Below are 70,355 nucleotides of genomic sequence, written 5' to 3'. Positions count from 1 at the left end.
AGTATGTACCACTCCCTCAGCCTCTAAGATTTCTCTTCCTTCACAGCCTCTTTTCCACATGAAGCTTTCCTGATCCTACTCGCCTCAACCACCACCACCATGATTAGTGCCCTCTCCCAATTTATCTGTCTTACCAAACTTGCTGGCTGGTGGCAAAATGGTCAAAGCTCTGGGTCTGAACTGAGTTCAAATCTAGCCACAGACACTTACTAGCTGTGTGACCCTAAGCAAATCTTCACATCTATATGCCCCAGTTTCCTCAACTGAAATGGGAATAATAATGGCAACTAACTCACAAGGTTATTGTGAGCATCAAACAAAATAATATCTGTCAAAGTCATGAGCACAGGGCTTGGCACTTCATAAACTATATAAATGCTAAATTCTCTGCCTCCCCTTCCTACCCCAACCTCCACCATCAAAGTAATTCCTTAAGGACCAATACTTTTGTCTTCATATGCCTAGCACCAAAGGGCTACAGTAACGTTTGTGGAATTGAGTTTTACAATTGAGAAACTCACACAGAATCCCATGGCTAAGCACTAGGGCAGACTCAAACTCGGGTCTCAGGAATCCACCACAGTTGTTTCCTACATGGAGGGTTCAGTAAAGGAAGGAAAATTCCCAGGCAAGGCACAGTACTCATCTCAGAAGGTCTTTCTTAACTAGAAGCAAAAGGACCTGTCTGTCACCCAACCACCCCCTGGCACTGAACCTTGAGTCTACTCTGATCCTCATCCTCCCATACCTTGGTCAGAATATCAGTCAATAAAAGTTCATTAATCCCTTCTACATGCTGCAGAAACAAAAAGAGGCAAGATAGTCTGCTCTCAAAAGCTCCCAATCTAATGATAGGAACAACCCCTCCAGCTTCCCTTAAGCTAGTGCCTTCTATGTAGATTATATCCAATCTATTTTGCATGTGGTTGTTTACATATAACATGCAAAAAGCTGAGCTCCTTGAGAGCAGGGATTTATGTCTCTTTGTATGCTCAGCACAAGTCCTGGCATATAATGGGCACCTAAAAATGTTTAATGACTGACAACCAAGACAGAGCTGGGGTGGGTGGCACCTTTATAAGTCCCTCTCATCTAGGTCCAAGTATGTAGAGCAGTTAAGGTGGTAAGAGAATGAAATCTTGATGTTCTCAAGGGAAAAATTAATATAATATGCACTACTGACAAAAGAAAACAAAAAACATTCTTCTTATCTCTCACTCACAATTCTTAACCAAAGAACAATTATCCTCCTTTCTTTAAAAACCATATGAGAGACATCTAGGTGGTTCAGTGGAAAGAGAGCCAGGCCTGGAGTCAGGAAGACCTAGATTCAAATGTGGCCTCAGATACTTTCTAGCAGCATGACCCTGGACAAGTCACTTAGCTCCAATTGCCTAGCCCTTTTTTTTTTCTTTTGTCTTGAAATTGATACTTCTTTCAATTCTAAGACAAATGGTAAGATTATGAAATTAAGGGGCAGCTGGGTAGCTCAGTAGACTGAGAGTCAGGCCTAGAGATGGGAGGTCCTAGGTTTAAATCTGACCTCATACTTCCCAGCTGTGTGACCTTGGGCAAGTCACTTAACCCCCATTGCCTAGCCCTTACCACTCTGATTCCAAGATGGAAGGTAAGGGTTTTATTAAAAAAAAAAAATTATGAAATTAAGTAAAACAAAATCTTTGCTTGTCAGCTAATATAATATAGAACTAGAAAGAAATATATTAGAAATATAATATAGAACTAGAAACACTTTAGGATGAAAAATTTCAGCCTCAAAGAAGGAGGAAAAGGTCAGATAGCAAGTACCAAAGTTTGAACCCAGGTCATCAGATTCCAAGTCGTTTACATATAACAAGTCCAGTTCTCTTTCCACTGTATGTTCCTGAGGCACAAATAAATGGATGAACAATGAATGAAAAAGTATTCACTGTGCCAGGAAGTCAGTAAACCTGCATTTATTAAAAGTATACTATGGCAAAACTAGGTGACTCAGTGGTACTTCCTAGCTGTGTGACCCTGGGCAAGTCACTTAATCCCAATTGCCTAGCTCTTACTACTCTCCTGCCTTGGAACCATATTTGTATCAATTCTAAGACAGAAGGTAAGGGTTTTAAAAAGACATACTAAGTGCCAGGCATAGTATCTGACACTGGAAAAATAAAGGCAAAAACTTTCCCTTCAAGAATCTCACATTGGAATGGGAGAGACAATAGGGAAATAACATAAAGGAGTTTCTAGAGGGAAGGAATTGATGCTGAAGGCCATGAATGACCTCTCATGTTAAGTGGGATTTGAGCTAAGTTAAAGGAATGGTAGGAAAGTAAGAATCAGAGTTGAGAAGGGAGAGAGTTCGAGGCATGACAGATAGCCAGTGAGCACAAAGGAGTATCTTGTGAGAAGAGCAGCACAGTGGCCAGGGTGGCTGGATCACAGAATGCTTGAAGAGAAGTAAAGTATAAGTAGACTGGAAAGATAGCTAGGAAGGGGCTAGCTTTTCTTATTAAGGATTTTAATTAGAGGACTTCATATTGAATCTTGGAGGTGATAGAGAGCCACTGAAGCCCATTGAGGAAGAGTATGATGTTGTCGGGCCTGTACTTTAGAAAGATCTCTTTGGTAGCTAAATAGAGGAACTGAAGTGGGGAAGAGGCTTGAGGTGATAGTTCAGGTAAGAGGTGATGAGGTGTCTATGCTAACCAGAGTGGTGTTCTGTGAATAATGTTGTGAAGATGAAAGAATAAGATCTGATAATTGGTTAGATGAATGGAATCCAAGTTAAAAGGAGAGAATGGCACTTGTGAAGGGGAGATTTAAAGGGGTTATTTATGAAAGATTGGATTGGATTATTCAAGAGTAGGGTTGCCAGGATTTTTACAAAATTCCAAAGAAATTTATTTACAATTTATTTACAAAATATAAAAAGAGTGAAGTACTTTGCTCTGACCCCTGGCTCAACCCAGCAGGGAAGTTTAGTCCTTACCCAGGGAGGTTTTGAGCCGAGGACCTGGGGATTCAGGGAGCCTCTCTCCTGAAGCTAGTCCCTTCAGAAAATCCAGGAAAAGAGTCAGCTCTTTCATCACCATGTGTAAGTCCAAAGCTCGAGATTCAAGAACAGTCTCACCAATTACAGGGTCTCAGGTCCAGTCAGCAGATTCTTCACCAGCCTCCAACTTAAACTCAGAACTCCAAAGAATGAGCGCTGTCTGAAGTCCCAGGCACTAAGAACTCAAGAACTCTCCAAAGATCTCCCCACAGAAGTTGTAACTCCCCTTTAAAGACACTTTCTTTTGCGTTACTTCCTGTGCCTTCCTCCACTTTTACATCTACCAATTATAGTTGAAGCTTTGCTGAGGATTGCCCAAGGGGCAGTCAGTTTGATTCTGACTCATCTCCCACTATGGCACAGGAGGGTCACAAACCTCTACCACTCAAACTTTAAGTGGGATGTTTACACTTTTGGTGATTAAATCTAAAAATGGCCAGGGGAGCTAATTTCATCTTCACACACTGACGTTTGGATGGCTCAAGAAGACAGCGTTACCCTTAACAGTATCAAAAAGAAGAAATGGAAAGATGGAAAATTTTGGGGGGGTAAAAGATGAATTGTTTTGGACACGTTGAGTTTGAATATCTATGAAACATCTAGGTTGAGCTGTTCGAAAAAGCAATTGGTAAAATGGGGCTGGAGTGCAAGAGAGAGACTAGGGCCCAATATATGAATCTGGCAAGCATCTGCTAGAGATAATAATTAAACTCATGGGAGCTAATGAGATCACCAAGCTAGATAATATAGATGTTCTAGGACAGAGCCTTGGGGAATATCTGTAACCAGAAGGTGTGATGTGAAGACCCAATAAAGGACACAAAAAAGGAATAGTCAGGCAAATATGAGGACCAGAGGATAACAATATTATGAAAACCAGAGAGGAGAAAGTATCCAGGAGTTGATGCAGAGAGAGTAGGAGTAGACACGTATATAGGGGAGTGATGGCCAGGGAAGGGTGACTTGATCAGGGAATTTACAGAGACCGTGACATATGTTCTCTCATCCAATTTTCCTACTATTTCCTACACTCCAAAATCTTCAATAGCTCCCCACTGACTTCAAAATAAAACCCAAACTCTAATTTAGTATTCAAGGTCTTTTACCTTTCCAGGTTATTTCCTACTCTCCACAAACTCTGGCCTCCAACCAATTGTTCCACTGGCCATTCTCCAAATATATTTTGTACTTTTCCTGAGTTCTGTTTTAGGTAACAACTCTCCTCTGCCTGAAATACACAACTTCTAGACCCAGCACCAGTATTTCTACCTTTTGACATCCTAGCCATCCTTCAATGCCCAGATTAAATCCCACCTCTTCTGTGAAGTTTTTCTGGTTTCTTCTGATCAAAAGTAATCACTACTAAACCTCTAGTGTTTAATGTCTATATTAGTCATTTAACATGTGGCATATAAAATCACAGGTGAAAGAGATCTTAGATAATACTTAGTAACACTACCATCCGCCTTTCCCATCACCTGTTTCTGGGAAAATCCTCTCCCTAACCACTCCCAACTCCATAAACTAAGTAAGCTTCCTATACTGAATCTCATCTCCACCCTCTGCATCAGTTCTCAAATCTTATCACTCTCCTGCCTCTAGGACAGAAGGGAACACAAGGCCACTCACTCCTGGGGTAGGGGTAATGACTGGAATGAAGTGTTCTAGACTGTAAACAACGGGAAAACATCCAAGAGAAAGCTTTTAAAAAGATTTGCTTTTAACAAGATTAGGACTGAAAATCTTAGCTGGAAAGGGGCTGCCTTCCTTCTGGAAATTAGAGAAAGAAAAATCAAAAAAGGGGAAGATGAGAAGGAAGCATATAGCAACAACAAAATCTGAAATGTTTTTCTAAGAGATTGTGATGGTGCCACTGTTTTCTGCCCTAGTCAGAACACACTTGGAATGTTGTGTTCCATTCTTTCTGGGTCCACAGGGTCCACAGGGCCAGCATGTCTTAAGGAAGGCAGCCAGGATAATAAAAAGTCTCAAAACTGTCAGATGAGATTTAGCCTGAAAAAAAAAATAGATGATAATAAAAAAAATGATAACCCTAACTAGTATTTGTAGGTTACTTTAAGGTTTGCAAAGCACTTTGTAACAATTTTATGTTCTTAACAGTCCTGGGAGGTAGATAACATTATATATTTTACAGAGGAGGAAACTGAGGCAGGGGGAAAGCAACTTGCATAGAGTCAAACAGCTATTAAGTGTCTGAGGCCAAATTTTAATTTAAATCTTCCCGACATCAGGTCCACTGATGTATCTAGTCTTAAGTGGGATATGATCATTTTCATTCCAGTCTTGGTGAAAGTAGCTGGGAAATTAGAGACATCTATCATTGACCTGAAAGCACCCTACAGACAACAGTAAGTTCAATTGTTGGTAAAAAAAAAAAAAAGTCACAAGGAGGGTAGAATTCAGTTTGATATAAGTTCCTAACAGCTGGACCTATCAGAAAATGGACTTAGTCAGTTGGAAGGAGTCTGATCCTTTCATTCATTGTATTTGTACTTAATACAATACTTAATTGTACATTGCACTTAATATTTATTGAGTAAATTTGATTGACTTGGTAACCAACATCTGATAGGATTTCAGGCCAGCAAAGCACTTAATTTCATTTCTCATAACAACCTCATGGAGCAGGTACAACAGGTTATCATGGTCTCCATTTTTCAGATGAGGAGGCTTCGAATAAGACAAGAGAAGTGATTTGACCATGGTCATCCATTTGGGGACTGTCTCTCTTGCTTGGATTCGACTCCAAATCTCTCCAGTCTCTAAGTCAGGTATTTTTGACACCATGCCATCCTCCATCAACAGCCGGGTTCTCAGTACCCCAGAGTGCAGAGAGGACATGGAAGGTTCTTAACCTTGTCTTATCTGACACGTGATAATGGGGTTTTTCCCCTTCTCTCCCATGTACCAGAAGAATTCCCATTGCACTATGGCTGTCAACTTCCTTGTTGCCCCGGTGGGGCAGAAAATGAGTAATTGTGTAAGTGGCCACAAAGACAATGGTAGGATGAGACCATCATAGGAGAGAGACTCACAGGAACTGGAAGAGTACCTAGAGGTCATGTAGACCAGGGGTTTCTAACCTCAAGTCATGGACCCCTTTGGCAATCTGGTGAAGCATATCCTTCTCAGAACAATGTTTTAAATGTATAAAATACACAAGATGATGAAGAAAACTCATTATGTTGAAATTCAGCTAGCAAAAAAAAATTCTTTTTTAAATTCATGGACTCTGGATTAAAAACCCTTGATTTAGACCATCTATTCATTTTACAGCTGAGAAAAGAGTTAAATAAATAAATCTTGCCATCTTGCCTCTACAAAATAATGGATTTTTAAGGTTTGCAAAGTACTCTGCAGGTCCTGTCTTATCTAATTTCATTAAAAACATTATGAGACTGCTATAGGGCCAAGCAAATATGGAACAGGCTGCCTTTGGGAGACTTTGGGCAGTGATTTGATGCCCCTGGCCAGGTGTGCTAAACAAATGAATTCTTGGGCCAGTAGGGGTGAACTTTCTGAAGGCCTTTCCAACAGAGCTATGAAACTGTCTGCCTTAGAGGACAATTAATTTTATCAGTAGAAATGTTCAAACCCTGGAGGCTAGATAATCACAGAATCATCTATCCAGAGCTGGGACCTTCTCAGCAGCTCCCAAAGGTTATCATGTTTCTATGAATGTAGTTTGGAAATGTATTTTATTCGATCCTAAGCCTCCCTCCCAAATTCCAGTTCATCACAAACTGCCAGAACATCACGACAGCATCTCAGATTCAACATCATCTTGCTGTTCATCACACAAGACACTCCATCTCTTGACTCTTCATATTTTATTGGGTACCCCCCTACCTGGAATGCTTTTCCTCTTTGTCCCTATCTTCTGACTTCCTTCAAGTCCAGATTAAACCTCACCTGCAGGAAGCTTTTCCCAACCTCTTAGTTCTAGTGCCCTTCCTTTGATGATTATCTCCACTAATACTGTATATATCTTGTTTGAACATAGTTGTCTGCATGCTGTCACCTTCATTAGAATATGAGAGCCTCAAGACCAAGGATTGTCTATCTTTCTTTGTATCCCCAGAACTTCACAGCACCTAAATGTTTATTGACTAATTTATTATGGAAGTAAAACAGAACTCATTAGGCTGACACTCATTAGATCTCAGAGCTGGGAGGTACCTCAGAAGCCAACTTGTCCAACCCAGATTCAGCAAGGATCCCCTCAACATGTCCTACAAGTGTCATTCAGCACTTTCTTGAAGACCTCCAGTAAAAAGAAATATCTCCCCAAGCAAATGTCTTCCACTTTGGGCTAATTTTTAGGATGTTTTTCTTTAGGAAAATCCTAACCTTGCCTTCCTACATCTTCCATTTACTGCTCCCAGTTTTACATGAAATCAAGCAAAATAAATCTAAATACTCTTACATAAAAATCATGAAACACTACAGGCTAAAAATCTTTACGTCCTTCAACCAGCCCTCAGATATAGCGTAATCACAAACCCCTTTCATGATCCTGACTGCCTTCCTCCAGACACTCTCCAGGCTATCAATGACCTTCCTAAGATGGGGTTCTCAGAAATGAATACAAGTAGTCAGACTAGGACAGAGGATGGTGGGATTGACATTTCCCTGGTAGTGGAATTCTCAATGAAGAAACTGGGAATCAGAAGATCACAATGTTAGTGAATTGGGAGAGGTAAGATCCCTAAGCAAGAGACCTCCTCCTTACTACTCCAGCTAGAAGTCCCCGTCTGGGTTCAAAGGTTCCAGGAAACAAAGATATTTTCCCAAAGCCCCTCTTGTGGGTCACTCACCCCATGGGACTCATTGAATACTCAGGGCTCAGCATGGGCTACAATTCTTGCCCTCCAGTCATCCCTTCCCCAAATTGCTATTTTTGCTGAAGGCACTACTATCCTTCTATTCTAGTCAACCAGGTTTAAACCTTAAATCATCCTTGACTCTTCTCTCTCCTTCATCTGCCATATCCAATCACTTTCCAAATCACATTGATTCACCTTCACACATGACACCTCTCCACTCACACAGCCACTATCCTGTTTTGGACTCTCACAACCCCTCCACATAGACCCATGTTGGCAAAACTTATGGCACAAGTGCTAGAGTGGACTGGAGGGGGCTGCTCCCCTATCCCTCTCCACATGTGCCTGAGGACATTTCTCACATTACCCACCCCTCTGCCCAGCAGCCCAATGGGAGCATTTCCTCCCTCCTTTGTCTGGGATAAGGGGGCAGCTCACATGTAGAGTGAGGGTTGTAATTTGGGCACTTAGTCTCTAAAAGGTTCACTATCACTGACCTAAACTGTTATAGTAACTAGCTTACTGACTGGTCTTACTGCTTCCACTCTCCCCCCTTTCTAATCCATTTCCCATACAGCTGTCAAATTACTATGTCTAAGACACAAATCTAATGATGTCATTCCCCTACTTTAAAAATCTTCAAAGGCTCCCTTATTGCCTCAAGGATGAAATATAAGTCTTGCCTGTGAATTCCTCACTGTGCCTTCCTGCCACCTTTCTAGAATGACTTCATATAACTTCCTTTCACGTCTTGGTCTTCAGCAACTTGGTCTATTGATCTGTCTCTTTCCATATCTCTCTCTCTGTCTCTCTCTCTCCTCTTCCCTGACCCACTCCTGAAATTCTGTATCATCTTCCCCAGGGCAAGGATGTAAATTCCTTGAGGAAAGGAAGTGTTCCAATTTGCTCTTTTTATCCCCAGTGCCTATTACATTACCTTGTACATAGTAGATGCTCAATAAATGTTGAATTGAATGTATTTCAAGACCTCATTTTACAGATAAGAAAACTAAAACTCAAAGAAAGTGACTTCACTGAGGTTAAACAAAATTTAAATGGCAAAGCCAAGCAAGTTTGGCAAGCCCCAAATCCAGACCCTCTGACTTCTATACACTACCTTGCCTCCTCCTCCCCCTAGCAGAGATGCTATCAGAAAGAGATTACCCTCTGGAATGGAGTAAAAAGTTGAACTAGATTTCAAAAGATTCCTTTCAAGAGATTTCACTTCTATGAGAGGAAACAAAGTATATTCATTTGCAATCAAGAGATCCGGGTTCAAATCTAGCTCTGACACTGTGTGACCACCAATAAATCATCTAACTTTTATAGATTTCCATTTTTCCTCCTCTGAAAAATGGAAATAATACTTCTACAACCCACCTGATGGATTATTATATAGAAAATATTTTATCTATCTTACAGTGCTATGGAAATGGGAATGATTCTTATGAACCTAGGTCAGTCTGACTTAAAAGTCTATGCTCCTATTTTCTTTTCTGCTTATATGAAAAGTTACTGTTAGCTTCAAACTGCCTGGCTTGGGTTTGTATTGCATCTATAACTTCTTACAATCTAGTTTAGCTTCCCTTACTTGTGCAAACTCCATTTCCCCAAAAGAGGATGTAAATTCTTCTAGGATAAGAATAAGTCTTTCTCTACTTGCATCCATCCACATCGTCCATGAGCTCTAGGTCAGATTCTTCCTCCGAGGGAAGATCTAGAAAGGACCCCAGGAGACAGAGTGGAGAAAAGGTTGTAAGTTTTGAAAAAGTATTTTAATTACTGAACTGTAGCTCATCCTAGGTATAGAGGCTATTCTCTCCTTCACCTGTAGTGTCTGAATGGAGTTACTCACCCCTGGGCCATCAGCCCCATCCTATGGCTAATACCCACCATTGCTCAGCAAAGAGCACAGCCCATGGAGCCAGCTCCCTCAGAGAGTGAACAGGCCTAGTATCCTGTCCACTGCTGGAGATAAGTTAATTCCCCACCCCCATCCCCATGCAAGTAGGATGCATTCTATTGGAAAGAACCAAGATTCACACCCAGCCAGATATGCAGGGCCTCCCAGGGTAGAAGAAGGCATCAAAGTCAGGACCTATTGGCTGCCTTAAAGAGAGAGGTAGCTTGAGATGGAGGCTTATGAGGAAGAGATTTGTACAACTAACAGTCTCTCTCCCTTTCCTCCTTTGCCTTTCCTCCTCCTAGAAGACTCTTGATTCAGCCCCAGGGAAGCCTGGGCCAATTTCACAAATGCATGAGCAGTCCTGGAGGACCAAAAGGTAGGCAAACTGGCACTCATAGTAAGGGCGATGGTGTCCTCTCAGGTATCAGCAGTGACTCCTTCACAGCTTCCAGCAGATTTGGCTGGGGGAGGAGGCGCCACCGGACTTGGGCCCAGGTCTGGCAACACACAAGGAGACAGGCAGCAGCCAGAACTCCACTCAGAGCAGCTAAAAAGGAAAAAAAGCATAGATGCAGAAAAGGTCATGGGTGAAAAGAACCATAAAGAAAGTCTGGTTCAACCCCCTCATTTTACAGAGAATTAAAATAAGAGTCAGAGAAGGGAGTCACTTGCCCAGTGTCACATGGCAATTTAGTGGGAGAGCCTGGATTTGCATCTGTGTCTTTTTGATTCCAGATTTAGCACTCACCACCACCTCCTATACCATACTATCATCACCTGACTTCTTCATCTATCCCATGAGTCATCTGAAGGACCACCATCAGAGTGGCATAGGGCAAGTATACCTTATACTCAGCCCAGATCCCCCAATCCCCAGGGCATTACTAGCAAAGGTCATTTTAGGTTGCTAACAGACACTGCTCTGAAGGCTGAGAATTCTTAAGACTTCCAGGAATGTGGAAGAAGAAGGGGCTGTTTCTATAGAATAAAGCAGCAAAGAGGGGCTTGGTCCGGGTTTTAAGAAGGTAACAGAAAATAAATACAAATAGGGGCATGAGCCTGCAAGGAAAGTACCCAGTGCACCAATGGATACAAAGAGCAGTGGCTGGTGGGAAAGCCAAAAACATTTCCAAGTGGGGTACTTTCCTGGACTCATCATCTACAGGAACTTCCTTTGTATTCTGCAAGATGACATCAACTTTGAAATTCACATTTCCTTCAGTCCCCTCTACCCTTGAGGCCAGTGGACATCAGGGAGCCTTTCCAGATCTACCACCAAAGAAGGCTTTTTAGCTTCTGTGTTTTGTGATTGTAAATTCCTTGAAGGCAGGGGATGTCTTAAGCCTTTCTTTGTATCCCAGTGTTCAGCTTAAGCTCCGTATCTGACAGAGCAGACATTTCATAGATATTTATTGACTAACTGACAGATACAACCAAAAGAGGCTTTCTGGCTATAGAGGGGAAGGAAGAGTCAAAGAAGGACAAAACTGTTCCTGGGGACTAGGTCACAGTTGAAAATTGAGCAAAAGTTGGGCAGGTCATTCCTTAATTTGCTTCTGTTCTCTCTGTCAAAAAGAATAGTCATCAGGCCAGAAAGGATGGAGCAAATAATGGCCAATAGAAAGCTGAAATCCAAGCTAGGTTACCAAGTAGAAGAAGAAAACCACCTGCCTGATTTTAGGTTACCAGATCCAGAGTAAGTGGGGATTGAGGGGATGAATGGATATAAGGCTGAGCTCCTAGTCGTGATCTCTAAGAGTCTGTAGAGAATAGGGAAGATACTGCAAGTCTGGAGAGAGTGAGATGGAGTCTGACTGTCAAAGAGAGCCAGAGAATGGAATTGGAAAACTATAGGTCAATGAACAGAACTTTGATTCCTGGTAAAATTCTATAGCATGTTATCATAGGGATGCTTTGTGAACATTTGGAAAGGGAAATAAGTAGGGATCACGAAGAAGCAGACTTGTTTTATTGAGAATAGTGGCAGACAAATCTCAGTTGCTTTTTTAACAGCCACTAGACTGGTAGATGACATGGCTTACCCAGATAGTAAAAAAAATTGACAAGACAAAATGTCTTGTACCCTCCTTGTGTACAAACTAGAGAGATATGGGTCAGATGATCACATAAGGTAGACGTGGAACTGGTTGAATGGCTGGCCCAAAAGAGAAGTCATTAATGATCCCATGTAAGCTTTGAGAAAGCTCTACAGGCAAGTACTCTGGGAATCTCTGCTTGGGTCTATTGGATCACTGCTTTGGATAAAAGCAAATATGGTATATTTAGCAAATTTGCAGCTGACAAAGTTGGGAGGGAAAGTTAACACATTAGAAGATAGTTGGGATATAAAAAGCTTTTGACAGTCTGGAATGTTGGGCTGAATCTAATAAGATGAACTTTAAGAGAGATAAATGAAAAGGTTCACACGAGTTCAAAATATTAATTTCCCAAGTATAGAATAGGTAAAGCAGTCTTGAGAACAGTTCATCTAAAAAAGATCTGAGGGGTTTAGTAGCCTGAAAGTATAATGGGTCAGCAAGGTGCTCCAAAAGCCCTGATAGATAATGTGGCCTTAGACTATATTCAGGGGGGTTCAAGGTGGAGGTGGAGGGAGAGCTAGGCCTGGTATCCTCTGCACTGGTCAGACCAGATCTGGAGTACTGAAGGTAGCTCTGGGTACCAATGAGGGAACTAGAAAATGAACTATAGTGTCCAGAGAAGGGAAATCAGGATAGTAAAGGGCCTGGAGATAATAACAATAGCTAGCATTTCTATATCACTGCTTTGAGGTTAGCAAAGCATTCTGCATATTTTGATATTTGATCTTCACAACAACCTTGGAGGGTAGGTGCTATTATTATCCCCAGTTTACAAAAGGGGAAACTGAAGCAGAAAGCTGAGGGTCACAAAGTAATACAAAACTGAGCCAAGATTCAAACTCAAGCTTCCTTATTTGAAGTCCAGTGCTCTATCTTGATTATTGTGACTTGACAACCTCAGAAGGATCAGTTGAGGAAACTAGAAATATTTAGCCTAACAATGAGAAATCCTGGGGAACACCATCATGTGGATAATGTATTAAACTTGTTCATTTCCCCCGGGGGCAGAACAAGAAGCACTTGGCAGAAATTGGAGCAAATCATGCTTAGGCCTAATGTCAAGTAAGAAGTAACTCTATTAAGGAGAACAGGCTGCCCCAGGAAGTATTTGTTGCCTCTCACTTGAGGTCTTCAAGCAAAGACTGTGTGTCTACTTGTTCAAGAGATTACAGCATGGGTTTGAGCAAGATGGCCTAAAAGGTTCCTTACATACAACTCAGCATCTGTGACTGGCATAGTCTACAGTTACAAGGTAGGCACAACTGAGTCTGCCAAAGGAGACTTACCTGCGGCCATGACCAGGCCATATGCACTTCGTCTTTCTGAAGGGGTTAGATTTCCATGACCTGGGGTGAGAGACATAGCTGAGGTGGTGTTCTGGTCTCTAGGAGCTTGTGTCACCCCTGAAATGGAAGTATCCTCAGGTTAGTAGGGTCCAAGAGGAGGACTGTAAGAGGGAAAATTATTAGCCTGGCCATAAATTAATAATTAAATCAAAAGTAGTAGGGGAAAAAAAAAGATGGAAAAATAGGAGAGATAAAGGTAACTTTCTTTATTGCTCCATTTAGCTTGCTATTCTGTGGCCACCATTCGGGCCCCCTAGCCATGCTCACAGGGAAGTCCAGCCAGCAACAAAAATGGAAAAGAAGAGAGTGAAATCTGCTTTTGCCCCAGTTTATCAAACTTTTTCTCTGCCCACTAACTTATACATCATGTCTCAGGAGCCAACTGTGGCTTACTATTTTGCATGGATTGCCTAGGGGGGGCAGTGCAGGGAACATCATCCTGTCCCCTGTCTTGTGATCTCTTAACTCTATTGCTGCCTTTTTCTGGCTGCCATTCTATCCTTGTGACCCAATCCACTCAATGATTTCCTTCACACAATCCTCACCTCCAGGTCAAGTTCAGACTCACACCAGGTATGAAGGTAATCAACATCACCGTCAAGACCCCAGAAAGGGAGAGGGTAAATTTCCTTTGCACAAGATGAGTCTTAAACTTCAAGGTCAGTCACACGTAAAGCTAATGGGATCTAAGACTTCCTGCATTTCTGGGCAAGGTTGCAGAGGATTTCTGAGCTTGAAAATGCTGCCAGAATGGGGCAGCTGGGTAGATCAGTGGATTAAGAGTCAGGCCATGAGATGGGAGGTCCTACACTCAAATCTGGCCTCAGACAGAACAAAAGAATAGAATGGGAAAGACAAGAGATCTCTTCAAAAAATTAGAGATATCAAGGGAATGTTTCATGCAAAAATAAACAGGATAAAAGGCAAAAATGGTAGGTAGAAAAGATTAAGAAGAGGTGACAGAATACACTAAAGAACTACATAAGAAAGATTTTTAACATCATCTCTAACCACGACGATTACTGCGTTAGAGCCAAACATCCTGGAGAATGAAGTCAAATGGGCCTTAAGAAGCCCTGCTAACAATAAGATTAACAATAAGGAGGTGATGGAATTCCAGCTGAGCTACTTAGTAGCCTAAAAGATCACATTGTTAAAGTGTGGTGCTCAAAATGCCAGCAAATTTGGAAAACTCAACAGTAGCTACTGGATTGGAAAAGATCAGTTTATGGGGCAGCTATGTGGCTCAGTGGATAGCCAGATCTAGAAATCAGAGGTCTTGGGTTCAAATATGGCCTTAGACACCTCCTAGCTGTATGACCCAGGACAAGTCATTTAATCCCCATTGCCTAGCTCTTACTGTACTTCTGCCTTGGAACCAATACTTAGTATTGAATCTAATACAGAAGGTAAAGATTTAAAAAAAGATGAGTTTGTGTCTCAATCCTAAAAGAAGGGCGATGCCAAAGAATGTTCAAATTATTGAACTCATTTCATTTGCCAGAAAGGTTATACTTAAGATTCTGCAAGCTAGGCTTCAGTAATATGTGAACCTACAATTACCAGAAGAGTAGATTGGTTTTTCAACAGGTAGAGGAACTAGAAACCAAGCTGCCAATGTTCTCTGGATTTTGGAGAAAGCAAGGCAGTTCCAGAAAAACAACTACTTCAGCTTCACCGACTATACTAAAACCCCTGACTGTATGGATTATAACAAAATGTGGCAGGTCCTCAAAGAGATGAGAGTACCAGATCATTTTATTGTCTCTAGGAATCTGTATGTGGCCCATTAAGCAACAGTTAGAACCAAACCTGGAACAACTGATTCATTTTAAGATTAGATAAAAAATACATCAAAGTTGTATACTGTCACCTTATTTATTTAAATTATATGCAGAGTAAATCATACAAAATGCCAGACTGGATAAATAAAAAGCTAGAATTAATGTTGCTGGGAGAAATATTAATAATCTCAGATATGGGGGGGTAGTTGGGTAGCTCAGTGAATTGAGAGCCAGGCCTAGAGAAGGGAGGTCCTAGGTTCAAATCTGGCCTCAATCATGTCCCAGCTGTGTGGCCCTGGGCAAGTCACTTAACCCCCATTGTCCAGCTCTTACCAATACACAGTACTGATTCCAAGATGGAAGGTAAGGGTTTAAAAATAACAACATCTCAGATATGCAAACAATACTACTCTGACAGTAGAAAGTGAAGAAGAATTATATAGCCTCTTGATGAAAGTAAAAGTAGAGACTGTAAAAACTGTAAAAGCTTTAAGCTTAACATCAAAAAAACTAAGGTCATGACAACTGGTTCCATCACTTCTTGGCAAACAGGGAGAAAGGAAATGAAAGCCGTGTCAGATTCTATATTCTTGGGCTCAAAGATCACTGTAGACAGTGACTTCAGCCATGAAATTAAAAAGATACTTGCTCCTCAGAAGGAAAGCTATGGCAAATTGGTACAGTGTACTAAAGAGCAGAGACATCACCTTGCCAACAAAGGTCCATCAAAGTCAAAATTATGGTTTTTCCAGTAGCAATGTATGCCTGTGAGAGTGAGACTATAAGAAAAGCTGCACTTTTGAACTATGGTGCTGGAGAAGATTTTTGAGAGCCTCTTGAATAACAAGAAGATCAAATCAGTCAATCCTTAAAGGAACTAATTCAGGCTGTTCACTGGAAGGTAAAATACTGAGGCTAAAGCTTAAATAATACATAAATAAATACATAATGAGAAGACAGGACTCACTAGAAAAGACCATGATGTTGGGAAAGATGAAAGCAAAAGGAAAAGGGGAAAAAAAGAGAATGAGACAGTTTCCTGGAAACAATGAACATGTACTTGGACAGACTTCGAGAGAGAGAGAGAAGGGTCTGGCATGGTATGGTCCATGGGGTCTCAAAGAGTCAGACACAAATGAATGACAGAACAACAGAATGAACTTGAGCTAGATAGTCTGCAAGGTCCTTTCCAACCCAGCATCTGACTGGCAGAGTCTACTGAGCAGTCATACTGCTCAAGGGGGCTTACCTGCTGCTGTGACCAGGTCATAGGCACTTTGTCTTTCTGAAGTAGTGAGATTTCCATAAACTGAGGTGAGAGACACAGCTGAGGTGGTGTTCTGGTCTCCAGGAATCTGTGTCACCCCTGAAATGGAAGCATCCTCAGGTCAGCAGTGTCCAAGAGGAAATCTTAAATCCTATGGTCAGCTACATGTAGAGCTAACAGGATCTAAGGCTTCCTGCATTTCTCAGTAAGGTTGTAGAGGATTCCTGAGCCTGAAAATGCTACCAAAGCACACCTACCTGAGCGGTTTAGGCCAGTGATCTTTGAGCCCATGAACTAATCAGATCTAGACATAGTTACACATGCCTCCTCAAACTGGAGCTCCTTGCCAGGTCCTTCCTCATGGTAGGGTCAGAATCAGTGGGAGACAGGAATGTGAGTTAGAAGCCTTTCCCCACTCCCATCATTGCCTCTGCCCTCCATTATTACTCTACTGATACGTATTATCTGACACAGGAAATTTCTGGTTTGGAAAAGACCTTAGAGAAAATATGTTACTTTAAAGAGGACAACATGGAATGCAAGAAAAAGAAAGGAGGTTGCCCAAGTTCAGACTCTTCAAGTCTGGTACATCACAAGATCCTTACCCCCTAAGTCTGACCCCTCTACCTCTCTCTGGGCTGCCTAAGGAAATCCCTAAAGGAAGCCAAGCAGAGGTGCCTTGGGGCATTCTCCACCCCCCAGCAGAGGTGCCAGGACCTCTGCAGAGAAACTGTTCCAAAGGCTAAGAATTTCACGTGCTTCCTAGTAGAAGAGAGATTGCTGGCCCTTGGCCCAGGCAGGAGGAAGGAGTATCCAGCCCAGCAACTGATGGTCTACCTCTCAAAGTGAAGGCTCCCTATAGGATATGCAAGCAGCTATGGCTGCCTAAGCCCTCAACCTCCCCACAGAAGGGAAAATCTGTACCTGCTATTACAGGATAAGGCATCACAGAAAGGACATGGAGGTTCCAGAGTTGATGGAACCAACACTGAAAGCTGACAGAATGGAGATGCTACCCATATTCGAGGACACTTACCAGTGGTCATAATTATTCCTTTGGCACTCTGATTTCCTGAAGAGATAGCACTTCCATTACCAGGGATTTCAGACACAGTTAAGGTGGTAGCCTGATAACCCTAAGCTCCTACTGTCCCTGCAATGAAACTAGTCAGCTTCAGGTCAGCAGCCCCAGGGTGAGAGGGAGCTTCAGTCCCTACAGATATTTCCTCTCTCACACCTTGGGAATTCTCTGACTGATTTCCTCACAATTTCTTAGGAAGCTCATTATTGGGAAAACTTTATCATCCTGCAAGATCCATTCAACTGTGGGACCCCCTCATTACTACCTTCTGTCTCTCTGATTAGCAAGAGAGACTATGAACTACAATTTTGTTGTTTTTGTTCAGTTGTGTCTGACTCTTCATGTCCCCATTTGGGATTTTCATGGCAAAGATATGGGAATGGTGTGTCATTTCCTTCTGCAGTTCATTTTACAGATGAATAAATGAGGCAAATCGGGTTAAGTGATTTGTCCAGGGTTACACAACTAGTATCTAAGGCTGGTTTTGAACTCACATCTTCCTGACTCCAGGCCTGGTGTTCTATACATTGGACCACCTCAATGTCCTATGAAGTCCCTCATTTAAGAGAGGAGCACTCATTTCTCACTTAGCTGAGCAACTTTGGGACTTCATATCAAGTACTCCCCCCACTAGCTTTTCAGTATCCTTTAAGATTCCTCTATTAAATTATAAACTCCTTGAGGGTAGGGACTGTCTTTTTTCACATTGCTTAGCATGGTGCCTGGCATATAGTACATGTTTAATACATGTTTATTGACTATTGACCATGGCTGGCTGCATCTGAGACAAAAGGGCCAGCATTTGAGTGGGGAAAGCTACCCTGGGTAACGTTTCAGAAGAGGTCTCTGACCTTAGAAATGCATCACAGTCTGGCAGCCTGAAGGATCCAGGTCAGCAATGACCACATTAGATTCCCTCCCTAAACTAGAAGACAACTTGCATTTCCTGTCTCCCATCATCACTCCTCTCAACCTTTTCTTATCTACTATCCAGTCTCTGCCTCCATGCTATTCTATCCTGCCATCAAAGCCAAAAGATAAATTCCAAAGAGGCTTCTGAAAGTCTCTCCTTCCTGAGACCCAAGGCACAAGGCTCAGAAGTTTTCCCTCTCCTAGTTCTTTAGCTGATTGAAAGAATACAGTTCAAGCACCAATGCACATGCACACACCCATGAACACTCACCACAATGATGTTCATCGTTGCCACTGGCACAGTCTGAGTGTCCATCACACACCCATGCATGTGGAATGCAAACTCCTGGGGCACACTGGAACCCCTCCTTAGCACAATCTAAGGAGGACGGCTTCAAACGGTGTTTCTTGCAGTCCACAAACTGCTCATCTGTGCCATTGGGACAATCACTGACTCCATCACAAAATCGATGTTTAGCCAGGCAGGGAGGTGGGGGGCAGCGGGCCTGAGTCCACAAGACAGCACATTCAGGACCTTCACATCTAACTGGGAAACATGTTTCAGAGGGACACCGTTCCTCCCCGTGGGCACAAGGCTCTGCCCCTGTTTATAAGTAAGAAAAAAGGTTCACCCTAAGAGGAGTGTCAAGTTATACTGAATTAGGCTACAGGCTAAAGGCTAAAGGAATTATATTGAAAACGAAACTTTTTGCAATACTTGAGTTGTCACTTGTAGTTATAAGAGGGAGGGAAAACTATGGGGTCCAGGGAAAGATGGGATAGCCTTAGTGAATGGAATGAAAGAGAGCTAATACTGGAGACTCTCTTCAGACCACTGTAATCTATAAGGACATAACTGAAGCCCTAACTTGTTCTACCTTAAATAGATTTCACTCCCAGAATCTGTAAGGTAATTAATCCATTTCTTGGATTAGTCTTTACTTCTGTCTCCTTCTCCATAACTCAAACCTAAACCTCTACTAGCCTGAGGGCAAGTCAGCAAACAAGCAACTAGTGTAGATCAGAAAGCTGTGGGACCAGAAGGAGCAAAAGGGCACCTATACAATTTGGATCAATTCTGCTCAGTCCTGCCCCTGGCTGAGTCATCTACTGCCCACCCCATTCCAGGACTGTGAAGTCCACTTACAGCAGGAAGTTTCATCTCTGCCATCTGGACAGTCTCTGTCACCATCACACAGCCACTCAGAGGGGATGCAGATGCCAGCACCACATGAGAACTTAGATGGTGGGCATGGCTGTTCAGTACCTGGGAAACAGGTGAAAAGAAAGAATGAATATAACAAAGCATCACCAGACTAGTCTAAAGCAACACAGCGAGGGTGTCAAGTATGGTGAGGGTGAATGTGAGCCTGACTCGAAATCAAAGGCCCTTGTCCCTCACTCCTTGCTCTACTTGCATTTCCTGTCTACTACATACCAGTTCTAAGTTTTCTTGCCCTCAGATAATAATCTCAAAATGGCAAGATGAGGGAGAGTAAGGGAAGAGAATATACAGAAGGATGGATAGAACAGATGGATGGATTGATAGATAACAAAATAATATCCTGGACTTCGTTATTTTCTCCTGAAAAAAGCTGCACCTTCATTAATTATAAATTAGTTTGTTGCAAATGTAGAAATACTGACAGCAAAGGATTCTTTTTCCCCCCTAGAAACCATGTACTCCCTTCTACCTCAGCTACACCAAAGGTTCTCCACAAAATTACATTGGTTTTCCCCTTTGATATTGAGCCCTCAAGCTGAGTGGCCCAACTATTATAGAGATTTAGAGGGAAAAGGGCTAACTCCCTTGATTTGACAAAGTCTTGATGGGAGTAGGTCCATGGGAATTTCACCAGCTAAGGCCAATTCAACATTACTCCAAATGGAGCAAAAGATCCCTTGGAGCTATATGTCATTTCTCGTGGGGAGAGCTGAGAGATAGGGAAGCATCAGTGCCATGTTTCTGTGCCCAAGCTAAATGAGCTGTGCCAGAACAGAGAGTGCCAGGATGGTACAGTCAGTAGAGTACTAGACTTGAAGTCAATTCAAGTTTGGCTTTGAATCCTCTTAGACACTAACTATATAACCATGGGTGTAAAGTCATTTCTCTGTAGCTCAGTTGCTTCAGGTATAAAAAGAGAATAAAAAATAGCTATAGCTAACACTTATATAGTACTTTGTGTCAACATGGAATCTAGGAACCCCAAATTTGTGGCCTAGTGGAATCTGGTGAACCCCAAGTTTCAGGACTAGCTTATAGGCTGGAGACCCCAAAGTTTGTACTTGTTCCCTTTTCCCATGGGAATCTACCCTGAAAGAAATCTCAGGCTAGCAATTTCAGACTGAGTGGGAGACCCTCAGGGGAATGACAATCCACTTCAGGTGGGAGCTAAGCCCAATCCAGTCAAGTGACTCTTCGTCTTGTGAGATTTAAAACAGTGAAGCCCATAAACTGTAGTGAGTTAAAATGGTGGAAGATATAAATTGTGATAGATATAAGAGAGGGTGAGTAAATTTGACCGCAGAAAATATGTTTCACTACAGTGTCTTGGTTTTTAAATCAAATATAAGGTGGTCACCAGGGAAATATTCCCAATTATTCAAATACCCAAGTCAACTGGGTTTTATAGAGATTTTTAATTAATAATATAATGAGGAATTAGAGAAAGAGTAGGAAAGGAATAATTATGAAGGGCCTCAAGCCAATATGGCCTAGACCTGAGTCTTAAGAGAGAGAATCAGTCAGTCAGTCTTTTAACACTCACCACAAGGTCTGCCTAAACAAGGATTCTAGTGACACCAGGCCAGCTCCATCTCAGCTGACTTCACCAGAGAGAGCTCCAGCGAAACCTCCTTAGAGATTGTCCTCCAAGAGCTTCCCTTCTCCAGAGCCTCTCTCAATAGATTCTTCCCAAGCGATCTTCATCAGAGATCTTCCAAAAGGATTTCTCCAAAAGGATATCCCCTCAAGAGATTCTGCCTTTTCTTATATAGGGGTTTTTCCCCCATGTCACCTCCCCTAAGTCCCTACATCTACCAACCACTGTAGACGCTTTCCAAAGGACTGCCCATCTGAATTACTGCTAAGTCAATAAATCTCCTCAGTAAGTCTGAACCAGTGAAAACACAGCTGAGTCAACTAATCTCATTAAGACAAAACTTGCCCGACCCTTTTAGGTACCTAGCATCTCATTGTATCAATTCTAAAAACAGGCCTGGCTCAAAGAACTCCTTGCCCCACCATAAGCATGGATCCAAGTACTTTCTTTGTTTAGCAAGGAGTTTTCTGCCCTAAAGCAGTCTTAAGTACGGTTGGAGTAGAGGTCCTCCCATTTCTGATCCTGGCGAGTTCTCACATCAAAATGGGGAATGTTTCTCAGTAGGGAATTTGTTCCAATTAAGAATTCCCTGATGGGAAAATTTTTAACATTCACAAGTCTGACAGATTTCAAGATTTACAGTCTCCAGAAGCCTTTCCCAGTATATCACACCCTCTTTCCGAGGATCAAACTCGGAACCTTCAGCTTTCAAGACTGATGCACTGCCTATGGCGCCTTGGAACCAATACTTAGTATCAATTCTAAGATGGAAGATACAAGTTTTTAAAAAATACCTACCTCGTGCAACTGTCACGCATCTAAAACAAAATACTGTACATAAAATGTTCTGCAAACTACACAGGGCTAGCCAAATGTCCATTTTTGTTCTTATTATTAAAGCTGATGCACCCCAAAGTAGAGAAAAATGAAGAGCTTCAAACCAACTCACTTTATTTATTTTTTAAACCCTCACCTTCCATTTTAGGATCACTACTGTGCATTCGTTCTAAGGCAGAATAATGGCAAGGGCTAGGCAATGGGGGTCAAGTGACTTGCCCAGGGTCACACAGCTAGGAAGTGGCTTTGAGGCTAAATTTGAACCCAAGACCTCCCATCTCTGGGCCTGGCTCTCAATCCACTAAGCCACCCAGTGCCCCCCCCCCCCAACTCACTTTATAGAGGACTAAATAAAGTTAAGAGCAGGGTCTGAATTAAAACCTATATTTTCTAACTCCAAGAGCTTCTACAACCACTCTACCCCACTTCCCCAAATACCCTGCTACAAAGTCCAATCTCTCACCTGTCTCTTGAACTGTTTGATGAGCATCCACAAGCGAAGCAGAAAAGGAGTGCTTGTTTACCTTTTTTTTTTTACTCTTATATTCTGTCTGAAGAGTAGTAAGGGCTGGGCAAAAGGGGTTAAATGACTTTTCCAAGATCACATATCTAGGAAGTGTCTGAGGCCACATCTGAACCCATGACCTCTTGGTCTCTAATCCTGGCTCTCAATCCATTGATCCAACTAGCTACCCCTTTACCCTTTATTCTTGATCCTGCTCCCAGTAGGTAATCACTTTATATACTAAAAACTCATAAGCTGAGTTGCCCTCATAGAAGCTCTTCACAGAAACTCTTCCAAATTCTGAGAACCCCCTGTACTTCCTGAAAGTAGAAGGTACTGGCCCCAGGCCACATATCCTCCAAAGGCCCACCTGGGGAACTGGGCAAGGAAATGGGACTCCCTTAAGCCTCTCTCCTTCTGATAATAGGCCCCTGAATACATCCTACAGCCACTTGCATGAAGGGAAGAATAAATCAATAAAAGTTCAGACTTAGTAGAGCTAACAGAGTACAGGCAGAGATAAACGAAGCCAAACTACCAGTTGCAATGACTAGTCCATTTGTTTTCAGAATGGGCATGCCTCTTATTACCTGTTTGGGGAACACAGTTAATGTGGTGCTATGGTCTCCAAAAGATTCCATGACCACTGAAATGGAGCCAGCCCCAACTCAGTAATCTCAGGGAAAACAGGAACCTCAGCCCCTATACCCAACTGCAACTGAGCTCACATCCTGAGGCTTAAGACTACCAGGATTGAGTTTGGGAAGGGTCACCACAGGAGGTTCCCAGAGCCTCAAGATGACACAGAACCTATCCAACTTGAGGGACTCATGCCAGTCTTAGTCAAGGCCTCCTTTTAAGGAGGAATCAGGGAGAAAACATGAATCATTTAACCATGGGAAAAAAGTTTAAGTAAATAAATTAAAATAAAATATATTTGTAATAACAAAAAAAAAATAAAGTTCACAAAATTGCTAACTTAAACAAAATAAAAAAAAACTTAGCAGTAATAAATGTTTACTGTCTATTGTTATTGTCACCACACACAGAAGAAAGGCAGGAAGATCCACAGAACAGTAGTAGAATTGAAAGGGGCCTCAGAGAACCTCAATTCCATCCCCTACATTTTACAGATTAGACAAATGAGGTCTAATTTGCTCAAGGTCACTCACTAGAGTTAATCACAAAACTGGAGCTTGAATCCTGGTTATGTGACTCCCAGCTGCCACAGACTTTCCATGAGTATAGATCTTGTCTTCCCACTATAAGCGCTTTCCATTAATACACTATCTCCAATGAGCTATCTAAACCAGTTGCCTACATTTTTTCTGTATTTTCTTCTTGTTTCCTCAGTCACCTTCAGTTCTGCCAAGCCAAATCTTAAATCTTCACAGTGGCCAGCCCTGACTGAATTCTGTGGAGCCTTCCCAGAAATCTCCAGCCCAGAGACCAGAGAATTCTCTAGCTCCTACCATAATAAAATATTGTACTCTTTTATGTACAACATTTCCCTGGTCTGAGGGACCAGAAGGCAGAGCCCATGCTCAGGTTACCACAAACAAATGAATGAAGGTGGGACACAAACCAACAACATTACTGGAGAGAAAAGAGGTGCAACTTTTAAACAGGTGGTTATGATTGTTAAACAAGGCAATTTCCGGGGAGTAAAAAAGGTGGGTGGGGGAGGGGGTACAGGCCTAAAAAGCAAACAAACTTTGAGACAAAAATACAGGAATGTTTCCCTTACTCAAAAACATCTTTTCCTTCCTACCCCTATTTTCTCCTCCATAAAAAGCTGGGTTTGACTAGATGATTTCTAACAACCTTTCCAATTCTGACATGAGTTTTCATCCCACCTATCCCAGAGCCTGCATTCCTCCCTAGGCTTTTCATTCCAATAGATTGCCTTTTGCCTCTTTTTGTATCACCAGAGCTTAGCATAGTGGCTGGCATATAGTAGATGCTTAATAAATGTTTACTGAATTTAATTGAATGAGAACTTCCCACAGGTCTGTGATGCTTTTAGGAGCACAGGACAGCAAAAGCTGAGCACAGCTCAGAGAACAACTAGCCCAACCCCCTTCATCTTAGAAAGGACAGTGGGGCTGAGGTCACAGAAAGTCAGTGGCTGTGCCTGTAACTATATTATGGTTCTGATTTGCCCATTCTTTCCCTGACTCTTTGTTCACTGTGTGTCATGTCTTGCCAGCACACTGATATCAGCTGGGCGTTCCTCTTTACATCTTGCCCTTCATCTTAAGTTATTGTTAACTTATTACCAGCTAACCTTTGGGAATGCCTCTCTTTCCCACCTGCCCGAGTTTCTTAGGAAAGAGAAGTGGTTTAATCTGGAAGGTTACCTTCTTCAACTTTTCTTTTTCAAAATTCCTGGCTTTCTTCAAGGCTAAGGTGAGCTGCCAGTTTTCCCAAGACAAACCATTCTGGATTCTTTCAATGATTTTCAATCTATCTAGTATTTATTTGTCTATGTACACGCAGAATATGAGCATATGAAGGCAAGGGCTGTCTTGTTCCTTTTTTTTTTCAAACAATTAAACTATATATATTTCTCATTCAGGGCCCTCAAAAGAAATCTTCATTAAGAACAAAGTTTTGAGTAATGAAAAAAGCCAAACTTTAAACATCTCTAGTAAGATGCAATTGAGAAACTGGCATTAAATATCCAAAGTTACTTGAAAATCACCTTTAAAATGTTATGCCCTTGGATTCCAGGTACAGGGTTTTACTCACGTCGGCACTTAGTAACTGTTAGGATGAAGAGGAAGATGTAAGGAAGAAGGCCCAGCTGACATCAGTGTGCTGGCAAGACATGAGACACAATGAACAAAGGGACAGGGAAAGAATGGACAAACAGAAGCACCCTGCTAGGCTTCCGAGAATGTGACCCCAGATGGAAACCAAAGCTCTGAATAAAGTAGAATCACCTAACAGCCAGGAGTATCAAAGCCCAGTGGGGAGAACTCCTGAGGGCATGAGGAAACTGAGATTCTTGGGCTGGGGATGTAGTAGAAAAGATACCTGTTGGGGCTGGAGGTGAAGCCGAGGAAGCTGCCTGAACCCCTCAGAGGAGAGAGGATCACTAATAACAAGCTGGGTGACCCACCACGAATCCTTCCCCTCTCTGCACCACCATTCCCAACGAGTACAATGGAGTATTTGAACTAGATTACCATAAGAGGCTATTCAGTAAAGCCATTTTCATCAGTGCAGGGTGTCAAGGGCCGGCTGGACTGTGGTCACAAGGGTCTTCACCACCAAGACCCCAGCCCACGGTGCGACCCCCCATTTTCGCCCCTCCCCTTCGGGCTCCTCCTAGTCTGCGCCCCGCAGCAGAACATCACTAAGACCCAAGCCATGTGGAGAAGCTGGGGGGAGTGACCTTGACTGACGGGTGGTAAAGCCAATGGAGGGTGAGCGCAGGGGCGGGGCCTAGCGGAAGATGAAAGAATGGCCCAACGAAAGGCAAGATTCAAGGGAAGGGGTTCTCCAAAAGAACTCACCTTCTCCGTTGGCTAAGCTCCGGGGCTGCGCCAGGCTGAGAGCCAGAGCTCGCTCCAGCCCCGCCATAAGCAGAGGCAACAGCCGCAGCAGCACACCCGCCATGCCGGGCACCAGACTGACTAGCCGACCTCAGTGCGTCCTCCACTCTCCTCCCCGAGCCGGTGACACGCGCACGCGCTCCTGTCCGCGCTCTTGAGCGGGATGAGCGGGAGGAAGGGCGCATGCGCAGGCCAACAAGATATTGCCGCCCCCTCCAACTCCCTATTCCTTATTCATGATTCGCGTTAAGTTCACTGCTACGGGGCGACATTGTGCTAGTTACCCTTGAAGCTTCGCTGGGATCCACAGGGCCTGCTCCCCATCTCCCAACACACCTATAAACGCCTTTGAGGGACTCGGGGCGCGGTGTGTTTGCCCTTCTCTGGTGAAAAATCTGAGGCCCGAGGACAACAAAGTGTAGCAGGTGGACTCACCCCACCCCCTCCCCACATCGCATCCAGGCAATACCAGCGCCAAAGGCTTCCAAAGAGCTTGAGAGGGGCAATAGAGAGGCTTGAATAGCTCCCGCCCTGCGCACCGGGCCAAGCAACCCCCCTTCAAGCCTCATCTTGGGGAGGTGGCGGTGGTGGTGGTGGAGAATCACTTTCGGAGTTAAGACCTTAACATCATATAAGGATAAGCTGTTAGCATTACTACCTCTCCACATCAGAGCAGCAAAGAGTGTTACTGAGCAGCTGGCTGACTGAGTCAGAAGACCCTAGTGTGAATTTTGCCTCTTTATACTTAATAGCGGTGATCCTGGGCAATAACTTACTGAGTTTCAGTTTCTCCACCCTGAGTATACTAGTCTCTGCCTTAAGAATAACAAGTCAATGTATGTATGGCTTTTTGTAAACCTTAAAATGTTATCCAGATACTTGCTACTATTACTACAGTGAGGAAAGGGAATTTTAGTGAATTGGGGATTAAGGAAGCTGGGAGTCCATGGAAAGATCACTGGACCTGGAGTCAAAAAGATCTGAGTTCAATTGCAGTCTCAGCAACTTACTGGCTATGAGACCTTGGGCAAGTCATTTAACCTATTTGCCCCAGTTTCCTCAACTGTAAGGTGGGACAATAATAGCCCCTATCTCCCAGGGTTGTTTGGAGGATAAAGTGAGACATTTATAATACATTTCTCAAGCCTTAAAGGCTACATGAATGCTAGCTCTTATTCTTTTTTTATTTAATTTTTTTTAAATTGGTTCCAAGGCAGAAGAGTGGTAAGGGCTAGGCAGGGGGGGGGGGGGGGGGGGTTAAGTGACTTGCCCAGGGTAACACAGCTGGGAAGTGCCTGAGATCACATTTGAACCTAGAACCTCCCTTCTCTAGGCCTGGCTCTCAATCCACTGAGCTACCCAGTTGCACCCTAGCTCTTATTCTTAAAGGTACTGGAGGGAGAGGTCTGACAAGTCTATAAAAGTTGGAAAGTCATTCAATATGAGCCCAGTAATGAACTATCTTCTGAGGACTAAACTGGTCTCTCTCTCACCTACTCAAAAATCTTTAGGGGCTCCCTATTTTCTTTGAATAAAATACAAACTCCTAACCCTGGCATTTAAAGCCTACACAATCTGCATTCAAACTTTCAACCAATCAATAAATATTAAACTTCTACTTTGTGCACTTTGACACACTATGGGTTATCTTGTTCCCCCACCACCTCCACTTCCAATGGACCAGGTAAACTCCATGAGGGCAGGCACTATTTTTTTCTTTTTGTCTGTATACTCTCAGTATACAATCAAACTAGCCTAATAGTTGCTCCCTAAAGATCAGCATTCTATCTCCTGTATCCCTATATTCATATAGGATGATACAATTGCCTGGAACATATTTGCTGGCTTATCCTCCTCTCAGAATCTTAAGTTTCCATCAAAGTCCAACTCAAAAGATATCTCCACCTTTCCTAACCCCTCACTCCCAACACACACACACACACACACACACACACACACACACACACGTTATTTATATTCTCTCCTTACCAAAATTACTTTGTTGTTCCCCTAACACAGGTCCACTTCTTGAGGGGAGGCACCAATTTCCTTTTGTCTTTGTTCCTCCAGCACCTGCCACATTGCCATACACTAATACCAGATACTTAGTCAATGAATACGAACAGTATAGTTTCTACCTATGCAGTTACTATGTGTCTTCAGAATTTTTACACTAAAAAGGGTCCACATATTCAAAAAGGTTTGAGTACCACTTAACCAGTTCAGGCTCTACCTAAGGCTGGACTTTCATTTAAAAACAATAGCTTTAACAAATGGCCATCCTAGGCAGCACTTGACAATCTCTAGATAGTGAACTCTCCACTTTATAAGTTTATTCTAATTTCTGAATAGCTCTTCATAATGAGTTGTATTCTGCTACCCCATAACTTTCCACCATTCTTAGTAGTACTGTTCTCTAGGACCAAGGGCTAAATCTGCTCCCTCTTTTCTAATACAACTTACATATTATCATAAGTATTCTTTTTAGGTAAAATAATGCAGGACCTTCAAATGACCTTTGTATCTATGAAAGTTTTTAATTCCCACAACCCCGGCCCCTTTCACTATCATCCAAATATGCTCCAGCTTGGCAATACAACAGAGGAATTCTCTCTACAAATGCCAATTTACCAATATTAGGCAAATGATAATTTCCTGGGGCCCTAAGGGGTTACATGATTTGCCCAGAATCACAGCACTAGTGTTTATAAGAGACAGGACTGGAACCCAGCTCTTCTGGACATGAAGGGGCAGTGCCCTACTTACAATCCCATAATGCAAACATAAACATAAGAATATGGTCTAGAACTGTAGATGGTATTCAAGAATTTTTATATTTTGCAAATTACCTCTCTTCTCCCTACCTAAATAGAAGAGGAGGGATTAAAGGAATGATGTATGAATCAAAAAGTCATTCATGAGGCAGTTAGGTAGTTCAATAGAGAAAGGTCTGGATACGGGAGGTCCTAGGTTCAAATTTGACCTGACATTTCCTAGCTGTGTGACCCTAGGTAAGTCACTTAACCCCAATTGACTAGCCCTTACCACTCTTTGCCTTAGAACAGATACTTATATCAGAAAGCTACTTGTATCAGATCTAAGGCAGAAAATAGGGTTTTTTTTTTAAAAGTCATTTGTATCTGGTTTTGAAAGCATCATAAGTTAATTCTTAAGCCCTGATTTAGAGTCAGGAAGTCTGGGTGCCATGGCCAGTTCTACCACTTACATATTAATAATAGCTTTCAAACAAATCACCTAACTTTGCTGTATCTTCTTCCTCATATGTAAAATAATCATCACCTCAGCTTTACTTTAACTGGAGTGTGATAAGAATCTAACTAGAGTGAGTATATATATAGTGTTTTGCAAGCCATAGAGAAATATTCTCTGTTGACAAGAAGATTTCCTTACATGTTCACCATTGATTCATTAAAATCTGGCAATGGGATGTGGTGAAAAGAACTCTGGAAACCTGGGCTCCAGTCCTCACTTCAAAATCAGGGAAACTTGGACAACTGTTTCCTTTGTCTGAATCTCAGTTTCTTCATCTGTAAAAGTAATCTCATTTCAAATGGATGCTCTCTTCTAGACTCCTAGCTCTAACATAATAAAAAGCTAACATTGATATGGAGCTTTAAGGTTTGCAAATTACTTTACAATTATTATCTCATTTGATCTTCACAACACCCCCGGAGGTAGGTGCTATTATTATTATTATTATTATTATTATACAGTTGAGAAAACAGGCTGAGAGGTTGAATGACTTTCCTTAGATCACATGGCTAGGAGTTTTTGAGGCCAGAATTCAACATAGGTTTTCCAAGTTTCACACTCTAATTACTGTAATGCTTTGCTATCCTATTCTAAGATCCATAAATTTCAGAGATGATTGTTCTCAGAGAATAGTTAACAGTGTGATCTCTACCTTGAATTCAAGTAACTCAAACTAATGAAATAAAAATACAAACGATATTGAAGGTCAGTGTATTTATCATGTATTAGGACACGTTTTTCACCCCACCCCTAACCCAAGATAAAATATAATCTTCTCTGAATGATTCTCCATGATGCCTTTGCAGCTGAGCTGATGATACCTTCAAGTCAGTCGCCTAAAAACACAATCTCTCAGCATCTATATGTCCATCTTCCCATGTCCATCTCACAAATATGGTTCATCCTTTGACAATTCCCACTTTTTCATGGGGGATCCTGGTACCGCTGGCTTTTTCTCAGAAGCTGTCACAGCCAAGTTTGAGCTAGAGAAAGAAGATAGTTTGTTTTTTTTTAATGCCTGATTTTTAAGATTTTTTTTAAAGCCCAGAACACAAAAATAAACCATATTTGCATCATGAGACAAGCAGCTTTTGAGACTTCCATCTCTAGAATAGGAAGTATGATCATTAAATTCAATTTAAGTCAACATATTTTTACCATAATCCTCTTCTTTGACTTAAACAGATTAATGCTAAGAGAGATCTAAAATCTAGAAGAAACATAGTCCTTGTCCTCAGAGATCTTAAAAACTAATAAGTAATCAGATAGCTATTATAGGATCAAGTAAGAGGTAAAATGAATTTGAAAACTATGAGATGCTCCATGAAATTCAAGTTAGTATGACTACTTCAGAATCTCCAAATTAGAAAGGACCTCAGAGATCTTATAGGCCAATCCCATTTCTGCTTGATGACTTCTTTTTTTAAACCCATACCTTCATCTTAGAAGCAATACTATGTATTGCTTCCAGGGCAGAAGAGTGGTAAGGGCTAGGCAAAGGGGGTTAAGTGACTTGCCCAGGGTCACACAGCTAAGAAGTGTCTGAGGCCACATTTGAACCTAGGACCTCCCATCTCTGGGCCTGGCTCTCTATCCACTCAGTCACCCAGCTGCCCCCTGCTTGAAGACCTCTAATGAAGGCCCTATTTCCCAAAGCAGTTGATTCCATTTTGGGATGGCTTTAACAGTTCAGAAATTTTTCCTGGAATCAAGTTTGAATCTGCCTCTTGGCTGACTTCTACCCAATGTCCTTAGTTTAGTCTAGTGGGGCCAAGCAGAAAGAGCTGCATGCTTTACAGCTTTTGAAATCGTTAAGTCCCTCTAAGTCTTCTTTTCTCCCAACTAAATATCCCAGTTCCTTCAATTAATATTTTTATGGTATGATATTGGTTAACAATAGCATGAACAAAAATGAGGATGAAAAACCTGGCCTACCTGGAAGAAAACTAAGGTCCAAGAGCAGTCAGTTGAGGTCAAATGGGGGTTATACTATGAAAAGTCTTAAAATCAAGCAGGGGAGTTAGCAAATTCAAGTTCAAACACATTAAGTCTGGGGTTTGAGAAGGTAGTACAGCATATTGGCTAGAATCTCCTCCCCTCATTCCCTGGCCTCTGAGTAAATCTAGGGCACCTCAACCTCAATAAGCCTCAATGTCTCCATCAAGGAAATGAGGACAATAACACCTCATTCACAAAGTTGTAAGAATTAAATGAGATCATAGTCTATAAAGTGCTTGCAAATCTTAAAGCAATGTATAAATATAAACCAAGGAGAGATGGACCTGGACCAGGTCAACTAGTCCTAAATGAACCCTGAGTCTCCTTCAGGAAAGACTAACCTCTTCTCAGGAAGACCAGACTCCAAAACTTTCACAGTAGACATTAAGATTGAGGGAGGAGAAGATTCCCGACGTCCATCTCGAGTACAATAGTAATTGTTTGAAAGCTTATGGCTAGGGCCCACTGGCAGCTTAGGAGGTGACTGAGTTCTAAAGAAAATAAGACACAATTATGTTATAATGCTCTGTGCTGGCAATAACTCTCATGTTTATCTGTCAAGGTCAATCCTATGCCTCTACACTTTAATAAGCATTTATTAAGCATCTACTATATGCTAGGCACTATGGTAAAGTATCTATATATTATCTCATTTTACCTTCACAATCATCCTAATAGGTACTGTATCCCCATAATACTGATGAGAAGACTGAGTCAACCTCAAAAGGGGAATGGCTGAACAAATTGTGGTATATGATATGATGGTGATGGAAGACTACTGTTGAATTGCTTGATTTCTATATGAACTGGAAAGACCTCCAAGAACTGATACAGAGTGAAATGAGTAGAACCAGGAGAACACTGTACACAGAAACTGAAACACAGTGGGACAATAAAATATAATCAACTTTGCTACTCGAAGCAATGCAATGATCCAGGACAATCCTGAGGGGCTTATGAGAAAGAACGCTATCCACATCCAGAGAAAGAACCGTGGGAGCAGAAACACAGAAGAGAAACATGATTTATCACTTGTTTATATGGGTATATGATTTGGGCTTGGGTTTGAAAAGATGACTCTCTTACAAAAATGAATATGGAAATAGGTATCAAGTGATAATACATGTATAACCCAGTGGAATTGCTTGTCAGCTCCAAGAGGAGGGAGTGAGAAAACATGAATCATGTAACCATGGAAAAATATTTTAAAATTAATTTAAAAATAAAACAAAAATTAAATTTAAAAAGAATTTTAAAAAGAAAAGGAATGAGTCAAACAAAGGTTAAGTAAATTGCCCAGTGTCATACAATTGATAAGGTCAAATGAGAATTCAAGTCTTCCTGACTCCAAGTCCAGGTTCTATTGACCGATTGTGCCAGCTAGGTGCCCTGGGGTAGCTGACAGACATCTAGATCAAAACAGAGAACAAGAGTTGCCCCAGTGCAATAGAAATCACCCTGAGCTACATGCTCTTTGCTATTCTTGTTGCTAACCAGCTGAACTGAGGTTTACTGACTGGAAAGAGCTAAAGACACAAAACCACAGAATTTCAAAGTTAGGAGGGCCTGGAAGCCTTTAGTCTTCCTGAGTAGCTTAGTACTGAGCCCACAATCTGCCTCTCTGCAGCTTCTTCTGCATTAATCCTAATTCAGCTCTCTGAAGCCCAGCAATGAAAGTTTTATCCCTCTTTTATCTTATCTTATCTTCAAATACTTGAAGATAATTAAGTTCTTCTAAATCTTTGCCAAGTTAAACATGCCAACTTTTCCAATGTCCCTTTATACGGCAGAACCCTGGCCCTGGTATGTCCTCTAGTTTGTCAATGTGCTCCCTAAAATGTGTTGTCAAAAAGAGAATACAGTACTCCAGATCTCAAAACCCAAATACCCTTGCAGGCTCAAAAAATCAGGTACTTTGGCAAAAGTCCCATATATTCTGTTGAGGAACTATTTTTTAAAGCAAAAAATGACTAGGGGCAGGGAGGTGGCTCAGTGGATAGAGAGCCAGGCTTAAAGATGGGAGGACCTGGTTTCAAATCTGGCTTCAGATACTTCCTAGCTGTGTGACCCTGAGCTATTCACTTAACCCCAGTTGCCTAGTTCTTTGCCCTTCTGTTTTAGTATTATAACCAAGTCAGAAAGTAAGGATTTTAAAAAATGCTTGGCTAAGGATCCTAATCTGAAAGCTACATTTGTGATAATCCATAATATTATTATAATCCCATCTCACATTTGTAAAGGGTTTGGGACTTTATGAATCATTTTGATTCTATGTATATGATCTCATTTGATCCTTCTGTTCAGGAATTATTATCCCCATTTTCCATATGAAGAAACTGAGGCCCAAAGGACTTTAGTTTCGATAGCAAGGGTTAAACTCAGGCATCTAACTTCTAGTCCTTGGTGAGACCATGGTAGATAGGAACTGAAAAGAATAAGCTGAAGCCTTCAGAGCATGATATATATACAGCTTTAATGTTGAATGATCTAGAAGAACCTTATACACATCAATCATTCAGTCCAGCTCCTTCATTTTACAGAATGAATCTCCTACAGTAATAATAATAGCTAGCATTTCCATAATGCTTCAATAACTTTTATAAATATTATCTCATTAAAACCTGGGAAGTGAGGGCTATTGTTATCCTCACTTTACAGATGAGGAAACTGAAGAGAAGTGATTTGTCCTGGGTCATACAGCTAGCAAGGGTCTGAATCAGAATTTGAATGCAGGTCTTTCTGATTGGAGAAATTAAATCCTGGCTAGTAAATACAAAGTGCTTCAAGATTTGCAAAGAGCTTCAGGAATATCTAACTTGATACTTAAAACAACTCTGACAAGTGGGTACAATTGTTATCAACCTCATCTTACAGTTGACGAAAATGAGGAACAGAAGCCAAATGATATGCCTAGGGTCATAAAGTTAGTGTGTGAGGCTAGATTTGAACTGAAGTCTTCTTAGCTCCAGGACTAGTATTCTATCCACTTTACCATCACAAAGGAGTTTCCTTGAAGAAAGAATTGAACTGAGTCTTGGAACGAATGATGCCCAAGATCATACAAGTGAGAAGTAGTTATTCAAACCCAGTTCTTCTCATGCAAATCTCAAACCTTTTTTTCTATCATAGAATAAACTGTCCTCTTCTACCCTCTAGCCAAGGGCTTCAACTAGGACAACAAACTGCATCCTAACATTTTCATTTTTTCTTTTGAACATCAAGGTATCCACGAAGGAATCTTCTATTCATATAAATGCACAAGAAATACCTTACTGAGGGAGTCTATATTCCTGGAGACAAGAATAGAATAGTGATTATCATGAGAACAGGATTTCTCAACTCAATTCATTATAGGTAAGCTGAATTCTGAAATAAGTTCAGAGACAAAGAACCAGGGCTTAGGCAGTTACAAGGCAGAATCAATTAATTGTAAATAGGATCAATAAAAAGTGATAAAGAATTGATCCTAATCATTTCAGAGACAGTAGAAAGAGCAGGAGCTCTGAAGTCTGGACATGAGTTCAAATCTCACCTCTGAAGCTAACTGCCTGTGTAATCTTGAACAAGTCAATTCTCCTTCAGAGGCATCCATTTCTTCATATGTGAAGTGAAGTTCTGGGGTCTCAGAGATCATTTCCACTTCTGGATCTATGAACTTATGTACTTTGATATAGAAATCAATGGAAAAAAACTGCCTTCCTTTTTCATGTTTTCATAAAAGTCACCCTCAATGCATGCAAAGAACAATCTCAAAACTTTGAGAAACAAGAAATTATAAGCTAATTTTTATTATTTTTTAATATTTCATTTCAATTAGAGGTAGGAATTCAGAAAGCCAAAAGGGAAGGGTAGATCTAAGAATTCCCAATAAGAGAACATTAGTATCCTATTTCAAAGATGCCCACAGTTTTACTGTTACCAAGTTCCTAGAATCTACCAGGCCTCTTCCCAAGAGGCAGCTAGTACAACTAATCAATGAAATAATAAAAATGTATTAATCATCTCCTACATGTTATGATAGAGATACAAAAAGAGGCAAAAGGCAGTTCCTGTCCTCAATTATTATCTTCTGTGTTGGAATCAACATACAGTATTGATTCTAAGACAGAAGGTAAGAGTTTTTTAAAAATGGGGATAATCCCTGTTCTACCTTCTTCACAGAGCTGTCTGGATAAAATAAGACAAAAGCACACAGAAAATAGTAATATGGAAAAAATAAGGAATCATCATTATTTTCTCTTTATTCTTTGTTCTTCCACTTTTCTCTTGACTTCCTCTCCTGTCTGGTTCTTAGGCAAATTTCTGGGGGCCCTGGGCTACAAAAATTGCTGACCCCAACACCAGACAAAGAAGATGGGAAATGAAAAAGAATGGTAAACCTGCTCACCTTTTAGCTATCTCCTGATAACGTAGTTGCAGCTTAGCTTGGAGATTATGCTGTGAAAAAGAGAAAATGTTGAGAAAACAATAGACTACAAGAGAGAGAAGAGAGCAGGGAACATATGGTATGGGTTATACCCTGGAGGTTTAGTCGAGAGTATATCACAGGGCATAGATAATGGGAATGGAGAAACACCCTGGTGCAAGAGATGAAGTATCTCAAGAGGCACCATAGATTAGAAAGTAAGAGACTGAGAAGTAGCTAAGCGGATAGAGAGCCAGGTCTAGAGACTGGAAAGTCTTAGGTTCAAATTTGACCTCAGACACTTCCTAGCTGTGTGACCCTAGGTGTCACTTAACCCCAAATTGCCTACCCCTTACCATTCTTCTGCCTTGGAACCAATACTTAGTATTGATTCTAAAATGAATGGTAAGGATTATAAAAAAAAAAAAGAAAGTACAGATTGGGATGAGGTGGTACTCTAGAGAAAAAGAGAAGGGATTACAACTAAGAGAAAGGGCAAAAGCTCAAGAGGAGTAGAGTTAGGATCTGCGGTAAAGCTGAGGGGAAAGGCCTAGGGAGGAATGAGCATATCCCTAGGCAGAGGGAGAATCGATGCATACAGAATGGAGGGTTCAGAGGCCAGAAACAATGGTAGAAGAGACCCAGGAGCCTAGAACAGGGGTGGAGTCGCTGGAGAGGGGGAAAGGAGAGTGCCAGAAGGGAACTGGAGTTCATTGTTTGGGATAAGTACTGAATCAAAGGTGAGGAGGGGGAGAGAGGGAGGAATATGAGATCATGAGATCGGAGATGGCAACAGTACCAAGGCACCGAAAGATAACAGTTATCGATAGGGTCGGGGGTGAGGAATGGGCAGAGGGGTCAGAAACAAAGAGCAAAGGGACAGGGGGATAGGCCACCGGGTCAGAGGAAGGAGAGACAAGGAATTAGGATTAGAAACTGGGGTGCGGAAGACGAGGGTAGAAACAAGGGTCCCAGGTTGCGGATCATGGACTGGGAGAGATGACCCAGGCAGAGAGAGGAAGAGAGGTGTAGGAGAAGGGATTAAGGAGGGAGGGAGGGGCGAAGGTTAGGGCTGGGTCGCAGGTGAAGATGGGATAGGAGGGACAAGGGGCGGGGCGATAGGGCATGCAGGTCAAGGTAAGGCTCGAGATAGGGGGGCGACACAGGAGGGAAGGCTGAGATGTCGGTCAGTCAGTTCTCCGTCCCTCAAGTCATCAGATTGTGCCCTCATCCCCAGGGTCGTCGCCGCACCCCGGAGGCCGAGTTCCGGAGCCACTGAATGAAGCCAGTAGCAGATGCCATCTTGATTCTAAGATGAAGGGCAGCAACTGCAGCCGCAAACACTGTTGGGAAAGAAGGAAGGGGCGGGGACACGAGAGTCGAGATCTCGCGAGAGTTAGAGGCGGGGCCTGAGGAATCCCATAAAGAGGCGCCCGGGGCCACGTGACTCTCTCTCGTCCCTCTTACTCCTTCTTTTCGTGCCGCCATCATGGACACAGGACGTGTGCAGCCCATCAAGTTGGCCAGGGTGAGGAACAAGGGCCGGAACTGGGGATTCGGAGCGGCAAAATAAGGACAAGGCTCTGCTGCCCGGCTCCAGCAAGGGGCTGGGAACCCGAACCGCTCCAGGGTCTGGGGAGGGAAAGAAGGAGGGAACGGGCCGCCGCCGGCCCCAGCTTTACACTTTACGCTTTTCGTCTCCAGGTCACCAAGGTACTGGGTAGGACCGGTTCTCAGGGTCAATGTACCCAGGTAAGTCCACACTCGCTCGGCGCGCCCCCTCCCTGGGCACACGCTCCCTCCTTCCCGCCCTCTCCTGGATTCCTCCCCTCTTACGGACGCACATGGGCGTCCCTGAGGCCTCTCTGCCTCCTGTTCAGGTTCGCGTGGAGTTCATGGACGACACGAGCCGGTCCATCATCCGTAACGTGAAGGGCCCGGTGCGGGAAGGGGACGTGCTCACCCTGCTGGAGTCAGAACGTGAGGCCCGGAGGCTGCGATGAGACCAGCCGGTGAGTGCCCGCGGATCCACTCTTAGGACTGGGGAAGGGAATATGAGTTTTATTGTTCGGTCACGATTTCCTCCTCTTCTGAATAAGAAGAGGTGAAATGATTCCTAGCCAGGATCACCCAAAGAGTGAGGGGCTGGGCTGGAGTTACCTCCCCTAAGGGGCCTTAGAGCCCAGCCCCCTTCTTTGACAGTAAGGTCCTGAGACCCAGAGAGGGGGTAGGCATTCTGGGAGGCAGTCTTGTCCTAGAACCGGACTGGTCCGAGTCTGTTGATTTTCACAACTGCTCTTGAATCTGCAGCCTCAGCTCTTACTCCCCTTTTGCTGCAGTAAAGGAAACTTGAGTCCCACAGAAAATGTGATAGAGCTTGGGGAGGCTGTAGGTTCGTGTGCTGGGGGTAAGGGGGACGACAAGACCAGGTAACTTAAATGATACCAAGGGGAGATGGTCATGGGGCTCATAAAATTAGACTGCTTTGCCTGTGGAATTGGTGCTGGCTATGGGAGGGGTGAGGAAAGGGGAAGGAAAGAACATGAATCTTGTAACTATGGGAAAACATTCTAAATAAAATTTTCTAAAAAGTAAAACAGACTGTTTTAGACCAGATTGCAGGAGGGCTTTAAACAAGTAGAGACTAATGGGTGAATTGGGTAACAGTGGTAAATGCTATAAGCTGGAATTTGTACTAAAAAGTCCTAGTACCTTACACTGACTTTATTTTCAGATGGAGGTCCTAGGCTGCTGGTCCCAGTTTGGAAAGACGTCTTAAGGGATGTGTAAAATAAAGAGTTTTGTCTAAGCTACTGAGTAGTGTGACCTTCTAAAGGTGGGATGATCAGGTATTTTTGGGGTATTTTTTATTCCCTGAGGCGTGCCTGGTATCTTGAAAACAATGGAAGAAAATGGAACTTTAGAAAGAGCCATCTGAGGTGTAAGCTAGTATTGGGGTCAAATACTCTTATATGGCCTCTCCACTCCCACAAACAGAAATCAGACAGTATAACCTGATTGTTGAATTTTATTGGAAAGTTTCATTTCCCCAGATTGAATTGGGAACCTTTGACCTCAGAACAGGATTGAAGCCAGGCTATTTAGGAACTTGGGCTGGGGTGAGGACCATGACCACAGAGCCAACTCATTGTACTTTGCAAGATCAAAAGCAGGAGACCTTATATAGAGTAGTGTATTTTTAAAACTGGAGGCCTGGCCTTGCAATAAGTCACTGGAGCTCTTATTATCCTTTTTCCCTTTCTCAGTGGTCTTGAGTAGTGATGAAGAGCTTTGATGGTATTGAACAGGAACTAAGAATGGCATGGTGGATAGATGGAGCCCTTGGGGGAAAATAAGAACTAGCCGATCACAGCATGATAGGTGTTGGAGAGAATTCTTGGGGTTCCTCCTGTAGATCTGTTGGCCTGTTATAAGCCTTTAGTTACAAAAAGCAAAGTTATTGCTGGGTGCCTTTCCCTGAGCTAATTCATTTCATCTTCTGATCAAATCCCTAGTTCCTAAGAACCTTGAAGTTCAGTTGTAATTGCTCCCCCAATTTATAAAAGGCTCTAAAGGTACTTTATGGGACACTCAAAAATTTGGAACTTGTATGGGTCCAGGCTATTCTCCTTCAGATGGGTTAGTGGAAAAGGAACATCAAGTTATAGTTTAGCTGGAATGGGACAAGAGATAAGGCCAATCACATAGGCCCTGCATCCTTGTTTTCACAACAGTTGTCATCTGTATTGCTGTTCTCAGAATCTGGAGACGCTGGTGGTGTCTGGAAGACAGGGATAGAGTTGAGTTGAAAGAGATGGGGAGGAAATTAATCTATTTTTCCAAGTCTCTCATTAACTCACTGTTGAATGTGGATTTTTGAACTTTTTTATTTTTGCTCCCATCCTATTTTAGGGCCTCATTCTAGATTTGATCTCTAAACTTAAATCTCCTCAGGCTGCTTCCCCTTTGCGTACAAATATGCTTACAGAAAAATTAGCACATAAAACAAATTATGCCCATTTTCAAGAGGCATAAGTGCCTCTATATGATGCTAGAATAGATTGATTAGTCCTATTAATTACTCTATTTGCAGCATAAGTAGCTTCCCTTCTATTTCCAGCTCTGACTTTAAGTCTGTGTTTCCAAGTATATATGCAACACCATCTGGATGTCCCCCTGGTGAGTTTTGAATTCCTATATTCACATTCATCCAAATATAGCAAGTTACCAAGTCCTAGTATTTCTTTGAAATGCCTCACATCAGTCCCTCTGTTACCAGAACTAGTTTAAAACCTCTTTCCTAGATAAGTGGTAGACAGTAGTTTCTACTAGTTCACCTGACAAGTCTTCCCATTTGTTATGCCCCATACTTGCAGCCAAATAAAAGTCCCAACAGTCACTGCCTAGTCTTGCCTCCACAGAATGTTGCTAATGGGTACTGGAAGAATCTTTGTAGAGTTATTGAAAAGGGGACTTACCAAAGGCCCTGATTTAGCTGAGCTTAAATGTGCATGCAGCAGGGCAGCAACTTCTTCCTGTCCGGCTTCCAGGGCTATAGCGAGGGCACTGGTGCCTTCCTTTATTGGGGAGAAGGAGAATCACCACAACCTAACCAGAGGGATGAGACCTATCCTGGCAGTTCTTGAGGGTGGTCTAGACTCAAGGAAACCTCAGAGAGGAAAGAAGTGATATATTGAGGCCCATAGTAATCCCAGTAAAAAAGAAAAATGACAAATGGAGCTGGAATTCTGGGCAAATCAGGCGATGTTCTGAACCCATTTCTTCTCTGTCCCCACCCTCCTTTCCCCATATAGGCCCCAGCCTCACATTGTCCAAGACAGCTTGGTCACAGGTTGGCTCTGCCAGAAGTAGCTTCACCATTTCCACTCGTCCATGTTCACTAGCACACATCAGAGCGGTGGAGCCCTCCTCATCTTGCAGGTTCACATCAGCTCCACAGGCTAGCAAGGCAGCTACCATGTCCTGTCGACCATGACTCACTGCCAGCATCAAGGCTGTCTGCCCTGCCTGGAGAAACCAAGGATATAAAGCCAGAGCTAGGAGTATAATAGGAAGCATCTATCCCTCAGGGCAAAGGAACAGACCAGGGCCAAGGATGGTCTTCCAATCAGAATAAGTACTTTTAAGTCCAGACCCAGCCAAGACGAACTGGGATTATGGGTTCCCGGGGAGTGGAGAAGGGCTCACCTGGCTGGCTTTGGCATTGACATTTCCTAAACTGAATAGCCTCCTTATTACATCCATGTCGTCATCTCCGTCTACAGAGGCCAGAGCAGCCAGCATGAGGGCTGTGTACCCTGCTCTGTTCTGATGATCCACCTCACACACCCCTGCAAGGGAGAAAGGACAAAGTGGGAGTAATACCCTAGTTCTTGTCTTCAGATCTCAAATTTTTGCATCCGGCAAGCCAACTTTATTAATCTCAATTTCTTATAGGCAGGGGTGGGATTTTACTCTGACTCCTCTTCAGCCTCAAACACTTCATCCTTCTTTAAGGTAAACACTGGCCTGGAAAGTTCAGGGCCCATGAAGCTCTCCTATTACCTCATTCTGAATCTCATTTTCCCTATCAGTAAAATGGTATGTGGTTGGAATACAAGTCTCTTAGGCTAATCTCTTTCAAAGCATCAATTCCCCTTAGCATATTCCCAACAGGGGACGCTAACCACTTTCAGAAAACATGCTATCTTTCATATCAGTGCATTTACAGTTTTATTTAGTGGTTCAGTTTTGTATAAGTGTGGTCTTACAACAATGACCAATGTGGAACTGTGTTTTACATGATAACAAAAATAACATTTCCAACAGAAGTGGTCATCCAGCCTCTGCTTGGTCCTCAGTTAGCACATAACCAGAAACTAGAGTGTTGTGGAATGGAATCTGGTAAAGTACGGTGTGGATGACCCCAAAAACTCGGATTGTGAAAAGGCAGACAAATTGGTAATCAGAAGGGAAAGAAAACTCAAGGAGTAAGATTAGAGCTCTTCAAAGTAGGGATAAATTCAAGCTAAATTTCTCCCTATACTAGTGGTAGCAAATTTGTGGCATGTATGCCAAAGATGGCATACGGAGTACTCTATGTAGGTACATGAGCTGCCCTACCCCCACGAAATTAATTACTAGAAAGGCAGAGGGACTTGGGCAGAACTGCTCCCTTCCCCCTCTCCACCATGCCTGATGACATTTTTTCACATTACCTACCCCTCCATCCAATAGCCCAATGGGAAAACTTTCTCCCTCCTGTGTCTGGGGTAAGGTGGGCAGCTCACAGAGCTGAGGGGGAGGGGAGGGCTCAGGTCACTCCCCTTCCCCTCTATACTTGCTGAGGGCATTCTTTACTTTACCCACCCCTCCACCCAGCAGCCCAGTGGGAGTGGGTTTCCCCCTCCCCCATGTGGGATAAGGGTGGGACATGCCCAGCACTTGGGTGGGTGGGGGGGATGACAGCACATGATCTCTAAAAGTTTTGCAGTCACTGCCCTGTACACACTAACCATGCTCGGCTCCCCCTTGTTGAATTCTGTGCTCAGGAAAAAGTGAATATGATAAGTTCTTATGAGATTATAATTATTAATAAGTCATTGGTATTCTCAAGAGATGCAAAAAAAAAAATTATGGTTTTAAAGGGTATTTGTTATGGGTAGCTAGGGGGACATGGTGGAAGAAGGGCCAGAAGTCAAGATTTATCTTCTGAATTCACATCTGGCTTCATACACTAGCTGTATGACCCTGGGCAAGTTACTTAACCTCGTTTGCCTCAGTTCTTCATATTTGCCAAGAAAACCTACAAATAGAGTCATGAAGAGCCTAGACAGGACTCAAACAACTGAACCAACAACACTTTTTATGGGAATAAAGAGGCAAGGAACTTAGGTAGCATAGTAGACAAGTTAAAAAAATCTGAATTTGAATCCTGTCTCAGACAATTATTAGCTGTGTGACTGGGCGAGTAATTTAACTTTAGCCTGTTTCCTCATCTGTGAAATGGGAATAACAACAGCATCTACTTCCGGAAGGTTATTATAAGGAACAAATGAAAGTACTTGCAAACCTTGAATTGTAAATATTAACTAATAAACCTTTTGGGAAGGATGGAAGCTGCCTAAATCAGAATGCCTAGTTTTTTTCTAGACAGACCATTTAATCAACTCCCTCATTCTAATGACAGGGAATTGAAATGCAAAATAGTGTTAGCAAGTAAAATGGGACCATAATGGTGTGAGCATATTGCCTTAGAGCATATCTAAGTTGAAGCTTCTCTCAGCAGAGACCAAGATGGTGTTATCTTCTCCTTTAAACTTGCCCCTCCAAAATTTGATAATTCTGTTGATTCTTCCTTCTACCCAGTATCCAATCAGTTTCTAGGTACTATTGATTCTACCTTCCTAACATCTTATGTCTTACTTCCTTTGCTCACAGCCACCATCTTGGCTTAGGCCCTTAGTATTTTCATACTTGGAGGATCATAACAATCTTCTAATTGATCTCTGCCTCTAGTCTTTTTGTTCTCCCATCTATCCATTCAACTGCCAGAAATAATCTTACTAATGTAGTTCTCACCAAGGTCTTTCCATGCTTAAAAAGTCTTCAAAGGATTCCTATGGTCACTCAGCATTTATTAAGCATCTACTATGCCAGACCCCTATGCTAAGTGTGACATACAAAGAAAGGCACCAAGGAGCTCTCTAATGGGAGAGATAAAATGCAAAAAACTATACACATCTCAAGGAGCTCACAGTCTAATGAAAGAGACAACATGCAGCAGCTGAACAAACTGGCTTTATACAGTATAAATATGAAATAATCAACTGAAGGAAGGAAGGCACTAGCATTAAGGGCTGTCAGAGTAGAGCTTCCTGTAGAAGATGAGCTTTTACCTGGGTCTTCAGGGAAGCCAGAGTAGCCAGGAGAGAGAACGTCCCAGGCATGAGGGAAAGCCAGAAAAAATGTCAGAAGATTAAGTGTCTTTTTTGAGGACAGCAAACAACTGGGAGGCCAGTGTCACTGGACTGAAGAATACATGAGCTATAAGATGTAAGAAGACTGGAAAAGTTGGGCAAAAAGGACAGCTAGGTAGCACAGTGGATAGAAAACCAGGCCTCAAGATGGGAGGTCCTGGTTCAAATTTGGTCTGTGATTCTCTATTACCCTGGGCAAGTCACTTAACCCCAACTGCCTAATCCTTACCACTCTTCTTAGAAATCAATACTTGGTATCAAATAAAACAGAAGATAAGAGTTTTTTTGTTTTTGTTTTAAAGAGCAGGAGGTAAAGAGAGATAGTTTGAACAGAGGATTTTATAGTTGAGCATAGAAATTTAGGGAGCCATTGGAGTTTAAGGGAGGAAGGTGTGACATGCTCAAACTTGTACTTTAGGGAGATCAATTTGGCAGCTGAATGGAGGATTGACTGGAGTGGAGAGAGATTTTAGAAAGGAAAACTAAACAGCAGCCTTGCAACAGTCCCAAGAGTGAGGTTATAAGTGCCTACACCAGGGAGTCTACTTGTCAGTTTCCTCTGACAGTACCACCACCCTAGTGCAAGCCCTCAGATGGGAATATAAGCAAGATGAATGTAAAATCAACAGGCCTTGACAACAAATTGGATATGTAGGATGGAGTAATTTTAAAAGTTCACACTCTTTCCACCTCTTTTGTAAATAAAAGCTATTAAATTGAGCAATAATACTTTGAATTGGCAACTACCATCTTATTTATAATTTTCATATATTTTAGTCAATCATTAAAATTTAATTCCTACAGTGGGGTACTCAAGGCCTCACTGGGCAGACTCCTTAGCAGACACCACATTAGGGGCTGCAGTTGACAAACATAAATCCATGGAGGAAGGGGAGTTTCTTCTCTCAGCAGACCTTAGGAAAGCTCACTCATCTAAGGCAAGGACTACAGGGATCAACACATGGGTTGCAATCTCTACAGGTTAGGATCATAGGATTTAGAAATAGGAAGATATGTGTGATATCAAGATGTCAAGGTAAATAACACCCAATTCCCATCAGGCTTTTAACATTTAAAAACTGTGTCCAAAGCACCCCATGAAGTAGGCAATGCATGTTTTGTCATCTACATCTGAGAAAAACAGGCTCAGAGTAAATATTTTACTCAGTGAGTAAATGCCTGAGCAAGGACTCAACACAGATCATAGGATTTAGAGCTAACTGAGATTTTGAATCCAACCTCTTCAATCCTCCATTTTATAGACAGGGGAAATAAGTCATAGAGAAGGGAAGAATCTGCCCCAAGTCACCCAACCAGTAAAATGAAGAGGTTGAACTAGATGATAGACGTCTGAGGACATCTGAGCTCCTGCAGAAACAGTCAAGAGTTCGATGTAACTAGGTTAAACTTGGCAAGCTTAAGGCAGCTGGAGACACGATGGGGACAATGTGCTAAAGTGGAAAGCAGTAAATGTGGTCAGAGGAATTGGGTTTTAATCCTGGATCAGCTATTTGAAGTCAGAGATTTAGAGCTGGAAATTCTAAAGACATAGAAAACATGCTTATCAAATGTGCAGATGACACAAAACTGAGAAGCTAATTCACATAATAGAAGACAGAGTCAGGATCCAAAAGACTTCTGAGATTCCAAAACATTGGATTACATCTTAATAAGATGGAATTCATTAGGGATAAATGTGAAGTCTTAACCTGTACTAAAAAATCAATTTCACAAGGGCAAAAGATGAAAGGTATGGACAGACAGTGGCAGTTTTAAAAAAGATTGGCATAGAGTACTACAGATACAATATGAATCAGTAACTATGAAATGACAAACAAAAGTGTAAACACAATCTTGGCCTGCATTGTGGGACCTGACTTCTTGCAATAGGCAAGTGGTAGGCCTATTCTCCTGATCCCATCTAAGGCCTCTTGTTCAAATCTGGTCACTTCAATCTAAGAAGATTGAAAAACCAGAGTCTCTATAGGATAATCAAGATGGTAAAGGGCCTTGAGTCCACATCATATGAGCTTCAAGGTTCAGGAGGCCAGGATAGCTGCTTTCAAGTATCTGAAAAGCTATTGTGTGGAAAATAGATTAGATTTGTTCTATTTGGCCCCAAAAGTCTAAACCAGGAACAATGGGTGGAAGTTACAAAGAAGCAAATTTAGGTCTGATGTCAAGAAAAACTTTCTAAGGAACAGAGCTGGGCAAAGGGGAGATGAGTTGCCTTTACAAGCCATAGTCTTTAGACTTTCTTTGGATGCCTTTAAAAGGAGACCAACCTCTTATATAGGTTACAGTAAGGAATTCCTTTTCTTTAAACTTTGGATTAGATGACCACTGAGGCCCTCTCCAGTTCTTAAATTCTTCTAGTGTAGGCTTTGGCTCTGGCTCTGGCTCACTATACAACATGGCCAAGTGTTTCTACCCCTTTTTCCAGTTTTCCCATCTGTAAAATATAGAATTTGGGGTTGGACCAGATGACCTCTGAGGACTCTCCTAGCCCTGAACTTCTACAACTGTGGAAAGGACGTAACATGCTATAGTAGAATAAGCACTGGGAATGCATCTCACAAACCTGGTTTGTACATCTAGCTCTGACACTTACCTCTCTGGACCTTATTTTCTTCCACATGTGTACATTGGGGAGGTTGGGAATTGGTCTAAGCAACCTGGATGGGTCCCTTTTAGCTCTACATCCTACCCTCCCATTTCTAGACTCTGGGGTATCCATTTCATACCTGGAAGAGGCATTATAGTGGATCTGGTCCTGCCCTCCAGGGGAGACCTAAGTGATCTAGAGAAAGGACTGGATGTAGTCCTGGGAGATTAGAGATGGGAACAAACTAAAGGAATGAAGCCTCTTCAATTTGGGGAGACGGCACTAAGCATATGTGAGTGTACAGTGCTAGAAAGAAGTACAAATAGGAAGTGTTCACTAAACCCTGATAACAGGAATAGACTCTGTCCCTCTTCCCACTGAGGTCCATGAAGCCCAAGAAAAAATAACTTAGGTAAGTTATTAAGTTAGTAAGGATGCTTCACCACTAAAAGTTAGTCCTAAAGGCCTCAGACTCATTGCTTTCTTTCAGTAGCTGAAGGACTGTCCTAAAGAAGAGGAATAGGGGACAGCTGGGTAGCTCCATGGATTGAAGCCAGGCCTAGAGATGGGAAGTCCTAGGTTCAAATGTGACCTCAGACACTTCCTAGCTGTGTGACCCTGGACAAGCCACTTAACTCCCATTGCCTGGCCCTTACCTTTCTTCCGCCTTGGAACCAATACACAGTATTGATTCTAAGATGAAAGGTGAGAGTTTAAAAAAAAGAAGAAGGAATAAGCCTCCTTCTGCTTAGCCCCAGAGGGTGGCAATTACAGTCAGAATCTGGCTTGATCATTTCCTAACAATGAGTCATCCCACAATGAGACAAACTACTCAAATATCTTTCAGCTCTAGAGATATAAGGGGGAGAGCACTACATTTGGTACCAGAAGACCTAAATTCAAATTTTGGCTCATAAAGGCTTCAACTTACCTTTCCAGGTTCATAATCCTGGGCTATTTTCTTTTGCACACACTATAATCCAGTCACCCTGGCCCATTAGTGGTTCCCCAGACACTCATTCCATTTCCAGACTCAATGAGTCTCCCCTGCCCTCCCTCTTTATCTCCTCTCAGAATCTCTCACTTTCTTCAAAGCTCAGTTCCCATGTCACCTCCTACTGTGGAATCTGTCCTCATTCCCTCATTTACTAGTACCTTCTCCCAGGAATTAATTTGGTGTAAATTTCATAGTAATTTTTTGGGTGCATGTTTTCCACCAATACAATGTAAACTCTTTGACAGCAGAAACAAATTTTTGTTCTTGTATTATTAGCATAGAACATCTTGCACATAGTAGGTAAGTAATAAGTGCTTATTGAATTGAATGCCCCTTTCCAGTTCTGAATTTTACAGTTCTTCTAGTCGTGAGCTCTCTGACATTGGAATTATTTGAGCAGATGTAGAAGGCTCCCTTTTGGGGAAATTGTAGAGAATTCTTGTTTGGAGAAAGGGGTCACACTAGAAAGTTCCAAGATTCCTTTCTGACTCTAGAAATATGATTTATCCAAGCATCCTCAGGCTAATCCAAGATCCTCTTGAGTTCTTAAGAGCCTCAGTCTGAATCGCAACACACATTCTAGTCCAAGATTCTACACTCTTATACAGATCTTATCTCCCATCCTCAAGGACATGACTTCCAAATGGCAAGAAGCCTCTTCCACATCATAAATGATGGGCTACTCAAAGGAGACTGACTCAGACACTTCTTAGCTGTGTGACCCTGGGCAAGTCACTTAACCCCCATTGCCTAGCCCTTACCACTCTTCAGCCTTGGAACCAGTACACAGTGTTGATTGTAAGACAGAGGACAAAGGTTTAAAATGAAAGGGGAACGAGGAGGGAAGAGAATGACTGGTTGATGGAATGAAGCTCCCGTAACATGAGTAGTAATAGTTGTAATAAATCCCAGCTCTCAGCCCCACTGACCAGATCTAGCCTGTCTCCCACTTCCATCTCTGGCCCTGATTCTAATGTCTCTAGCCCTGAATCCTGTGCTTCTTCCTCAGACCTGGATGACTCCTTTCTCCACAGGAACCAGGATGGTCAGGGTCTAAGTTCCTATTCAGTGGAAATACCTTATGACTTCCAGCTAGAGCTGGACTTCCACGGTCAACTGATCAACTCTTTTATGTACTGACTCCCTCTGACCAGCTCCCACCCCTGCTTTCCATGCCTCAATCCAGGCCCCAGGCCCCAGGCCCCACTGACCAGTATCTAGCAGCAGGCGTACAATGTCAAAATTGGAATGAGAGACACTGTAATGCAGGGCTGAGTTGCCATTGCCATCTGCCAAGTTGACCACATGGGCCAGCAATGCTGGCGAGTGTGCATTCAGGGAAGCCAAGAGGGCTGCCACAGGACCAGGGCGGGAGTGCTTCTGGCTGGACACACGAAACCATTCCTGCTGTACCAGACGTGAAGTGCAGGAAGCCTGTGAAGACATAGAAAACAGAGTGACAGGAGATTTTTGCCCATGGCCCTGCTTATACAGTCTTGATGGTAGGAGACTTGGGGGACTGGGAACTTACTCCCTCCCGGTCCCGGCTGCCCCTGGGCTGGCTCAGCTGCTTCTGAAGCACCAGGCAGGCTTCCTTCAGGCGGGGACTCAGCTCAAACCTGAAGCAAGTAAGAAAAGGAGCCCTAAGGAACAAGGAAGACTCCTAAAGGTATAGAAAGGAGGCAGAGCAAGACTCTGGATAGGATGGAGACCCTCCCAGGGACAGAACAAAACTGACTTACTCTTCCCTTCAGTCCTACTCACTTCTCCCGGTTGTCAGGGGCATCCTGTGCAGTCTGTGACTGGTCCTGGACACCAGAAGAGCTGCTCCCTGGGGAATGAGGTGGAGAGTGGCCAGAAGAGCTGGAGCTATCATCTGAAGAGCCCTCGGGGTCCCCTGGTTCTGAATCACTATCCCCATCACTGGCCTCTTCCTCTTCACTGGATGAGGAGCTCTCATACCTGCTGGGAGAAAGGCTTATGGGTAGAGGAAGACAAAGAAGCTTTGGGGACTGAAAATAACTAGGCCCCAAGTGCCAAACAGGATTCTAGAATCCCAAACTCTCAAAGCTAAACATGGCCTCAAGACATCCCATATGATGTGTTCCTGGCCTGGCATCTCCCCCTGCCCAACCTTCCTGACCAATATAGTCAACTATTCTGTAGTAATGAGGAAACTACTACCATCCAAGAAAGCCACTTTTGAATCATGGAAGGAAGCTATAGCCCAGAACAAGGAAAAGAGTTAGAGCTAAGCTATGGAAAATCAAACACGATATCAAAGGATTTAGAATTGAAGGGACCTTTGAGATTAGCTAGGCCAAACCCCCTCATTTTGTAGATGAGGAAGCTAATGCCAAAGAGGGGAAGTGACTTTCCCAAAGTCACACAGCTAGTGAGTGGCAGAGCTAGAGCTGGAATCCAGGCATCTGCCTTCAAACCCGGGGCTCTTTACTGGGGACCAGGAGAGAACCCAGAGCCTAGAAGGGCATTGGGTTCTAGAGTCTCACTCTCCATTGAGGATGCCCACAAACTGCAGGCTTTTAGGGCCAGAGCTGGGCTCCGCTGCTCCATCTCGTTTCTTCATGATGGATCTGAGGGTACCTGGAGACAAAGTATAATTGTTGGACTCGGCAGCGCCCACAGGAATACAGCAGAAAGCAAGAGCAGGCCAAACTCACCAGCCTGGGCTACGACCCTGCTCTGTTGGGCTGGCACTTGACTGAGAACCTCTTGCCCAGATGGGGCAGCCTCTCCATGGCTCGGTTCCAGGGGCCCCAGCTCAGCCTGTGTGCCCTTCTCAGCCGTGGTCCCCTGGCTCAGGTGGCTGGGGGTCTGGGTGGCAGCCTCTTGTCGTGACTGGGATAGTGCCTCCTCTTCCTTCAGAACTTGAACAGCCTCCAGCTCCTGGAGTCGCTCCTGCAGGAAAGCACTCACCCCACGCTGGTGTTCCAGACTGCTCTTCAGCATCTCTAGTTCCCGTTCAGCGGCATCTCGCACCCCTAATAGCTCTTCTGTCACCCATGTGGCTGCCTCATGGGTCTCGGGCACTGCCAACATGCCTTCTTCACAAGTCTTGGGTAGGACCAGGATGCCTGCCTCACAGGTCTCGGATGCTGCCAACACACCCATCTCCTGCATCTCAGGTGCCATCAATGTGCCCACTTCCCGGGTTTCAGGCACCGCTAATGTCCCTGTCTCACAAGAAGACCCATGGGCCTGAGCTCGAGCCTTGACCCCCCTCTCTGATGTGGCTAGTCTTTCGGTCAGCCGGCGTAACTCAGCGAGTTTCCCAGGCCGAGCGGGGGAGTCTAGCTCCTGCTCTAGCTCGGGTTCAGGGCCTAGCTGGTACCCTGCCTGTAGCAAGCGCGCCCTCTCCTCACGTAAGGTCCGCAGCTGCTTCTGCAGAGCAGGGAGTGACTTCACCTGGCCCTCCAGCTCCCGCAGTCTCCGTAAGGCAGCTGCCATCTGCTCCCGAACATGCTGTAGCTGGGCTGGGCTGGCAGCTGGGGCAGGGCTGCTTCTGCCAGAGCTCAGTGGGCTCCTCCAGCCCAGACCAGGGCCAAGTCCTGTGCCGACAGGCGCCTGCTCCTGTTCTTGTGCCAGCCTACGACTTGTCTCCAGCAGTGTCTTCTCCACCCTGGGGTTTCTCCCTGAGGCTGTTCGTGGTGATGGTGGTGGTAGGAGGCCAAGGCTAAGGGGAGGTGCTGGGGCCAAAGATAAGGCTCCCCCAGACTCCCCCAGACCCTGGGATGACCCCCGTCCATCCTCACTGGCCAAGGACTCTGTGGAAGTCCAAGGTCCTGGGCTACGAGGGCTTCGGGGACCAGAAGGCCGGGGTGCCCGGGGTCGACGAGTGGGCAGAGGGGCTCTGCTTCGGAGGCCCTGCCCACTTTCAATATCCTCCACATACTTCAGGAAATCCAGGTCCAACTGGAAGCCATAAGGAGTCTCCACTGAATATGGACTTCGAACCCCACCATCCTGGTCCCTGTATAGAAAGGGGCCACCCAGGTCTGGAGGGGAGAAACACATGATTGAGAACTACTAATAGTCAGGGGCTAGAGACCAGAGAGAAGACATGGGGTCAGACCCAAGTATTTGGGGAGCAAACATAGGAACAGACCCAAAGGCTAGGGGAAGAGGAAACCCAGAGATCACCCATATCTCGGGCAAAAGGGATTCCCTGCTGGGGAGATCTGAACCACCGCCTTTCCAATTCTCCTTCCTGGAAGAACCTGGACAGCCTGAATTTCCTTGCCTTTCTCACCAGCCCAACTACTTTATCCCCTTGGAAAAATCCCTCCCCCCAATTCTTCTCACCTGGCAGGTTCTGGTTCATAGCAAACTTGGCCATTGTCTCTGTGGGCAGGCAAGAAAAAAGATTTCAACCTAGGCTAGGAAGTTTATAAAACATTTAAGCTTAGTCCTGCTCAGTCTGCCCTCTCCTCTGGAACTGCTGGGGGCAGGAGGACAGACCTCCATTTGGAGTCAAGAAAGACCCAAATTCATGTCCCTGTTCTGCTTCATTTACTAACCATGTGACTCTGAAGACAGAACCTGTTTAAACCTCATTTTGTTCCTCTATAAAATTAAGGGGTTGGGGGCAGCTGGGTAGCTCAGTGTGTTGAGAGCTAGGCCTAGAGACGGGAGGTCCTAGGTTCAAATCTGACCTCAGACACTTCCCAGCTGTGTGACCCTGGGCAAGTCACTTGACCCCCATTGCCTAGCCCTTACCACTCTTCTGCCTTGGAGCCAATACACAGTATTGACTCCAAGACGGAAGGTAAGGGTTTAAAAAAAAAAAATTAAGGGGTTAAACTAGTCCAAGGGCTCTTAACTTTGTTTGTGACATGGTCCCCTTTGGTAAAGTCTTTGGACCCCTTCTCAGAACCTTTTTTTTTGGTTACCTATATTCATAACTGAAGGAAATGCTCAATTTCAGTTAGAAATTAGTAAAAATAAAGATAATTTTTTTTTCCTCCTCCAAATTCACAGACTTGAAATCCATCCTTGGGTCCTGGGGTTAAAAGTTCCTGGGCAAGATGCTCTCTAAGATCCTTCCCAGTTCTGACTTGCTACCTTCTCAAGTCCCTCCCAGCTCTAACATTCTATGTTTCTGTGACTCACATTTAATTACAGATGATGATCCCCAGATGGTACTAAGGTCTCTAAAGAGTGAGACCTAAAACGGTGAAAAGTCAGACTAAAGAGAGCACCCCATCTCCCACCCCAGCCCTATCCAGAGGCAATCCTGCCATTTTAGTCGAGAGTTTATGTCAAGTCTAGGAATTCCTGGAGGGAGATTCCAGGTTACCTATTTTATTCATCTGGCTGCCTCTAGAACATAACAACCTACCTTTTGAGTGGGCAAAGTGAGGTGAGGCTTGGAAGGATTCCTATATAGCTAGGGTTTCCCCCATCTCCTTTCTCCACATCAAAGAAAAAGAGAGGTGAGCTGGTATCAGGATTATCTCCAGCAGGATCCTTGAAATCAAATCAACAAGCATTTATTAAGCACCATCTGCGTGCCAGGTTAGATACCATCTGTAAGTGATGCTAGAAACACAAAAATAAAAATGGCCTCAAGAAGCTTACATTTCCTTTAGAGGAAACAATGTGTTTATATATGGATATGCACAAAATGTTAATAAAGTAAATACATGGTAGGACAGCTAGGTGGCTTTCCTGCAGGGGCAACTCCAAGAGCTGGAGACATCTTACAGAATTCAAATCTAGCTGAAGACATGTTCACTAGCTATGTGACCCTGTTGGCCTCAGTTTCCTCATCTATCAAATGAGCTGGAGAAGGAAATGGCCAACCACTCCATTCTATCTGCCAAGAAAACTACAAATATGGTCATGAAAAGCTGGACACAACTGTAAAATGAACAACAAAATACATGAGCATAGTGGGCAAAGGAGGCCCTGGCAGCTGGCAGGATGAGGAATAGTCTTATGTTGAGGAGTTGGGGGGAAGGGGGGAGCAGGGTCCCTGAGCTGAGCTTTGAAGGAAATGAGATTCTAAGAGTCAGAGATGAAAAGGAAATGTGCTGTAGGCAAGGGACTAGCCTGCACAAATGCTCAGAGAGAGAGATCAAGTACCATATTTAGGGAATTGACCAGTCTGCAGGAACTACAGAGAGGATGAAGAAGAGGAGAGGAATGTAAGCTAGGGCTGGAAAGATAAGTTGGGGGCAAGTTGCAAAAGAGCTTTGTGTGAATAAAGGCTTCTGGAGAGTAGGGCCCTCCAGTTAAGGCTCTGTCTAGCAGGTTGAATCTGATACCCCTAGTAACCATAGAGCTCAGCTCCCCATCCTGGACCTTTGGCCACAGCAACAAGAACTTGTACCTTAACTTGGAAGACCCAGGTTCAGTTCCTAGCTCAGGAATTTCCTAGCTAAGTGTTCTTATGCAAGACCACTGCCCACTCTGGGCCTCAAGTTTCTGTCTCTATAAAATGAAGTGGCTCTATTAAGCAAGATTATTATAGAAAAAACACTTTGCATGCTCCAAAGCCATTTTACATATAGAGAAGACCCAGAAAAGGGAAGTGACTTACTCAGGGTCACACAGTTAACAATTAGCAAAGATTGGATCCAAACCTCAGTTACCAGATGTAGCACCCCTACCTATATACTATGGCCACCCATTTTTAAAATGACTTGTTATGCTAAATAAGCCTTAGCAAATCACTTAACCTCTCAGTGCCCAGTTATTATAAGTTGCAAAGCAATTGCCAATCTGTAATGATGGACATTTTCCTCCCAGGGAGTTCCCTATACCAGTTAGATAACAAATTAAAAAAAAAAATTTAATTATTTTTAGAAAGGGAAGTTTAGATGCAGTTTGCTGTAACAGTCCACCTTTGAGTTAGGAAAGATTTGGGTTTCATATTTGGTCTCTGACACTATGTAACCACAGCTTAAATCATTTAAACTCTTGGTGAGACAAGCTCTCAGAATCTCTCAGGGAAGTCTTTGAAATGTTATAGAACAGTTATAGATTTGCATTGGTGGAGGGAGTTTCCCCACCAAGAACCCCCTATCCTGATGAAATCACAGTTCCAAAACTAAGATCTTCCCTCTATTCCAATTATTATTATTTATAGTATTACTGCTGAGGCTAGCAGGAAGACTAAAGGACTTGTGTCACTATTAGGGAGCTGGAAACCAAGGGGGTAGGAGGGTACAGGTAGAAAATGGGCTCCTATAATTATACTTGAATGAATGATTGAGAGTTAGCATGATATAGAAGGGGGAAGGGAGGAATAAGCATTTATAAAGCACCTCCTCTGTGCTAGGCACCATGTTAAGTGTTTTTTACAAGTTATCTCATTCAGTCCCCACAACCCTGGAAAGGAGGTGCTAATAACATCCTCATTTTACAGTTGAGGAAACTAAGGCAGAGATTAAGTGACTTGTCCAGAGTCACAAGGCTAGTAAGTGCCTGAGGCTAGATTTGAACTCAGGTCTTCCTGACTCTAGACCTAGCACCTCTGTCCACTGTACTAGCTATCTAGCTAGGAAGTACAGTTCTGGCCCTCAGTTCCAATCCAAACTCTGCAGTTTATCATCTTTTACCTAAGGAGTAAACCCCTTAATCACTCTGAGCTTCAATTTCTGCACTTGTAAAGTAGGAACATAATAAACACTCGATCTGGAGTCAGGGAACTTGGATTCCAATCATGACTCTGCCTTGACTCCAAGGACCCTGCTGAACACCATATTGATGATGCTACCCACTTGGTTCCTCCTCTGCATCCATGCCTACTCTCCCTCCTCAGGTTCCTCCTTTGTAAAGGGGGTTGGACTAGATGAACTCTTCCCTTCCAGCTTTAAAACCTAACATCATACTTCATAATCATGTGAGGGAAGTGTTTAAGCAGTCTAGCAATGGGAGCAAGTAATTATTCCTTCCTTCCTATTGTGCCAAGTGAGACTGAATGTCTTTGGGTTAGAGACCAAAAAGATCAAAAGAGAAGCTAGGTGTTCTGATAAGAAGCAACCAGGTGATCAGAGAGGACAGTTTGGGTATATGAAAGAAAACTGATTTCTACTAGCAGGGTGAGGATGATGCTCTGGACCAAAAAAGAGTGACTTCTTGGGGATACTGACCTCCTGAGTCTGAGGAAATTGAACAGAAACTGGCATCCCATGTGTCTACAAGATCAAATGGGTCCATATTTATAAATCACTTAGCACAGTGCCTGTCACATAACAGCCACTATATAAATGTCTATTCCCTCCCTCCACTATGATTGTACAATCTAGAAATACCTGGTCATCATATTTAGCCACACTTCTAAAAAGAAGCCAAGTTTATACCATCTGGAAGATGTTTGCCACTTCTGTAACCTTAGGCAAATCACCACCCTTCTCTATACCTATTCTGTAAAATGGGGAAAGTATTTGTGCCAGAAAGCATCCAAGATCCCTTCCAGGTCCAAAATCTCATGATTCTAAGACAAAAGGGCTAAGAATGACTTCCTATAAGTGAGTCATTATGAGGCAACCAGGCAAGCGGGAGGGGACAAGGAGAAGGACGTAGGCAGAGAACACTCAAGCCTTGGGTTTCCAAGAGACCTGTCTCCAAGGGCACTATTTCCAGCACTCTCACTAAATGGGCAGCCTGGGAGCCCAAGGACCTGGGTTCCAGTCCAGATTGCATCACTGGCCTCGGGCAATTCCATTCCCCTTTTTACCCCCCTGGACTCCACTTTCCTATTTATACGTGAGGAAATTGGCTTTTCCCTGCCCTCCCAGCTGGAACAATGTGTGAGTCTAACTTCCTGGAAACGGGAGAAGTGACTTCATTGCCAAGTTAGGGAGGAGGCCAAAAGGAACAGCTGAGCACACAGTGCAAAGCCAAGGGTGCTAGAACATCTGTTTGCAACTGGAGCCTGAGTTCTCTAAACAGCCAAAACAGCCACAGGGGTCAAGAAGGCAGTCTTTGGGACCCGGGCCCACCCTGCTTTTCTAGGGTGAAATCAGGAATGCTGGGGCCAGTAGAAAAAAACAGGGACCTGAGACTCCTCCCCTGTCCAAGCTAGTGATACATAGTTCAGACATTCCAGTCTCATCTGGAAACATGCCAGCTCCCTGAAGCTGGACAGGGAGGCACCAAGGGGGAAGGAGGGGAGGGCTCTAGGCCTATGAGATAGATGCTGATGCTGTGGTCTCCCAAGGCTCATCTCCCCCAAAAGCCCAGAAGCTCCACCCAAACCAGGGCCAACTTAGGTGCCAACTACTGCATGAAGCCTTCCTTGACCCAGCTGCAGGAAAGAATGTGCCTCTTGGATGACTCTCAGCATGATGCCTGCTCCCTCTGTCTCCTCTGCACTTCTCACTCTCCCTAGTAGCAGAATTATTTGTTTACTTGTTACTCCCCAGTTAGTTATATTGGAAGCTCCTTGGGAGCAGGGTCTGGGTTATAATTGTGTTGTGCTTTTAAACCTATAAAAACAAGGGTGGGTGTATCCCCCGGGCCAGGGTCCTAGATATAACTAACAGATTCATAATAAATGTCACTTGAGTTGGACAAGTTAATTCTCTTGACTCCATTCACCTTCCCTCTAGCCAGAAGTCTGTCCATCTCAGGCTCCTGATTCCCTCACCTGGTCACAGGTAACTCTCCTAACCCTTCCACCCCCCCATCCCCAGTGGTGAATGGCTTAGACTCAGCAAAGTCAGATGCCAAAGGCCACAGGAAACAGGACCAAAAATACTTAAGAGCTGACCAGGTTCTGGCAGTAACAGCTCAGGGACTGAGCCTCTTTGGGGTGAGGGGTGGAGATGAGGGAAGGAGGGAGGAGATCAGGAGCCTGATTTGGACCCTGGCTCTCCAGGTCAGCCCCTCTCAGGGGAAAGGGCTATCTCTAATAGTAAACCAGAATTCTTCAAGTACAGGTTACATGATCACTTGTCTGGGGTTGCTTAAAAGGGATTAAGGCCTCTGAGGTCCCAACCAACCAGGTCTGAGATTCTAGGATTCTGTGAACTCAGTGATGTATGTGTGAAGAACACAGTCCTCCCTCCCTCCTTCCCCACCACCACCATCACCATCACCAGTTTGTCAGTGTCATATGATACCACCCACCTCCCGCCCTATCACTTTATGGAGCATCGTGTATGAGTGTGTCTGTGTGTGTGTGTGTGTGTATGTGTAAGAGACAGAGACGGAGATAGAGACAGAGAGAGAATCAAAATGGGCTCCCAAGCCCTGATTTTAGTAAACAGCTTTCCTTGCTTCACCCGCCTACCCCCTGCCCTAAGCTGTCAAGGAATGGGGATGCTGCTGCCTAAGAGCCCCTCATTAGCCCATCATGACTCCCAGGGCCCTGCCAGCTATTTTGGGATCCAGAACTGCTATTATCACTGGGTAACAAGTTGGGAATGGGGAAAGAAGGAGGAGGGAAAAAGGCCTTAACTATTGGTGAGGGGATGAATTATAACAACACTAACAGCTAACACATCTAAGGATTACAAAGTGCTTTTCTATACTGAGGCAAGTAGTGTGGATATTATTATTCCCCATTTTACAGATGAAGAAACTGAGGCTCAAGAAGCAAAATTACTTACTAATTGTACCTCCTTGGACAACTGACAGGAAGACTGGTATTCTCAATTGGAGGTGGGAATGAGGGGCTTGTACGGGTCTCTATCTCCTCTCCCCATATTGAATTCTTTGAGACAGCTATTCTCCTTACTGGGCTTCATTTCTCCCCTTTTATAACATGAGGAGTAGAGTCTAGAAGGTTTTTCTAGTCTTTTGCACCTCAAAGTCCTATAAGACCTTGGCAATAGTTGCAGACCCTATTTTGGGAAGGTCAAAGGTTTCAGAGGCTGCCCATTTGTGGATCAAAGGAAGAAAGCCTGCCTGGCTTCCCCATTCCGGCTTGAAAGACAGCAAGAACAGTCCTCAGTGAGGCCCCACCCCAGTTAGGCATGGAGGTCCCAGGCCCCCCTAGAGCTCCCTCACTATCCCTAGGAGTGGGAGGGGACGGAAAGGACAAAGATTCTTCCTTCCTAGCTAGGCGGCTTCATCCGCCTGCCCATTGTCTCTCAGGGCCCCTGGGGCTGCTTCCCAGGCCCCTGCTTCCGGAGAGGTTGGGGGCCCCCTCCCTCTTCCAGGCCCAGTCTCCAGGGCTGAGGGTGGAGTGAGAAAAGATAGGTGATATCCATGTATCAGCTAGGTTGAGCAGGGGAGGCCTGGTACCAGCCCCAGGTAGGAAACTGTGCCAGACAGGCTGCCAGGTCTGGACCCCTACCTTACCTGAGAAAGAGTAGCAACATGGTCAGAGGCTTCCAAGACTGCCTCCCCCCCCTTCCCATGGGCCAGCCCGCCCCCTCCTTCCCCAAGGACAAAGCCTTAACAACTCCCACTCTCCCGACCCCAGTCTAGTCACAAGGATGAGGAATCACATCCTCCCCTTCTGGAGGTGGCAGAAATAGAGGAGACGCTTCCCGCCCAGCTGCTTGGTCCTTTCTGGGACATCTTTGAGAGCCCACTCCCAAGGGCTCCCCCTTACCCTTTTCTTACCATCCAGGGAAGGTGACCTGCCTAGGAAATACCCCTGGAATTGGACTGAACCTGCAACCCCATTCCCACCCTCACCTACTCCCCGGACCCCTGCCACCCCTATGCCTTCTCCTGCCCAGCCCCACTGTCTCTGCTCCACCAGCTCCCACTCCCGCCACCCCATCCCCGCCCCAACCCCCACCCCCTCCAAATCCTCAGTCCGTGCGCCCTCAGACCTCTAACCCAGGTCCTCATCCCTTTCTCTCATCTCCCTCCCCAAACCCTACATCACCATCCCCTGGTCCTTCCGTCCCTCCCTCGCTCCCTTCCTCCCGTCCCGTCGGGAATTCCAAACTCTCCTACCTGAGCTGCTCCCGGCCCCAACACCGGAGCCTCTGGCAGAAGTCGATGCTCTCCTTAATAAACCAACTGGCAACTGCATCAGCCAATCACGAAGCGAAGGGTTCCAGGAAGCCCAATGGTAGCGTAAGGGCTGGGGAGGGGCGGGGAATCCAAAAGCTGAGTCCCTCACGAGCCCAAACGGAGCTCCGAGCCCCTCCCTGCGGACTGTGTTCGTCCCGGCCCGCTGATCCCGGCCCAACCACCCCAGGCCTGAGATTTCCTCGGGCAGCTGTCCGTCCGAGAGCCTGCAGAGGCACTTAGAACCTAGAGCCTAGCCTATTGACTGGAGAACCGAGACTAGAGCGCAACCCAACTCAGAGAGCCCAAAGCTCAGCCAGTGCTAGTGCCCAGGCCCAGAATCCATCTCGGGCGCAGAGTGCAAACCAGAATTCAGCCCAAATGGAAGACTGGAGCCCAAAGGAAAGACCAAACCTAGTCCTAAAGTGGAGACCAGAGTTCAGCCTAGAGGCCAGAGCTGTGGCCACTGCAATGGCCAGAATCTACCGGAGCGGAACCTCCGGGGCTCAGAGCCCAACCCAGTTCAAAACTGAGACTGGAGCCCCAGCCTGGAATTTTAGAACCGCCTTCCACGGAGAACTCCCTCCCTGAGTGCATGGCTGCAGGCAATCACTTCAACCCCACCCTCCAGAGGCACTCAGCCGTTCTGCGGGTCACTTAGCCATCTCTGACGCTCACACTGCTCATTCTTTCTGTCTGTGTTTGTCCTCTCTCCATCCAATCCGAGAGCCACCGAGGGGCAGAATGAGCCTTCCACCTCCAGAACGACTTCCACCCTATTCCTCCAGGATGGCCATCCCTTTCACCCTCTAAGTCATGCAAGCCCAAGGAAGAACTAGATCCAAGGAATCAGAGATTGGTACTCAGACTGAAATAGGAGATGAGTAAGAACTACGGGCACCAAGGATAAAGCACTGACCTGGAATCGGGAAGACCAGAGTTCAAATTCAAATTAGCTATGAGATCCTGGGCAAGTTATTTTACCCTGTTTGCCTCAGTTTCCTCATCTTCAAAATGAGCTAAAGAAGGAAATATCTTTGCCAAGAAAACTCCAAATGAGATCACAAAGAGTTGGTCACAACTACGGCCAAAGCTAGACTCTATTGTACTCTATTATCTGCTCCGATGCTTGCCTGGCTTATAAATAATTTCTATTTCCCTCAGGTCTGGAACCCTGAATTTAATGAACGTTTATTTATGCCTCTTATGTGCAGTCCTGCCATAGCTCCCTCAGGAATCTTCTATCCTGAGCCTAATTATAGACTCATATAGTTTTAAGCAGGAAGACCATTTAATCCAAATCCTATTTACTTTAGAGGCTCTGAAAGGGAAAGTGACTTCCTCTGAGTTTGACTTTTTTTTCCTCGTGAGTTTTGAGACTTTTGACTCCAAAATCAGTGCTCTTTCTGCTATACTAAAAGACCTCCATCTCTTTCCCAATCCAAATCCCCCAATTTCCTCTTTCTTCCAAGCCTATCTCCCCTTTAGTTAGGTTGATAATAATAATCAACATTTAGGGGGGCAACTAGGTGGCTTAGTGGATAGACAAACCTGGAAATGGTAAGTCCTGGGTTCAAATCTGACCTCAAACACTTCCTAGCTGTGTAACCCTGGGCAAGTCACTTAACCCCCAATGCCTAGCCGTTATCATTCTTCTGCCTTGGAACCAATACACAATATTGATTCTATGATGGAAGGTAATAATTTTTTTAATTAATAATAATAATAATTGACATTTACAATGTAAAGTGTACAAAGGGAGGCAACTGGATGGTGCCATAATTACTTAACTTCTGTTTGCTTCAAGTTTCCCACCTGTAATATGGGAATAATAACACATACCTTGAAGAAATGTTTTGGTAATAAAATTAGATAATATTTGTTAGACACTTAGCATAGTACCTCTCACATAATAGGCACTATATAAATGCTTATTCCCTTTTCCCCTTCCCTTTCCATGTTCAAGCCTTCACCTATCCTGAAGAAGTCTCTCCTTTAATTCTTAAATACTTTCAGTTCTTTATGTCATTTGACCCCTACAACAACCCTGGAAGGTAGATGACATTATTATCACCTTTTTACAAATGGAGAAACTGAGGCTGAGAGAGGTTAAATTACTTGCTCAGGTTTACCCAGCTGGGAAGTGTCCAAGGCTGGATTTAAACTCAGATCTTCCTGACTCCAGATCCTGTGCTCTGTCTATGCATTCAATTATTCCTTCTTCAGGTTCCCCTACTTGTCTCACTGAATACTCTCTATTATGTCATAAAAGCCTGCTGACCCTGGAAGTACTCTTCAATCCCTCAGTCCCATTCCTTTGATTGTTTGATTCCTCCTAGAACTTCCATTTTATTTTTCCATATTATTCATTGTTGTAAGAGAATACTCACAAAACCAGAACCTCAAAATAAACACACAAATAAACTAAAGTGAAAAATAATATGTTTTGATCTACACTCCAACTTCAACAATTCTTTCCCTGGAGGTGAATAGTATTCTTTGTCATACATCCTTCAGAATTGTCCTGAATCATTGTATTGTTGAAAATAACTAAGTAAAAAAAAAAAAGTAGCTAAGTCTTTCACAGTTGATCATCCCACAATATTGCTGTTACCATGTACAGTGTTCTCCTGATTCTGCTTATTTCACTATGCATCAGTTCAGGTAGATCTTTCCAACTTTTTCTGAAATCATCATTTCTTACAGCAAACCTCCATTTTTTAAAAAATCCTTACCTTCTGTCTTAGAATCAGTACTGTGTATTGGTTCTAAGGCAGAAGAGTGGTAAGGGCTAGGCAATGGGGGGGTTAATGACTTGCCCAGGGTCACACAGCTAGGAAGTGTCTGAGGTCAAACTTGAACCCAGGACCTCCTATCTCTGGGCCTGATTCTCAATCCACTGCTGCCCCCCCACCTCCATTTTAAAGAAAGCACCCAGGCCACCCATGTCTCATACCCCTGACATTCTCTATCATTCCCCCTCATGGGTACTTCCTCCCTGCTTTTTATCTCCTTTTGGGTGTCCCCTTTCTCTCCACCTTAGAATAGAAGTTCCTTGATGGCAGCAACTATCTTCTTATATTTGTATTCTTTTGCTTAACACTGTCCATGACATATATTAAGTGCTTCATAAATGCTTTTTGATGTAATTTAACTTTTCAATTTTGTCATATCACCTCTACTCTAAGTTCAGCCACCAAACCACCTGCAGAAAAGTAAAGTGGTCAGATCTTGAATTTGGAGACCTGAGGGTGACTCCAGTATGTAATCTTGAACAAGTCCCTTTTTCCTTACAGGACTCAGTTTCCTGACCTGTAAAATGAAGGGGGAGGGAATGGTTAGTCTAGGTGACCTCTAAAATCCCTTCTAGCTCAGAAAATACTCTGTAACCCTTAAAATAGAGGCAGACATATATCTTTTGATGCTGATCTTATGAGAGAAGCCCTCATCCATTCCCAAGTGTACAATGGAATTTGGTGACCTCAATGGTGGGAATTTCAGCAAGCATCAGGGAGAGCTGGACCTGAAGAAAAGGAACTAGTTAGAAGAGAATAGCATCAGAGTAATGATGTAGAAAGATGAAATCTGGTTCTGCAAGACCCCATTCCTTCCCACTTTTTAAATTTTATTTCCTAGATTGTGGTCCTGGGAAGGTGGAATTTGATGAAGTTGGGGTAGGTGATATATGACAAATAACCTCTTCCACCACCTCCATCCTCTGAGCATATCCTCCACACCGGACACCCCAACATGCCCTGCTGCTTTGTCATACTTTGTAACAAGAAAGAGCCTTCCTACTCTATAAGTCTGTGTATGACATGAATTAAGGAACTTCTAACACTTGTTTGTTCTACTATTAAACTTGGCCTTATTTCTGAGAAGTTAAAAAAGAGGATTTTTTCATTCCTGGAAGAATTTCTCTACAGCAGGAGTTGTTAACATGTTTTTGTCACCCCTTAGGCAGCCTGCTAAAGACTATGAATCCCTTCCCAAATTTTCAAGTACATAAAATATACAAGATGACGAAAGAAACCAACTTGTTGAAATGCAGAAAAAAAATAAAACAGCAACAACAATAACTTCACAGGCCACAGATTAAGAACCCCTGCCTAAAAGAAATTCAAATAGAAAGACTGAGAGTTGAGCAGCAATTTCTTTTCCAGAAAGACTGTGATTCTTGGATGGCTTGTAGTAAATTTTTATCTGACATAAAATGTTTCTCTACCTCTTTGAGTCTCTAAAGTCCACTTTCTCCCTGTGACTGCTAACAATCACACAGATGTCTTTAGGTGAAGGGTGCCTTATGGTTCATAGAGTACAACCTCCTTTGTTTGACAAAGAGGAAAGCTGAGGCCTAGAGAGTCTCAGCTGGTCTCTCTGCTCTGCCATTTATTTCATTTCCATGCAGCTGCCAAAGCAATATTCTTTTTTTTTTTAACAGTATTTTATTTGATCATTTCCAAGCATTATTCATTAGAGACAAAGAACAATATTCTAAAAGTACAATATGCTGACCACATCACTCCCTGGCTTCATACATTTCTTCATCCTTTTAACATTTAAAAAATTTAAATAACAAATTTCCACATGAGTTTTCCAAAGTTATATAATCCAAATTATCTCCCTCCTTTCTTCCCTTCCCTCTCCTAGAACTGGCAAGCAATTCAATCTAGGTATTATCACATAAAACATTTCCATATTATTATGGGTATTCTATTTTATTCATTTTTGTAAGTGAATATTCTTATAAAACCAAAACCCTAAACCACGTACCCAAATAAACAAGTGATAAATCATATGCTTCCATCTGTATTGTTACTTCCACAGTTCTTTCTCTGAAGGTAGATAGCATTCTTTTTCATAAGTCCCTCAGAATTGTTCTGGATCATTATATTGCTTTTAAGTTGCAAAGTCTCTCACATTTGATAGTTCCATAGTATTGCTGTTACTGTGTACAGTGTTCTCCAGGTTCTGCTTATTTCACTCTGAATCAGTTCATGGAGGTCTTTCCAGCTCTTTCTAAAATCTTCCTGTTCATCATTCCTTACAGCACAATAGTATTCCATCATCATATACCACAATTTGTTCATCCATTCCCCAATTGAGGGACGTCTCCTCAATCTCCAAATCTTTGCCACCACAAAGAGAGTAGCTATAAATATGTTTGTACAAACAGGTCCTCCCCCCCCCCCCTTTTTTTTTATCTTTTTGGGATACAAACCTAGTAGCAGTATTACTGGATCAAAGGGTATGCATTCTTTTATTGATCCCTTTCATCATAACTCCAAACTGTCCTCAAGAATGGTTGGATCAGTTCACAACTCCACCACTAATGCATTAGTGTCCCAATTTTGCCATAATCCCCTCCAACATTTGTCACTTTCCTTTACTATCATATTGGCCAGTCTGATAGGTATGAGGGGGTACCTACCTCAGAATTATTTTAACTTTTATTTCTCTAATCAAGAGTCAATTAGATTTAGAACTTTTTTCATATGATTATTGATAACTTTGATTTCTCCATCTGAAAACTACCTATTCATATCTTTTAACCTCTTCTCAATTGGAGAATGACTTGGATTCTTATAAATTTGACTTCGTTCTTTATATATTTGAGAAGTAGAGAAATTTATCACAATTTTCCCCCAGTTTATTGCTTCCTTTCTAATCATGGTATATGATTTTTTTTTAAACCCTTACCTTCCTTCTTGGAGTCAATACTGTGTATTGGCTCCAAGGCAGAAGAGTGGTAAGGGCTAGGCAATGGGGGTCAAGTGACTTGCCCAGGGTTACACAGCTAGGAAGTGTCTGAGGTCAGATTTGAACCTAGGACCTCCCATCTCTAGGCCTGGCTCTCAATCCACTGAGCTACCCAGCTGCCCCCATGGTATATGATTTAAATATAAAGAGTAACTTCATAAGCATATTTAAGGAGCATGGAAAAAATTATCTGTAGGATCTGTGGAAAGGGGAAGAGTTTGTAGCCAAAACAATGGATAGAGAGGATCACAGAATGTAAAATAATCAATTTTGATTAAATAAAATTGAAGCTTTTGCCCAAACAAAATCAATAGAACTAAAATTAGAAGAAAAGAGAATAAGCATTTATAAAGCACCTGGGAGTTGTTCCAGGAAGACTAGTACCTCTGATGTGAGGACATGTTGAACCCTTTTCAGGACTGTTCAGCCTCCTTTGGTGTCTACTGTGCTCTCTCCTGTGGCTCCAAGAAGCCATAGTATATGCAGCAGCCATACCTTGGTGAACCATCTCTGCAGATGGGCTAAGCCAGGATGAGGGTAAATGACAGACCTCAAACCCATCTTCAGTGAGTTAGGAGGGTGTCTAAGCCAGACATGTGAAGATTTCTCCTGGTAAAATTCTCAAATGAGAACAATTTGTTTCAAGAGCAATAAAGGAGGCTGAAACAGGTGCTGTAGAGTTTGGTGAGACATCAAAGACACCAAGGTTATCCACTGCATCCCGAGTCATTGCTAGTCCTTCTGACTTTTGTCCTGTCACCAAATGTTGTTGATGCTATGAAGAAAAGAGACTGATAACTGTGCAACTCTGTCTTTCTGAAATCCAACTTCTGCGCAAGTGACAGGATAACACAGTGATGTCACTTTGATCCTCTTCCAGTAAGAAGGCCAACAACCAACTCTTATTATTCCCATGTTATAGATGAAAAAACTGAGGTGGCTTGCCGATAGCTAGTAAGTGTGTGAAATCGAACTCAAATTCATATTTTCCCAACTGGGCACTCCAACCACTGTACCATCTAAGTAGAAGATATATGGTAAAAAAAAAATCTTTGTAGCAAATTTCTTTGATGAAGGTTTAACTTCTAAGATATATAGGGAACTGATTCACATATATAATAAGAGCCATTCCCCAATTGATAAATGTCCCAAGGGATATCAATAGCCAGTTTTCAGAGGAAGAAATCTAAGCCACCAATAGCCATATGAAAAAAAAAAATCTTCTAAACCAGGAATCATTAGAAAAATACAAATTAAATGTTTTATATATATATATATATATATATATATATATATATATATATATATATATATATATATATATATATATATATATGGAGAGAGAGAGAGAGAGAGAGAGAGAGAGAGAGAGAGAGAGAGAGAGAGAGAGAGAGAGAGATTCTATCTCACACTATCAAATTGGCACGGTTGACTAAAAAAGGAAATGATAAATACTGGAAGAGTTGTTGGAAAATGGACATTTTAAAGCCCTGTTGGTAGAAGTAGGAACTGGTCCAGTCATTCTGGAAAGCAACTTAAAATAATGGCCCAAAAGCTATTAGACTATGTGTTCCAGTTAATACAGTGATGCTACTACTAGATCTATACCCCAAAGAGATCAGAGAATGAGGAAAAGGACCCATATGTACACACATGGTTATAGGAATTCTTTTTTATGGTGGCAAAGAACTGAAAATTATGGGGAGGTCTATCAATTGGGGGATGGTTAAATAAGTCATACATAATATCTGAATGTGATAAAAATACTCTTGTGCTGTAAGAAATGATGAAGGCGGTTTCATAGAAACCTGGAAAGACTTGTATGAACTGATACACAGTGAAATTCGAAGAACCAAGAGAACCATTTATACAATAACAACAATATAACTTTGAAAGACTTGGGAACTCTGATCAAAGCATTGAACAACCACAATTTCAGAGAACTCATAATGAAACACGTTAGTCACCTCCAGATATAGATATATATATATTATATATATATATATATAACTAATGAATTCAGAATGCTGATTGAAACATATTTTTCTTTTGGATATGACCAATGTAGGAATTTGTTTTGCTTGATTATAAATAAAATTAATAACAATAACTAGCATTTCTATAGATCTTTAAGATTTGCAAAGCGTTTTACAAATATTACCTCATTTGATTCTCATAATACCCCTGAGAGGTAAATGTTAGTATTGTCTCCATTTTATAGGTGAGGAGACTGAGGTAAATAGTGGTTTAGTCACATACCCAGCATCAGTTGTTGTTCAGTCATTTTTCAGTTCCATGCAACTCTTCGTGACTCCATTTGGAGTCTTCTTGGCAAAGATAGTAGAATGGTTTTCCATTCTTTCTCCAGTTCATTTTACAGATATGGAAACTGAGGCCTACAGGGTAAAATGACTTGCCATGGGTAACATAGCTACTAAGTGTCTGAGGCCGGAATTATTTTGGTTTTCTCAATGGGGGAGGGAGGTGAGAGGGAAGGAAGGTGGATTTCCATTTGAAAGTAGCTCCCTATGAATTCTAGAATCAAACACAGATTCCTCTGTTTGGTCCTTAAAAACCTTCACAACCTGACTTCAAACTAGCTTTCAAAAATTCCTATGTGGTACATTAGTTATCCCCCTTCATTTACTCTGTGGTTCAGCCAAACTGTCCTCTTCCTTTTCCTTACATAACTCCATACTTTTGCACAGTAACTAGAAATACATTCCCTCTCCTCTACCTCCCCCTTTAATAATCTTTGGTTTCCTTCAAAGTTTCCCTCAGTTATCAACTCCTACATAAGTCAATCAACCATCAAGTATTAAGTGCCTTCTGTGTACCAGATACTGTATATAAGGTTTTTCTCCATCACTAACCCCCAGCTGCTAATATCTCTCCTTGGGGGATATACCTTCAATCAATCTTGTCTCTATTTATATGCCAACATCTCTCTCTTTTTTTTTTAAACCCTTACCTTCTATCTTGGAATCAATACTGTGTATTGGTTCCAAGGCAGAAGAGTGGTAAGGGTGAGGCAATGGGGGTCAAGTGACTTGCCCAAGGTCACACAGCTGGGAAGTGCCTGAGGCCAGATTTGAACCTAGGACCTCCAGTCTCTAGGCCTGACTCTCAATCCACTGAGCCACCCACCTGCCCTGATATCTTTTCTTGATAGAATATAAGCTCCTTGAGAGCAGAGGCTGCTTTATTTGGATCCTTGTACCTAGCAAAAGCATCCATCACCCAAATGCCAGAGCTGAGTCTAGAAACCAAAACTCGATTATAATCACAACTGCTTCTTCCATCCCCTAATTCCTTGCTTCCACTCCAGGCCCTCTGAGTGGGGTCGAGAGGAGGTTTGAGAAGTCAGCAATAGAAAATTTAAATATTTGACCATCCACCTGGAGCTGGGAGTTGGGAAACATTGTTAGGTGTCAGAGGGCATCACCTACTGGTGAAGCTTAAGAACACAACATTTCTTCCCTGAGAATTAAATGTATTCATTTGTTCATCCAACATTACAGAATCCCAGAATTCCAAAGTAGGAGAAGCCTTTCTAGTCCTACTTGTACCTGGTTAAAAATGTTCTCCACCTACTAACTGTCAGACTAACTGTCATTTAGGGGAGATGGGGAGACTGAGGCAGGTAGAAATTAGTTTCTCTCTGCAAGGAGTATTATATTTTTTTAGAGGTTTATTAAAGGTTAAAGATTAAAGATTGGCTTCAGCTAGAGGCTAAATTTGCTTCTAGGGATTTCATTCATTGCTCCTGGGTCTGCTTTTTAAAGCCAGCTATCAAAGTCACCTCAAGCCTTCTGTTTTCCAAAGTAAACATCTCCAGGTTCTTCAACTTACTTGAAATCCTACATACTTGACCCATCTATAGCACAACTAGGTCTATAACCCAAAGAGACTTAGAAAGAAGAAAAGGACAGATCAGGCAGGCAGGCAAGGCAACAGAAAACAAGCTTTTGTTACACACTTACAACTCCAAGCTGTGTGTTAAGCACTAAAATACAAATATGACAAAAAGAATTTGTTTTTTCTTCTTGCCTTCAAGGAGCTTATGTTCTAATGGGGAAGGATAATATATAAAAGAGGACTGGAAAAGGAAGAAGGGAACAGCTTGGTAGCTCAGTGACTAGAAAGCCAGGCCTAGAGCTGGGGGGACCTGGGTTCAAATCTGAATTTTTAGGTTGGACTAGATAACTTTTTTAAAAATTTTATTTAAACCCCTATCTTCTGTCTGGGTATTGGTTCTAAGGCAAAAGAGCGGTAAAGGCTAGGCAATTGGGGTTAAGTGACTTGTGTAAAAATGGAGATTTGAACTCCAGACTTCAATCCCCAGAAGTCCTTGCTACTTCCCAGAATTCCCTGTAATCTCACCTGAGTCCTCACCTGAGTGCGAGAACACAATTTTTATTTAAAGGACTCTCTGCCTCCCAAGACTCTCTTCTTCTGCTTCTAAGTGCATGCATCTCTCTTCCTTTCTCAGAGATTGCAAGGATGTAGTGAGTAAACTAAGCGCGGGGGTTCTGAATTTTGATAAATCAGCCATGGCACGTGGTTTACTATTTTGTATCTTTGATTTCTAATAATCTTTAATAAACCTCATAAAAATATATTACTTTTTAGTAGAGAAACTAATTTAACTGTTATACTTGCCCAGGGTCACACAGCTGGGAAGTGTCTCTGAGGGCAGATTTGAACCCAGGACCTCCTGTCCCTGGGCCTTACTCTCAATCCACTGAGCCACCCAACTGTCCCCAGGACTAGATGACTTTTAAGGCCCCTTTCAAGTCAAAATCTAGTACACAGGAGGCACTTAGTTAATAAGTGTTTGTTGGTTTAAACTTTATCCTAGTTGCCCCCTTCTGGATACTCTGGTTTATCAATGATTTGTAAAGATTAAAATTTAGGGGAGATGGGGAGACTGAGGCAGGTAGAAATTAGTTTCTCTCTGCAAGGAGTATTATATTTTTTTAGAGGTTTATTAGAGGTTAAAGATTAAAGAATATACAAGTAAGAAACATGTGCCTAGGCCAGAGGCCTAGACAAAATAACCTCACATCACGCAAGGGCCCGCCTGCTCCAAAACGGAAGTCCAAAAAAACCAAGAGAGAGCGAGACTCAAAAGCCTTTGAATCAGCTTAAATACCTTCTCCATCTTGGCCCAGGTGAGATTACAAGGCATTCTGGGGAAGTGGAGCAAAGGCTCATGGGGATTGTAGTCCTGTATTCGAGTCTATTTTTTACAGATTATTCCTTTGTTTGCCCAAGTCTATCATCTACTCAGCAGTACTCCAAGGCTCCAACCACACACAGTTTCAGCACTGTTACACATGTTAACACATGTTATACATGTTATAGCATTTGCTGTATGTGGAGCCAT

At 43.1% G+C, this 70,355-nt stretch overlaps 3 protein-coding genes across 5 annotated transcripts; all 3 read right to left on the bottom strand.

Annotated features, from left to right (window-relative positions):
• Positions 1 to 9,646: 9,646 nt before the first annotated feature.
• CD320 (CD320 molecule) lies at positions 9,647 to 26,173 on the bottom strand. Of its 2 annotated transcripts, XM_007489472.3 has the most exons (6): positions 25,971 to 26,173; positions 19,433 to 19,552; positions 18,557 to 18,889; positions 16,275 to 16,391; positions 13,182 to 13,298; positions 9,647 to 10,343 (listed from the first exon to the last, which is right to left on the bottom strand). In XM_007489472.3, exons 1-6 carry the CDS (start codon positions 26,071 to 26,073, stop codon positions 10,189 to 10,191), a joined length of 945 nt encoding a protein of 314 aa, XP_007489534.2. In that variant the 5' UTR covers positions 26,074 to 26,173; the 3' UTR covers positions 9,647 to 10,188. The 2 variants fall into 2 exon arrangements, with proteins under 2 accessions (XP_007489534.2, XP_056678026.1); XM_056822048.1 differs by lacking the exon at positions 18,557 to 18,889 and having other exon boundaries at positions 25,971 to 26,167.
• A 3,808-nt stretch (positions 26,174 to 29,981) lies between these two features.
• On the bottom strand, positions 29,982 to 37,066 carry NDUFA7 (NADH:ubiquinone oxidoreductase subunit A7). Its single transcript, XM_001366053.4, has 4 exons — positions 36,937 to 37,066; positions 35,668 to 35,717; positions 31,622 to 31,771; positions 29,982 to 30,265 (listed from the first exon to the last, which is right to left on the bottom strand). The coding sequence occupies exons 1-4, from the start codon at positions 36,985 to 36,987 to the stop codon at positions 30,169 to 30,171; spliced, it is 348 nt and encodes a 115-aa protein (XP_001366090.3). The 5' UTR covers positions 36,988 to 37,066; the 3' UTR covers positions 29,982 to 30,168.
• Positions 37,067 to 38,695: 1,629 nt separating this feature from the next.
• On the bottom strand, positions 38,696 to 59,830 carry KANK3 (KN motif and ankyrin repeat domains 3). Of its 2 annotated transcripts, none has more exons than XM_007489470.3 (12): positions 59,150 to 59,830; positions 52,626 to 52,753; positions 51,590 to 51,628; positions 49,948 to 51,282; positions 49,777 to 49,870; positions 49,031 to 49,228; positions 48,798 to 48,885; positions 48,478 to 48,700; positions 40,894 to 41,036; positions 40,513 to 40,713; positions 40,164 to 40,262; positions 38,696 to 39,466 (listed from the first exon to the last, which is right to left on the bottom strand). In XM_007489470.3, exons 3-12 carry the CDS (start codon positions 51,621 to 51,623, stop codon positions 39,386 to 39,388), a joined length of 2,496 nt encoding a protein of 831 aa, XP_007489532.2. In that variant the 5' UTR covers positions 51,624 to 51,628; positions 52,626 to 52,753; positions 59,150 to 59,830; the 3' UTR covers positions 38,696 to 39,385. The 2 variants fall into 2 exon arrangements, with proteins under 2 accessions (XP_007489532.2, XP_007489531.2); XM_007489469.3 differs by having other exon boundaries at positions 49,031 to 49,231; positions 59,150 to 59,767.
• Positions 59,831 to 70,355: the final 10,525 nt, after the last annotated feature.

This window comes from Monodelphis domestica, chromosome 3 (genome assembly GCF_027887165.1).
Source record: "Monodelphis domestica isolate mMonDom1 chromosome 3, mMonDom1.pri, whole genome shotgun sequence".
NCBI classification, from domain to species: Eukaryota; Metazoa; Chordata; class Mammalia; order Didelphimorphia; family Didelphidae; genus Monodelphis; species Monodelphis domestica.
This window is presented reverse-complemented; position numbering and strand designations above follow the sequence as displayed.

Bases quoted from the DNA above. Each gene is read 5' to 3' on its own strand.
- CD320 (XM_007489472.3), bottom strand. From the start codon at position 26,073: ATGGCGGGTGTGCTGCTGCGGCTGTTGCCTCTGCTTATGGCGGGGCTG. The intron at 18,890-19,432 runs GTAAGTGGACTT...ACTTATAAACAG, and splicing joins CAGAGATGAAACTTCCTGCT to GGGCAGAGCCTTGTGCCCAC. The intron at 16,392-18,556 runs GTGAGTGTTCAT...CTTCCATTTCAG, and splicing joins CAACGATGAACATCATTGTG to GGGTGACACAGATTCCTGGA.
- KANK3 (XM_007489469.3), bottom strand. From the start codon at position 51,623: ATGGCCAAGTTTGCTATGAACCAGAACCTGCCAG. The intron at 41,037-48,477 runs GTCAGTGGGGCC...TCTCCCTTGCAG, and splicing joins ACGCCTGCTGCTAGATACTG to GGGTGTGTGAGGTGGATCAT. The intron at 40,714-40,893 runs GTGAGCCCTTCT...TGGTTTCTCCAG, and splicing joins TCAATGCCAAAGCCAGCCAG to GCAGGGCAGACAGCCTTGAT.
- NDUFA7 (XM_001366053.4), bottom strand. From the start codon at position 36,987: ATGGCATCTGCTACTGGCTTCATTCAGTGGCTCCGGAACTCGGCCTCC. The intron at 35,718-36,936 runs GTGCGGCGACGA...TCTTTTTCACAG, and splicing joins TCCGGAACTCGGCCTCCGGG to CATAATCTCCAAGCTAAGCT. The intron at 30,266-31,621 runs GTTAGTCTTTCC...TTCTTTCTCTAG, and splicing joins TCTGGTCTTCCTGAGAAGAG to CTCAAACTTGGCTGTGACAG.